The sequence below is a fragment of the Primulina huaijiensis genome, chromosome 10 (genome assembly GCF_012295235.1).
Source record: "Primulina huaijiensis isolate GDHJ02 chromosome 10, ASM1229523v2, whole genome shotgun sequence".
NCBI lineage: Eukaryota > Viridiplantae > Streptophyta > Magnoliopsida > Lamiales > Gesneriaceae > Primulina > Primulina huaijiensis.
Window position 1 is genome coordinate 4902992 of NC_133315.1, and position 72089 is coordinate 4975080.

Below are 72089 nucleotides of genomic sequence, written 5' to 3' on the forward strand. Positions count from 1 at the left end.
ATCTTCATCATCTGCTTTGCTTACCAATTCTCACCATCAGAAGTACCGACTGAAACCGTTTTCACCAGTGCTAAGGTTAACATCCAACAACCAGATGATACACTTACGCAAAGGGATGTTCCCATCAATGAGAAACCCTACCATCAAGATGAACCGGACCTCATGCCAGCAATTCATGACGAAGATGCATCTGCTCCACCAATCGGCCCCATTATGTCTCCTGTCTCAGCACAAATCGATCTTTCTGAAGTCCAACCGATTTCTGTCAAAGAAGGTATGACATTTTTGTCTGATCAGGACACGACTTGCAAAGAAGAATCTTCTTCTCCCCAGTCTACTTCTGCTGATGATCTTGTTCAAGGCCCTCTTCAAGCAAAGTTGGTGTCATCCCCTCAAGCTCTACAGAAAGACGAGGTAACTATTGCTTCTATGCCCCAAAACTCTCCTACATCTGAAGCTCCTTCAAACACTACAGAAGCACAAGAAGCCACATACAAAGCAATCCCTGTCACAACGGATGAAATTGACAAAGTTATTGCAAATATAGCCGCTAAACTCGATGATTCTCAGCCCTCAAAGTCGATTGGAAAAGCTTTTTCCTCTCAACTGGTCTCATTCAAGGCCAGATTAATCTTTCACCTGATCTATTTGAACCAGAAGAAGAAGAATTAATGGAAGAAAACTGCCAAAGGGAGATTTTAGATAGACTTACGACCATGGATCAATCGATTCTTGCTCTTAACCGCATGCATTTTGATCTGAAAGAAGCTTTTCAATCAGGGAAGTCTGATCTCTCAAAGAAATTTTCTGCCATGTATACAAGTGTTACTCTCCGGCAAGACATGCACAACTCTTCACATCTCAACATGTGCACTGAGCTTTCAGGACAAATATCTCGTCTTAAAGCACATGCTGATCTACGCTTGGATGCCCAAGGAGCACAAATTACTGAAATCATGCACTTCCTTGTCCATGGTGATGTCAAAAAGGGGGAAAGAGAGTGGCAAAAAGAAGTTTTGAAAGTAGAAGAATCAGTTAGGAAGAGGGTTGCAGAGCGTGCTAAAGCAAAACAAGCTAAACAAATCCAAGGACAAAAGAAAGGTTAATGTTTTGTATTTGTTTAAGATGTCTTTGCTATTTCTTACTGGAGTTTGTAATTTCATCTACTCAATGAAATACAACTTTTTATCTTTACTTGATGCAATTACTTAGCTGGTGCAACTATCTGTAAACTTTTGTATAGTTCTGTAACTGGGTTTTGTCATCACCAAAAAGGGAAAATTGTTAAGAAATTATTATTACCCAAAAGTTTTGGTGATCGACAAAATCAAAATAGCACTTGACTATTTCAGGAAACAGCTGCAAAGTTTTATGTATAACAAGTAACAGTTCAACCGCTTATAGAGTTCAGACTCCCTATCAATTCAACCATTTAAAGTAGAAAAAGTTCAATATTCTCAACCGGCTGTTCGAAAAACCTTATGTCGAAGTCATTAAAGAGCCATTTATTGCTCACTTAATGAAAGACATTCTCTGACCGGTTCAGAACATTCAAATAGGTTTGCACCGCTACAAGTCAACCATGTTATGCACAATTCTCAAGATTGATCTGCATTTAAGTCACTATCCCAGAAGAGAAAGATTACTTATGTCATACAAGTTATGATGGTAAAAACAGTTGCTATAAAAGGACACCCAGCTGTAACTCTTCAAGGAACGAGATTCAAAGCCGTGCTAGCAAAGAGAACATTAAAGTGACACATCATTCCAAGGTTACATGTTAACGTTGCTCATCTTTTTCCGACCGTTAGAATGACAACTTATATAAGTGAAGCTGGAAGTATGCAAGACTACGCGCACGATAACAACGAGAGACATAATCATCAAGCCTTCAAAAGCGTGAATCTTTCAAGTCTTCATACTTTAAGAATCTGAGCGCAATCAAAGATCAAATATATCTATCGCTCACTCAAGCACACATTCAACAGAAAAATATCCGATCTCTCGAGGATCATATTCGTGCTACCAAAACAAGATTGTTTATTTGCATCAATAACCATTTGGTTATCTGATTTATAGAAGTGTCTGGTGAACCGAGGGTTTTTAAATTCCAGAAGTGTAAAGTGATCACTAAGAGTTCCAAAACAGGTATTGTGATAAGTCCTGATTGGAGTGGGATGCTGCAAAAAGTTTCGTAAAGCCAAAGTTTTTTAGTAGAATCCTTCCTACAGAGAAAGAAGGGGTGACGTAGGAATTTTATCTCCGAACATTAATAAAAATCTCGTGTCCTTACTTTTCACAAGCCTTTACACTTCGTATTATATCCTACTGTTTAGTTTGTTAAACGATTGAAAATATCACTAGAAATATTGAACTGTCTTCTGCACCTTTTACGTTGTTCATACTTCTAAGAGAAAAAACTTTCGACCGCCTAAAAACAATTGAAACCAAATTTAAAAAGCAAATATTTTCAAATAGTTTATTTACCCCCCTCTAAACTCTTTCCCGACCCAACACCTTTAGGTCAAAATATCATCAATTCAGTGCTAACATGTTCAATGACCTCTTTATTTTGATTAACACGTTTTGCAACGACTAAAATATTTTATGTTGAGATACTTAATTCGTCCACCTCTTTAGTTATAAAAGCTACAACTAAATTGTCATAATATAATATTAATGGCTTAGATATAAAATTCACAATTCTATGGTTAAAAGGAAACTCTTTAATATACACCATATATTAATGCTTCAAAACAATAAACAAAATTATACTTCACTAATAAATTACTTCCCAATTGTGAATTCGCCTATTCATGCACGTAATCTTCAGTATTATGAAGGTACCCAAAAAATATTTTGCAGTTTTCTAGTGGTCAGCACCCAAATAACTCTGATAACTTCCCTACAAATTATGATCTCACTAAATTTCTGATATACATAATGACCCACAATATTTTCAACAAAACTCAAGAAAAAGATAACATTGCGAAACCTTAAATACCGCTAATATGAGACTTGTTTCAATTTATGTAACTTTCTTAATCTTGTAACATTAAACACCCACTATCATTAGAGAAGAAATCTTATGGTTATTTCATATAATATTCTTACTCTATAGCATCATTGATGAAAATTGTTTTCACATCCATCTAATACAAAATCTAAATAAAATGAGATATTAATGTTATGAAAACATGAAGATAATTTTCTTAAATACATGCGAAAATATTTTCATGTAGTTAATTTTCTTCCCTTGAGTCAATTTTTTAGTAACGAATTTATCCTTGTGTTTTTCAATGTTTCTTAAAGAGACTTTTTTGTGTGATGAAGACTCGTCTAAAATAAATGGCAACTGAATCAACATTTTGGACTTCATTACTTCCATTGAATTCATTATCATTCTTTACATTATACCACAAATTAGATTTCTTATGCTCATGGTTTGTGAAAACATCTCATAATCATTTCGGCTCCAAAATAAATTGCAACTTAACTCTAGATACAAAATATAATCACTTGAAATTGTTGATCTCTTAATACGAAAGCATCTTCTTAAAGTTGCATCAACACTTCAAAGTGAAGTCACACTGTGTTGTTCAACGGAATGCTCGATAGCTAGGTGAGCATTAAGATCCACAAGATCATGATCAACAATTTTGTGGAATTTATAAGATTGGTCCAACGACACACATTTTAACTTGAGAGATGCTGTGAATAACAATTATTATAAAACTTGTGTGGATGAATGACCATAATAATGATCAATATTCTGAATTTGATCGCTCCCAATAATCAATTTTTCTCAAGAAATTTCATATCTCTTGATTCCAGAAACTTATAATTTGTGAGGGATAATAAAATATATATCACTTTAGACCTTTGATATATTTATTAAATACCCATTAATGGTCTTCAGTTCCAAATTGATTTGTTGTGTATGATCAGCACTTTTCTTAGACAATCATACTCAATCATGTATATGTTCCAAACTCGGTTTCCAATTTTCCACAATTCAAATAGAATCCTTTGGAAAACTTGGATTAGAATCCAATTTAACATATGCATAATTGTCCCAGGAGTTTCAGTTTACGAGAACTTAAGATGTTTGGAGCCACTAATCACTCTCCGAACAATGTCCATCCTAAGTGTATCTACCATAATATCCATATCTCATCTCACAAAATTACTTTCTACTTTGATCTTAAATGTTTTATCAAACATCCAACATTTTATATTAATTATGAAGCAAGTAGAAATAATTTTTTCTTACCATATAAATCCATAATATCCATATAAATAATCTCCAATATATCTAAATCCCTCTTAATCTCTTTCTTTAACACATTGGTCTGCTTACTTATAAAATATTCCAAATAAGTGTCAAAACTATTAAAAATACAGATGTCACATTATATTGGAAATACTAATTCATAACATATTTCTTAATACCAATATTTTCTTAAATATGCAATGAAAAATTGTGGATATATTTTGTAAATTAATGTGAAAAGACCATCAGACAAAGTATAATTTCCAAAAATATCATATTTATACGATAAACTTAAGTGGGGTGTGTTTAATTTAGAGTTTTGATGATTTTTAATGACTTTTTCAAATGATAGATTTTTATGGATTTGATAGATTTTTATTGACTTTTACAGAATCTAACAGATTTATAAACAGATTTATGTGGATTCATGTAGACTTTTTTGCAAGATTTTTATAGACTTTTGTGAATTTTTTTATAGAATTTTATAAATTTTGTATTTAATTATAACATATTATTTTTTTATTAATTTCTTTGAATCAATAATTAATTGACATATATAACATATTCAGTTGGAAATAGTTTTTCAATATTTATATTAATTTACTTATTTAAAAGTTAAATTATTTAATCCTTACATGTGTGTATATATGGGTTTGTATGCATTTTGTAAATTTTTTAAAATACATCAATTGATTAGTCTGTAACCTTGTTTTTGAATAGATAATATACATGTGAAAAGAATATTATTAACATTGTGCGGATATAATTTTGTATAAAAATATTATAGCTTACATATTAATTGAAAATGTTAAAAAGAATTTGAAAAATCATAGTTGTTGCGAGTCTATTCAATTATTAAGAATTATGACATTTTTTTGGATCATCTTTTATTATTATTGAATATAACATTAATTTGTATAAATCATAAATTAAAAATCACAAAATCAAATCTAGAATTCTAAATTTTCTATGGTATTAAAATAAAAAATTATTAAATGAACAATCAGCCAAAAATGAAAAATTTGGAAAAGAAAGATGAAAATATATATAAAGTTACACTTAGAAAATTTGAGAGAATGATAGAGATAGATGAAAGGAGATAAGATAAGAAGAGAGGTGATGTAAAGCGACGGAGAGAGAAATAAATAGCTTGTGTATGAATTAGAAGTTTTAAAAATCCATCCAAATCTTTGGGTTGAACCAAATACAATTTTTGACAATTTATAGTTGTAACTTAGGCTTTAATGTTTGTATGTTAATGAATTCCATATAGTTATTAAAAGTCTATAGAAAATTTGAATACCTATAGATTTTTATAGAGTTTTTAAAAGTCAATGTTGAATATCACTTGACTTTTTAAGACTCTATGAAAGTTTATTTTGAATACCACTGGACTTTTATAGAGCATGTAAAAGTCTTAATTGATTACATCTAGACTTTCAAAATCTACAAAAGTCATTAAAAGTCAATAAATCTCCTACTTTGAATACATCCCCTAAGTTATAAATTTGAAATGTTAAGGAATGTCTATTTGATACTAGTTTTGAAGTTGAAATCAAATTTCTAGAGAATTTTGGAATTAAAAATATTTTTCAACAACAATGTAAAATCACAATGCAAGTCCCGACAACCTCCACATATGAGATCATTTAGTTTACAGAATAGATTATACATGAATCCCTTCTTAGTAGTTTCCCTGAGTCTTGTGGTATTTGCACGATAACATGGATTGTAGATCATAATCAATCCATCAAATGCTATGATTAATAATAACCATATTGGATTAATAAATAATAACTACAAGAAAATACTGAATACACAACACTTAAAAGACAACAGTTTTATAACAACGGTTTTCACTAAAACCATTGTTATTGAGAATTTTTTTAAGCAAAGACAACGATTTGTCTTTGACCCCCCAAAAAATGCTAAATGACAACGATTTTTAACTATTACCGTGTTTTTTTAGACAAACGACAATGGTTTTATAAAACCGTTGTGGATTAGCGTGTTTTTTTGGACAAACAACAACGGGTTAGCTTAAACCGTGGATATATTTAGCGACAGTTTTATTAAAACCCGTTGCTATTGGCGACGATTTAAGCAAAATCGTCTCTATTTTAAAAATTGCGACGATTTTCTTAGAACCGTCGCTAATAGCGACAGTTTTTGATTATTAGCGACAGTTTAATAAACAACCGTCGCTATTGGTAAAACCGTCGCAAACTGTCAATAAATACTCGCGTTTTCGGTGTATTTTCCTCCACACCACTTCACATCTACGGTAAATGTTTCTTTCTTAGACGATTTTAGTTTCGATTTAAGGTAAGATTTTTCGCTTCAATTTTTGGTAAATTTTCGAGTGTTAGTTAATATCATGAATATTATTAGCTTAGTCAGATTGTAAGTTTTTTTTGGTAGATTTATTAAATTATAAAAGTAATTTTTTCATTTTACTTAAAAAATTAACGACATATTTTGTTTAAACCATCGCTAATTAGTGACTGTTTAGTCAAAAATCGTCGCTAATTTTAGCGACGGTAGCGATGGCTTATTCAAAACCCGTCGCTAATAAGATCCATCCATTTAGCAGCACCTTAGGATGGCATAGAAAAACCGTTGCAAATGATTTGTTGAACGCACTTTCAACAACACTCACAGTTACAACAGTTTTAAATGACCTACGATAACGGATAAAATCCGTTGTCTTTTAGCGTTTTTGTTATAGTGAATGAAAGTTACACATTATCTCTCCTCTATAACAATCCACACTATTCTTAAACATATATGAAATGAGTTGTAATGTTGACCAAGACTGTTCAAAATATTGTGAACTACAAAGATCTCAAATTTCTCAACATTAACAATTTTAAATTGAGCCGTTATATTTCCATATGTGCATGACACGATCTTGCACTCAAATATTAATGAACTTTTAAAATGAAAATTACACTATTAAAGTGTTTGTGATTGTATGAACATTGTCATATTGTTCGATTGAACCCCTGATCCCAGCAGAAATATTGATCTTTATGATGTTATTCGAGAAACAATTACATATATCTCACTTTTCATAAAGATAGCCAAAAGAATAACTGGTTTCAGTAATAACACGTGGTTCATCTTTACTAATTGTATGTGTCATTAAGACCAAATAAAGTATAATCTTCCCCCTTCCTTATCCTATAATTACAACCTTGAATATCGAGAATTACAAAATTAATATCAGAGTAATTAACATGACAAAATGTTACAAAATAATTAAATAAACTACATGCTAATGTTACCAAATGAAGCAATAAACCATCATTTTTACCCATTAAAATCATTTTATAAATATGAATCACTGACATAAAAATTGTCTTTAGGCTAAATTTTTAATTCAATTATATTCATATAACTTAATTATGTAATTATTGAATTATATTCGTTTCGAGGAAAGTCGAGGGCGGTTTGCAATTTTCTAAAACAATTCCAAATCATGTTAAGTATTATTTTTAGAAGTTTTAAAGAGTATGCATGATATATGATATTTTTAGAAGTTTTAACGTATTTGCATGTATTTGCTATTTTTAACAATCTCGACGTATATGAATGATATAAAGCATCTTTTCGAAAGTTTTAAAGAATATGGAAAGTTATGAATGTTTTATGAAATGATAAAGTAAAAGAAAATATTTTTGAGGAATGTGAATTGATCGTGACGTAAAAGTAGTAAGAGATTCATTGAAAACAAGAACGGTGAACTTGCAATGACAAAAGAGAGTGAACCGTTGAAAACGGGGACGAGAATCTCAATGATAATGGATCCGTTGAAAAAGTGAACGGTGAAGTTATTTTTATGATAATCGGTGGGATCGTCGAAGAAGTGGACGTTGAACCCGATGACCTAGTACTATGGTTTACAGATTGATTAATCAAATTAATGTTGTCACTTTCAAGGATCGAACTTCACGTAAAAATGATAATTTTAAATGGAAAATGTTCATATCTATGCATGGTTTAAAAGTTGCATATTTTTGAAAGTTTCATGTTGCATGAAAAAGATTATTTTAGTAAAAGTAATTTTTATGCATGTGATTGTATATTTACGTACTTGCTATATGAGGTTTGAGCATGTTGAGTCATTAGACCCACTAGGTTTGAATGGTTGCATGTGATGACGATGTTGAGTCATGAGGTGCGGACTATCGAGTCATTCGGGAGGTGCAGTGCATACCCGAGGACCTAGAAATTCTGCATATGTTAAAGACTTTTGATGATTTTATGGATTATCGATTTTATTTATACTTTATAGACTATTAAGATGCTAGAATTTATTGAGTTGAATTTTATACTTTTATTGCTTTATTTACTTATTCCGCATGAATGGTTTTGGATATTATGGAATTCATTTATTGATTGATTATGCTAGTTTATTTATGATGAATTAATTATGTATGGTTTAGAAAAAAAATAGTGTAAATTAAATGAATTTAGAAGTAATGTCGTTTTAGTATACAAATATAATAAATATCATAATTCGATAAAATCAAAAAATATTATTAAAATAGATATATATTTTTTTTAAAAAAAGTAAATATAGCCCAATTGACAAGTTGGTATGCTGTACACCTATTCTAACAGACCAAACTAGCAAGCTCGATCATTTAACCTTTCTACTTGCTAGAGAAGATTTCGAGGAATGGGATTAGGACAGTAAACGAATCGAGCATACTCGCGAACTTTTTAATGCGTCTCGATAAATATTTTATTCGTATTCAAATTTATAGAACTCGAGTTGAACTCAAACCTGTTCGAACTTTTTTCGAGTCGAATTCGAGGCCAAATTATTTTATTCGATAGTTCGCGTGAGCTCACAAACATCAATATTTTATTAATATAATATTAATTATATATACATATTGAGCTTTCAGATGTTTCGAGATTTCGAACTTTCATTCTCGAACCTTATTATCCGAACAATACGTCGAATAAGTCACGAACAGGTTCGAAAATTTTGAGCCGAACTCGAACTTCCTTCCTAGCCAAACTCGTAAAAAAATAAGAAATTTCGAGCTTTGAATCAAGTTCGAACTCAATATACTTAATTCGAGCCAAGTTCGAACCTTAAATTTTTGTTAATATTCGGTTCGTTTACAACCTTAAATAGGATATCTTAGGATATTTGTGTCGATGATCTTGGTATGAATTCAATAACTTTTTATATTTCCATCTTATTTTTTCTCAAAGTATTGCCATCCCATGTTTAGTCGAGCTCCAATGTAAGTTACAACCACTTGGAAAGAGAGTAAATGCAGTTGTCCCCTTAACTGATATTTCTTTTAAAAAAATATTAGGTGATTCTTTTTATTAAAAAAAATGTGTTTTGCATTGCCAGAATAACCTGAAACATCCTCTGAATAAATATTTGATTTTGCCACGGCTTTCAACTCCCCTTTTTCTTTCTATTAATAGATTAGAAGTGTCTGTAATGACCAACGTCATTTAAAACGTTCTGGACAAAAGTTTCATCATAAAATTGGGTATTATGCTTCATTCTCTTTTGGTCTTTGACATCTGATGGTGACATTGCTGCAGAACCTCCGGATTTTGATTTACTTCCATCACTAAAAAGAGTAAAACAGCGCATAATCACAGCTGGTCGAGGAAAATATGTTGCTGTTTTTATGTCTGGGAGGTATATCTCAGTAAGTTATTGCCATCTGAAAATTCATGATTCCTGTCTTTAGATGCAAAGTTTTCACTGCACTAGCATCCCATTTGTTTTGCAACACAGTTTGTGTATGGTGACGAGTACAAGAATATCTTCTTATCAGGTAAATCGTTAGTCGATTTGTCAACTACAAAGAACCACTCGAATAATGTCAACTTGGCAAATTCAAAGTTCACTTTTCTAATGGAAAGTTGACATAAACTAGCTGAAATCTGCTACATGGATCTTTTGTTTCATAGTGTGGATAACAACTATCTTCCAAATATATGAAATCTTGTGGCATTTATGTTCTTATGAATATTTTATGTTTTCTGTTCTTTGACAACCATGCCATGAATGCAGAAGCCAGGTTTATCACCAGCTCGTTGGAATTAAAATTTTATACTCTCATTAATATCATACTAAAAATTTGATTTTCTGTTTCATGCAAATATGTATGATTATAACGAGACTAGGATGTCGCAAATTTGGAAAGAAACATAAAAGTAAAATAAGTGAACTTCAAAAACTTTTTCCACTAGGACTGACTATTAAGCAACATCAGCGAGATGAAATGCACACAAACACCAAATTGAAAACACGTTTTTAGTCTTTCTTTCTTCTTTATTCATCAAACTCCTCCACATTCAACTTAATGAGAAGGGGAAGAAACAAACTGTCGGGGTAAACTAAAAATATCTCTCTCTTCAAAAGGAGATGCCCACTCCCGAGAGCCGCCATTGTTTGGTTCAGAGGAAGATACCCTCTCCTGCAACCCCGAATGTGATGTACCATTCTCGTTGGGCAGGCTGAGACCCACACTACAAGGAAACGAATCATATTTACGAGCACTGTTTTGTATGGCATAGTTTGGAGCAGTCCATAACCCGTTCGGCCTTGAAGACGATAATAACCCACGATCCAAACTCCAGTCTATGTTAGAGTAATCAAATTGGGGTATTGAGCTTCCAGTTGTCCAGTCCACTGAGGATGGAGAACCAGACGAACCATTGATGCCAAGCCCAGAGAAGAGTCCGAGGGACGAGGCGGGAACAATTGTTGGTGAAGCCCCTCCTCTGCTCCACCAGCCATTGCTCCTTGATATCCCTTGAGAATCCATTGAGCTACTGCCCAGCATAAATTGCTGCTGTGATGGGTAATGGAGTGGGTTGTACGACAGATTTGAACTACCATCGTTGGAGCTCAGGCTTCTGGTGATAGCAACAGGTGGCACTAACCCAATAGCCTTCCCTGTTTCGACACTCTTGGGATACCAACCCGTAGCTGTACTCGGAGGAGATGAGCTAACACTGGAGATTGGAGCCTGCTTCAGATTAATGGACTGGGGTCGTTGCATCATAATGACCGGCTCTATAACTGATCCAAGCTGCAAATTCTTTAATTCATTTCCAACAGCCAAATAACGGGTTTCCGACTTAGCTGGAGGAAGTGAAGCCTGTAATGATGATGCTAATGAATAGGAGACAGAAGGATTAGATCCTGCAGTAGCCCACCTTTTATCTGATGGGACAGCAATGTGCTGCGGTTTAGCCCACTCCAAGTTCGGTGGTATTTTCAATGGCTGAGTACTTTTTCCAGGATCGACTGACGTGACTGCTCCTACTGCAACTTTGGTGTAGTTGAAATCCTTTTCATCCCTTTGTTGTATGCCAGATGAAGTTGGTCTCACTTGCACTCTTACTGCATTTTGTACAAGAGTCATAGGTACCTTACCATTGGCTACAGTAGGCGAATCACCCATCGCTTCAGGCTTGGGAGAGGTAGCTGGAGGCTCCTGCTTCTGCGTTTTTAATGTTTCTTCAGCCATATCAAGGTCACCCTCAGAGGAAACGACAGCTCTTTCAACCTCCTGCTTGGACGCCTTGTACCTTATTTCCATGTCCGAAATACGAGCAAGCTCTTCTGATATGTCAATTTTCAAGTTACCCCCACCGTCCAAATTATGTTCCCTGTGCTTTTCTTCATCACCTCCTTCAAAAAGCCAAGCTACAGATTCCTCTACTCTACCTTCATTCAGTATAAGAGCCATTGTCGCCCGTTCTTGAGAGAAACCCATGGCAACAAGCTGCTGAGAAAGTGCTTCTAGCTTTCTCGACATAAGATATCCACTGCAACGTTCATGCAGTTCTTGAGCTCGTCTCTCTTTCTGACGCTGATGTTTTTTTTCATTCTTCTGGCGTATTTTTTCTCTTTTGTCGTTTTCAGCTCCAGGTACTGACTCCTGGCGAGTTGCAGGTTGAGGTGCTTTTTCTTTATGGTCTTCTGACTCACCAGACCAGCTGCCATTATTGGAAACAGAATCATACTCGGTGCCAGCCCCAAATGAATTCCCAATATGATCATCCATATCATCTATGTTTCGGAAACGACCATTCACATGAAACGGACTGGCAGAAGTCCCTAGCATTGTCTCAAATGTTTGGAATGTTCCCAAAAGAGGATTGTATCTAGTTGCAGATATCCCGCCACTGGGGTTAACATGACCCAACGGCTTAGAAGAACCCTTAGGAGGTTCCTTCCCAGCCTTTTTGTCTTTAGACTTGGATTTCGATGCTGGAGACATGACCTCAACTTCGAGTTCTAATTCTGCCACACTAGAGATAAGTGTTGCATCAGCCATGAGCCATCAACAGACAAGATTATAATCTCAGCACCCAATTACATATTTTGTAAAAAATCATGCATATTTCAAAAAGTGGCAGAAAATAAAAATCAATTTTCATTTTGCAAAATACACGTTATCAGTCAAAACTCAAAGTAAAGAAATACCTTCAACATATTTCATAAATTTTAATATCTTATGCGTAACTTCAGCAAAACATGAAACAAAAATGTCAGAGACAAGAGAATATACTTTTATGGAAAGAAGACAGAAAATGAAAAAGGTGAAGCCAACGTGCATGCCTTATCAGATGCTTGTGCCTTGCCATTAAAGAGGTGTCATACACCTTGCTGTGCCTTGGAGGGCTTTGAAACTTATTTTTGCTAACAACGAAATTATTATTACTTAAGAAAAAAGAATTCAACTTTAACCTACAGCATTAAACAACTTAGTAAGCCTATTTTGCAATCACAATAGCCTAATTTGGCCTAACAAAACTCTCATCATCATCATCATCATCATCATCATCATATTTATGGAACATTCCCACTATTTGTGGGGTTGGATACATAGATATTATTTCACCAAATTAAGCAATTTTCTCACAAGATATTCTCATTAACCACCTTTATCCAAATTTTCAATGGTTTACCCCTCCTTCTATTCCTTCCATTAACATGTCAATCTAACATATGTTGGTTGGATTGAGGTCGTGTTTGGTCTCTTTCCTCATCACATGCCCAAACCATATAAGACGTCTCTCCCTAATCTTATCCTCTATGGAGGCTATACCTAGATAGCTCATATCTTTTCATTCTTAATTATATCCTTGCGCGTTTTGCCACACTTCCATCTTAATATACGCATCTTTGTTACCGACATCTTATGCACATGTAGTCTTGTAGTGTACCAACAGTCCGAGCCATAAAGCATAGCTGGTCGAACAATAGTCGTATAACATTTTCCTTTAAATCTCGCAGACATCCTTCCTTCGCATGAGACTCCTCATGTATCCTCCATTTCATCCACTCTGCTTTAATCCTATGGTTTGTATCCTCTTTGATATCACCAGTAGATCCTAAATAGAGAAAAGCTTCATACTCTGGTACTTCTCGACCTTCAATCTCAATTAAACTATCTATTCGTCTAGATTCAGGACCAAAGTTAACCTATGGCCTAACAAAACTCTTTTATGTAAAAATGTTTTATGGTTCATTATGCATCCAAATGCTTTCACTTGGTCTGGTGTTGTAACGAATTTTAAGAAACTAAGAGAAAAAGAAGATAAAGAACATATTCACAATTTAAGTTAATCATTTAACTTTGAACATACCTAATTAATCCAAAAATACACATTTCATCAATTTATGTGATACCTGGGCAGTTTTTACAAACAATTTTTCTATACTATAAATTAAATAGAAATTTGAATATCCACATATTTCTTGATTTCAACGCAAATTTCAAAAAACTCATCTTAACAATCTTTTGTAGGCTTTCTCCAAATAGTCCTGAACGATTCCCCAGCACTGACTTTCATAGCTTCATGCATAACATGCATGTCCAAAATGTCTTACTTCAAATATTTTTGTCCATTAAAATACTCATTAGAAATCCCGCATCATGATCTATCTCCGTAACTATCATTGCTTGAATGAAAATAAATCAAAACGAATCTTGAATGTTCTTATAATATCCACCACATGGATGCAAATACATCAAAAGTCGATAATAGAAAATGGTTTTGCTAATAAGACCAGTTTTGTTGTATCAAGATTTTCGAGCTCATTACACCATTCTACAGAGAGAATTATTGTTTTTCTGATACTAGATCATAGTAATTCCAAAAGAGATTACTAACGGTATCTTTATCAACATCATCTAACAAAACATCCTTTGGTTTAATAACTCAACATTGATTTTATGTTGCGTTTACAACTCACTAACTATCATACTTAAAAACCACATTCTTAATTTTCTCTTCACCCCACCTTATTCATCTTGGTTAAAATATTTATCTCATGAGAAGGATATAAATCTGCTCCCACAATCTCCATGCTCCCAAGTCATGCTGTGAAAGAGCATCAAACCTCTGACTTAATCCATATGTAAAAAATTATGACAACTATTAATTCCGAGGAGAGGTCCACATCGAAAATGAAAATAAAGACCCGCCCCTATACAAAAAAACTAAATTCAAATCAATATTCCTTAAAAAGCCAGAAAACACATCAAATTTCACCGAACACCATAAAAAAAACTATCATCCACTGATAAACACGTCAAATTCAATGCATGTTCAAATCCAATCAAATTAATTTGATTCCAACCGAACAAACGCATGCCAAACCCAGGTACACAAAGGTCAATCCACGTCACAGATTAGTCAATCCAATAAATAATTGATGTATAAATTACCAGACAGCAATCAATAGCCGAGCGCAAGGAAAAAGCACTATATTCTTTCAATCGAACGCCCATTAACTAGGATCAATTCTTAAAATTTAAATGAAAAAAACATGAAATGGATACATTCCATTCTCAACCCTAACCTTTCCCGATCGATCACAAAATTAGATAGCTAAGTGTGGGGGCGTCACCTGAAACGAATCGATCGATAGAGAAATCCAGCGAGGAGTGCACGATCGTTGTGGAAGAACGGAGGATTTGTTTTGGCGAAAATCAACGAGGAGAGTTGTACAGCGAAATGTGCGTATTAAAGGATATTGAAAGAAAAAGGCGAGTGACAGGCAATGCGAGGCTGATAAAGGAAACTCAACAGACCGGATTAGGGTTTTTTTTTCCCATTTTACATTCATCCGGTTTGTACATTTTCATTTTAAAATAAAAAAATTATGAATATAGAAAATGAGAAATAGTTTATGGTATCAATATCAAGCGACAATATGTATTTATATCAATATGTATTTATATATGTATACTACTATACTAACTGTAAGGTCCAAAAATAAAATGACGTAATTCAACTGCATGCAAAAACTGCGATCGAGGAACGGAGACCGAAGGCTGAAAAAGATAAAATATTTTTATTAAATAATTGTTTTCGATGATTTTAAATAAGGTTGATGATATATGATATTTTTAAGAATACGGAGTTTTAAGATGATTTTATACACCGAGTCGTAATTTTTAACGGCATTCGATTTTCGACTAAATTATGAACTTTTTGAGAACACGGCCAATATTTTCTCTACCTTTCCTAAACAAAATATTTTAAATATATACTATTGGGCTTAATGGGCCTAATATTTCATGTTAATGGGCCCAAGCTCCCATCACTTGGTTTGATTATTATTTAAAGTCTAAACTCTACCCAAAACCCCTTACAACTCACGGCTCACACACCTTACATGCACTAGAACTCTCCTAGCAGCAACAACACGGCACACACATCACCTTGAGAAGATAATCGTGGAGTTGAGGAGAAAAAAAATCAGCAAGGGTCCTCCGTTGGTCGTCGTTCTTTGCATCTCAACTTATTGGTCGTGCGTAAACTATGCAAAGGAACGCCTTAATCTTTCTTTCAAACATCTTTCACACCATAATATTGTTTTGAATTACGTTTGCCTTACAATTATTTTCGTTTTTATGTTATGGCATGTCTACAATTCATGATTTGTGATTCAAAACTCATGTATATGTCGCATAAAGGGGCTGCCATCCTAGGACAATAAAAAAGGATGAATTTCTAAGGGATTAAGAGCTTAGACGAGGCTGCACAAAGGCTGGACATTGGCGAGCCAAGCAAGAACGAAAAATTACATGTTGGTTCATTAGGGTATCGGCTAGAAAGAACCATAGCGTGTGACTCGACCAGGGCTTGACCAAGGCTCGGGCTGGACGTGGTTAGCTGTGAGGACATCGTCTAGGAAGGAGTCCTTGCGTGATAGGGTTCCTCCCATGCAAGCCGAGAGCAGCAGCTGTGCACGAGGGTTTCATGGCTCGGCCAGGGGGCCAGGCTAGGTCTAAGAGAGGTCCAGTGAGGGTCTCGAGGGTGGTGGCTCGGGCGAGGAGTCCTAGGGCGGTAGGAGTCTTAGGTGCAAAGTTGAAGGCACCGCGCGGCTCTTGTTGCATCATGCAGGGGGCTGCGGCATGTTAGGTTGAGTCCAGTGGGTCCAGGAGGGTTCCTAGGTGGGCTGGTCAGGGGTTGGCTCAAGGTGGCACGGGTGTGGCTCGACTAAATGGTGAGATGGCTCGAGGATTCTTGTTAGGGTTCGAATTTTTGGTTTAAAAGCTTAGGGCTTGAACCGTGGGTCCACGGCGGTGGCTCATGGCTCACAAGAGTAATTTAGGTAATAAAAGTCTATGTTTAAAATTTGGAAATTTAATATTAAAGTATGAATTAATTCAAGATTAAAACGCTCTATGAATTAATAATTATGAAATTAAATCGAAAGCCATGAATTTAAGCTAAATAAAAATATAAGAAATTTAATTTAAGCTTAAATAATTATTTGGGATGGTCTAGTGTCAACGAAAGTAAGAAAAAGTCAAAATGGAGAAATTTTATGTCTAGGGGTAAAACGGTCATTTTACACCTGAAAAATAGTAAAGGTCTTGGCAGCGCCCTGAATGCTTTAAATAATGATAATATGCTTATTTTAAATGTTTATGAAAATTTATGATGAAACGTTAATGCTAAAATATATGTTGCATGCTTGGTTTAAAACAAAAAATGATTTATGCATGCTTTAATTTTTATAAAGTGATGAAAATATGAAAATTTGAAGGAAGTGAAGTAATTGTGACTAATACGATGATACAGTGATTATGATGATATGTAAGGTCAAGGCTCAGTTGACGGGTGAGAGCGTCGCTGATGTTCTCGCCGCCCAGTACTATGGTAATCCATCGACCTTCAGCTAATACGAAAGTCACAATTAACGATCTGAATTCAACGAAAAGGAAAACATATACGTATACGATTAAAAGGAAAATGCATATGATGAAAGGAAAATGTGTAAGTTTATGCATGCTCATGAAAACTTATTTCAAGTAAAAAGATTTTCACTGTTGCTTGTGAATGTATATGTATTACTTGCTATTATGGTTATGGTTTGCTGAGTCAATAGACTCACTAAGTATGATCGATGCAGATGATCATGATGTTGATGTTGTTGAGGGACTTGATGGTTGATCTTACTGGACTGAAGGTACACACAACCCGAGGACCAGTGCTAGTTTTCCGCATTTAATTTAAGTTTATGATTTAAGTTTATGTTAAAGATTTTTATGATGCTTTTGAGTGGTTTTGAGAGGATGTTAGAGTTAGATTTATTTTTAAAATATTGCTAAGTTAGGTTGGGTAAACGATTGACGATTTTATGTTTCGAATTATTTTCCTTTGGATTTTCAAATATAGTTGGTTGTTTTATTTTTAAAATGGTGCAAGGTTTATATTAAAAATATATATTTATGTATAGATGTATTACGCCGAGTTAATAGAAAAAAAAATTTAGTACTTTTTAAGAAAAACGAGTAGTGGACGTTTCAGTTGGTATCAGAGCAATGTTCTTGTAAAGGATTGAGCCACCGTCAGTGTCGGGAAGCTCAATCGTCAAGCCTCAAATCTATAAGTTTAATATCTTTACACGATTTTTATGATGATATCTACATGATTACATGGATTACATGTTTACTTTACATGTGTAATAGCTTTTGAGATTAAATGTTATTTATGCTTAAAGTCGCTCAAAAAAGGGAATAGTATATGCTGCATGATTAGAAAACTTAGATTTAAATGCATGTTGGTTACGTTGGAATTCGGAAAACGTTCAGATATAATGCCTCCTAGAAGCGCACCTAGTACTGATAGGCAAGCCAAGAATACTGAAGGTCATCAAGTGAATGCACCCCCACCTCGTAATGGGAATACTACTATTCGTGCACTGGAGGGCATAGCGCGCTTCTTTGAGCAGCAGTTTCAGCAGGCTCCAAGGCCACAGCACGACATCTATAATCAGTTTCGGAGGCTAGGTTCGAAGGAATTTTCTGGCACCACCGACCCGTTTGTTGCTGAGGGTTGGATTCGAGCACTTGAGGTGAACTTCCGCTATCTGAATATGGGAGACGTGACCATGTTAGATGTTCCACTTATATGCTTCGAGATGATGCTTTTTTTGGTGGGAAGGAGCTGAACATGGTATCAATCTTGCCACACTTACTTGAGCAATTCAAGAATATTTTCTATGAGAAGTACTTTACTGCTGACGTCCGAGGACGATTGAAGAGGGAATTCATGACTCTCCGTCAAGGAAACACTACTGTGGCTGAGTTTGTTAGAAGATTTGATAGGGGTTGTCACTTTGTACCCCTTATTGCTAGAGATGCTGCCAGATTTGATAGGGGTTGTCACTTTGTACCCCTTATTGCTAGAGATGCTGCCGAGAAACTTAGGTACTTTATGGATGGCCTTCGACCTACCATACGCCGTGATGTGATGATGATGCGACCGACGGATTTTGCAGCTGCCACCCCTAGTGCATTCCAAGCTGAGCAAGCCTTGAAAGATATTGACTTTGTAATACAGCGCAAGAGGCAGCAGCACCAGCAGCGCTCACAGCCAGGCAAGAGGCCATTTACGAGGCCACCGAAAGCACAAGAGCAGCAAAAGCTCCAAGGACAATGGAAGAAGCCGGGACAGCAAAAGCCACAACCACCTGGAACACCAAAGCCTGAAGAGAAGCCTTTATGCAAAGAATGCAATCGCTTGCATTATTTTAAGTGCATGTGGGGATCTTATAGGTGCTTCATATGCAAGGAAGAGGGACATAAAGCTGTCGATTGCCCGAAGAAGAGAGGATCCACTGTGGGCAAAGCTTAGGTGATGCATGCTGAGCAAGCTGAGGAGGAGCCAGACATGACCCTCATCAACGGTAACCTAGTTATTTTATTGCATGAAAGGTTAAATTGATTATGGGAATTGATTTGGGATCAAGAAAAACCTAGTGGAAAATAGGTTGCATGCTCTACCTAAGTTGTAATTAAGACATGACAATGGAAACCATAAAAAGTGGAATTGAATTATGAGCCTTAAGTATGTAAGTGAGATATTTAATTCCAAATAAAAGTTTTAAGGCTTAAAATTGAGAATAACCAAAACCTTGGGCCTGACTGATATATTCGAGAACTTTGAGGGACTAAATAGCAATTAATCAAAACTTAAAGGGCTAAATTGAAATTAAATGAAATTTCGGGACTGAATTCTGATTTCCGAAATTTTTGGGGCTATAATGCAAATTTTCAAAAATTTAAGGACCAAAAACGCAAATTCCAAAAATATAAGGACCAAAAGCGCAATTTCTGAAATTTAAGGGGCCAAAATCGCAAATTTTCAAAAATCTTGGGGACTACAATGGGTATTTCGAAACTTTGAAGGGTTGAAATGTAATTTTTTCAAGAAATTATTTGGTCCAAACAGTTAATTTTTGAAAAATTTGGGAAAATAATGATAGAAATTCATTATGCTTCAACATGAATATATTTAAAGGTGTTTTCGTCGCAGGAAGGATATCCATTCTAGGTGTAGCTACCTATGCATTGCTGGATTCGGGAGCAACACACTCTTTCATATCCGATACTTTCGTCAAGCGACTAAATATTATACCTGAGGACATGGGATTGGGTTTCAAAGTTTCTATTCTTTTTGGTGATCAAATGGTCAATACTAACATCATAAAGAATCTGGAGCTTCGTTTGCAAATAGATCTGGTTCGGGCATATCTCATCATACTCCATATGCCTGAATTCGACATTATACTTAGCATGGATTGGTTATTAGTGAATGGAGCTTCGATAGATTTTCCACAGAGGACGGTGTCTATCTGACTGCCTAGCGGGAAATCTTTTGTCTTTGAGGCGGGGAGAAACAAGCAAATGCCGCATATTATCTCTTGTATGTGCGTGAGGAAGCTTATGAGACGAGGATGCCAAGCTTTTCTAACATGTGGTACTACCACACATGCACATGTCAGTCAGAAGCTAAAGGATGTTGATATCGTCAGAGACTTTCCTAGCATCTTTTCTGAGGACGTCTTTGGTATTCCACAGGATCGAGATGTGGAATTCGCTATTGAGTTGATGCCAGGCACTGTACCCATTTCTAAAGCACCCTATCGTCTAGCACCTGCTGAAAAGAAAGAACTAAAAGATCAAATTCAAGAATTGCTGGACAAGGGTTTCATATTTGCTCTCCGTGGGGCGCACCAGTATTGTTTTTGAAGTAGAAGGATGGTAGTATGTGACTTTGTATTGATTATCGAGAGCTGAATAGAGTTACCATCAAGAACAAATTAAATATCATTTACCGAGAATTGAAGATTTATTTGATCAAATGTAAGGAGCATCGATATTCTCGAAGATTGTTCTTCGTTCGGGATACCATCAATTGAAAGTGAAGGAGTCGGATGTTCATAAGACGGCTTTTAGGAATCGATATGGGCACTACGAGTTTATGGTCATGCCATTTGGGTTGACCAATGCGCCAACGATCTTTATGGATCTCATGAATCGCGTAATTCAGCTGTATCTAGATCAATTTGTTATAGTCTTCATTGACGATATCTTGATTTATTCGAAGTGTAGGAAGGAACATAGTCAGCACTTGAGGACGACTCTACAATTGTTGCAAGATATAAAATTGTTTGCTAAGTTCAGCAAGTGCGAGTTTTGGCTCGAGAGAGTGGCGTTCTTAGGCCACATCATTTCTAGCGATGGAGTTGGGGTTGATCCGAGTAAAGTGGAGGTAGTGAAAGAGTGGCCAGTACCGAAGAGCGTAACTGAGATCTGAAGTTTCTTGGGACTAGTTGACTATTACCGAAAGTTTATTTAAGGATTCTAATATATTGCGGTACCCATGACCGCCTTGACAAAGAAGAATGCAAAGTTTTTATGGGGATCCGAGTGCCAATAAGGTTTTGACAAGTTGATGCAAGCTTTGATTTCAACGACAGTGCTATCAATGCCATCGGAGCAAGGAGAATATGTTCTTTATACTTAGGCCTCGAAACTTGGTTTAAGTGCATTTCTGATACAAAATGACCGAGTTATAGCCTATGCGTCGAGACAGTTGAAGATACATGAGAAAAATTACCCTACACATGATCTTGAGCTCGCCGCAGTGGTATTTGCATTAAAGATTTGGAGACCTTATTTGTATGGAGATAAGTGTAAGATTTTCACCGACCATAAAAGTTTGAAATACTTCTTCATATAAAAAGAGATGAATATGAGGCAACAAAGGTGGTTAGAGTTGGTGAAATACTACGACTGTGAGATTAGCTACCATCCAAGAAAAGATAATGTAGTAGCAGATGCATTGAGTTGAAAGACAACAATTATTAGTCAATTATCACTTCAAAGACCACTGCAGTCCGAGATTCAGCGATTTGAGCTTACAGTATATGCTAGGGGCGAGGCCCCTAATCTCTTCACCATGACAGTACAGTCGACTTTGAGAGATAGAATCCGTGAGGGACAGTCAACTGATGAGCAATTGCAAAAGTGGAGAGTGAGAGATGAAGCCAAGGACCGGAAGCTGTATTCTGAGGTGGATGGTATTGTTCATTATCGAGATCAACTATGGGTTCCTAGGGGCGACTCTTTGAGGGAGGTCATTATGAAGGAAGCTCATGACACGCCATATTCCATTCATCCTGGAAGCACGAAGATGTACAAAGGTCTTGAAATTATAATTGTGGCCGGTTATGAAACGAGACATCCTGCGTTTTGTGACCGAGTGTTTGACATATCAACAAGTTAAAGCCGAGCATCAGAGGCCAGCAGGGAAGCTTAACCACTTTTTATTCCCGAGTGAAAATGGGAAATTATTACTATGGATTTCGTTGTGGGATTACAGAGGACTATCAAGGGTTTTAATGCTATATGGGTGATAGTGGATCGTCTTATGAAACAACGCATTTTCTACCTATCAAGACGACATTCACCATAACACAATATGCCGATTTGTATATTCGAGAGATAGTTCGTCTGCATGAGATTCTCGTATTTATTGTTTCTGACAGAGATCCGAGATTTACATCATCTTTCTGGAAGAGTCTGCATGCAGTGATGAGGACTAAATTATTATTCAATACAACATTCTATCCTCAAACTGATGGTCAGTCCGAAAGAGTTATTCAAATTTTGGAGGATCTACTTCGAGCTTGTGTCATTGATTTTCAAGGAAGTTGGGAACCGAAGTTGCCACCAGTGTAGTTTACCTACAATAATAGCTATCAATCATCAATAGGAATGACTCTTTATGAGGCACTATATATGAGGAAGTGTAGATCACCCACACATTGGGACGAGGTTGGTGAAAGAGGAGAATTTGGTCCGGACTTGATCAAGCAAATAACAGAGCTAGTAGTAAAAGCCCGAGAGATGATGAATGAAACGTCTGCTCATTTTAAAAGTCTACTGGAATAATTTTTTTTAAAGCTAAGGCGAAAAATACTCACACATCAAAAACATTTAAATAATTTAATCAATCTTTTAAAAAACCACCTCTGGAAAAAAACACAGCAGTTAAAAACAATTTAACATCCTCAAATCCTAGAATGTTGTTTAAAAGAATCCAAGCGTACTCTTTCAAATCATGCAAAATCGACAACGTAATAAAAGATAAAAATGCATAAAACAAACAATGATCATCCATGACGCATATACATATATTTTAAACTCACGTCTCATAAACATATTACGCAGAAGGAATGAAAGCTCTTCAGGTTATCCAGTGAACCACCCAGCTCCGCCTACTCAGTCTTCAGCGCCTCCAGTCTCCATAACATCATGCTCACCTACATCATTCACATCTAGTGAGTCTAAAGACTCAACACACCAGTAACGTTATAACGAATATATATACATAACATGCAACATTGAAAAGTACTGTACTCAACGTACATTTCATGATCTTAAAAGCATAAACGTAAACATATCGTATAGAAGCATAACGTGTCAAGACATGTCTCATCATAATCATCATATACATTATTAGTTCATTAGTTGTGACTTTCGTATCAGCTCTAATCGTGTCAGTTCTATCGTATCAGCTCTATTCGATGGATCCATCTACGTATAACCGTGGTTCTCGACGGCAGAGACATCAGCGACAGTATTGCCTATCCACTGAGCCTTGGCCTCATCATCATCGTATACATATATCTTCAGTCACAACCAACTCTCATCCTTCAAAAACATCATCATTTTCATCACTTATCAAAATCATGCATATACGTAATTTACCTTAAAATCAAGCATGCAACATATTTTTTTATAATTTCATAAAAAAGTCATGTTCATGATACATAAACATTTAAATATAACATGAGAAATTGTGCTCAGGGCGTTGCCAAGACTAAAAAAACTCGACCTGGTGCAAAATGACCATTTTGCCCCTGGAAACCAAAGATGACCATTTTACCCCTGAACCTCGAAAATTCGATCCGAAGCTTACCAAACTCTTTAAAACACCTCCAAACATATTTAAAAGTATTTCTTAGATGTAAACTCGAGCCTGTATCTGAACTTAATCGATTCGTTTAAAACTTGGTCCGAGATCCCGGTTTTAAATCGAATCAACTGGAAACTTAACAAAATTTTTCTCAACTTAAACTGTTACTTAAACCTACATGACCAGCCTCTAAACCACTTAATCCAGACCTTTTATGACCCTCGAACAGTGCTCGAAAGTCGTTGGAATTTTTCAGCTCTTGCTAATCCTCAAACCCTAGTCGCACCCAGCTCATGATTTATCAAGCTTAGACCTAACCCTCGAGGACCAGCCTTGGTCCAACCCTTCGTAGCACACCTTATGACCCTCCTGGACAGACCTAAGCACAGCCCTCATCCCCATGCACGCGCACTCCTCAATCCATCAAGAAAGCTCTCGATCTAGCCACCTTCGACTCATATCGGTTCCTAGCCTATAAATCTCCCTTCTACCCGAGATCAGCTTTGTATGGACCTCCCTTAGGCCTCGGTTGGACCCTCCTAGACCGCACCATGGCTTGGTTCAGCCCTCTTTCGGTCAAGCCTACCAAACTCTTTAACAAAACCAACCCATAACCCTAGCCGCCTAAGGGAAACATTCGGCCATCCCACAAACCGTGCACAACCCGAGACTCCATCATCATGACACCTTAGGTTTCAGCATACACGCCCCTTAAAAACCTAGACACGGCAGCCCTTGCATCAAACACAAAGGAAACATGAATATGAGTCAAGAAAATGCATATTTCATGTCAAACCTTTGCAAATATGGAACTACATGATAAATCAAAGAAGTTCTCATTCAATTACATATATATCAACATATAAATGGTGTAGATGATGAGTAAAATTACATGGCGTGCCTTAACATTTTTGTATTCAAAAACTCGAAGATACGTGCAAAGGATTAGCACCGTAGAAGCGGGAAAGAAGCTTTCTCGAAAACTATGGAGTATTCGAGACTTGCTGCTGAAAAATTAGTGGAGATTGCTGTTGGGATGGTGAGGGGACGACTGCTGGGTTAGTTTAGGTTTAGGGTTTGCTTAATGGTGTTTTTAAATCAAGATTATATGCACTAATGGGCCCTTAATTAAAATTAAAAGGGTTAAAAAGGATTTTGAACCCATTAAGCATTAAAATAAACCCATCAAGTCCAATAACACTCTCAAAAAATATTTTGTTTAGGTACGTTTTTGAAAATATTGCCCGAGCCCCCAAAAAGTTCTCCGACTCGCTAAATTTTGCGTACCGTTTAAAAATACGGCCCGACGAGTAAAAATACCCAACCAAGGCTCATTTTCGAAATTATCCTTTAAATACACCTTAAATTAAATAACTAAAATTAATTATTCAATAAAAATATTTTTCCTGATTATCTCCGAGTCTCCGTTAATCGTTCGAGCGTGAAATGCAACTTAACACCCTAATGCATGAAACTTTAATAACCCATGAGTTAAAACACATAGTTACGTAATAAAAATGCATTTAATGCATTAAAACAATTTAATAAAATACGTAAGAAATTTGGTAACTTACATGCATGTAATTCACGTGGACCTTCAAATTTTCGGGACGTCACAATCTGTCCCCTTTAAATTGAATTTCATCCCCGAAATGCGCTTATCCTCGATAATAAAAAATTTATACTCTTAATTCTAGTATCCCAATAATTCAAGATTTCGCTGCGCACCCTGATAAAATAAGTGTTAAGTTTTCCTTATATCTCCTCAATCCTAATTAAATTGTCTACCAAAATTCTCATTTGCGAAATCCCAACTTAAAACGACCTATTCGTGACTTAGTTTTATTCTACTATGACCTCGAATTTGACCTTTCTCGCAATTCCTCATACTAGAAATGGATGTCCAAACTTATCGCACTTTACTTTGCTTATACAATACCCATAATGTTCATCAACCTATTACATTACCATTTATGCAGTTCGACTTAAGAAACCTTATTACCAAAATTTAGTTATCGACTTCTATCCCCGGTAATACATGTAAAATTTAATCCTTATCTCAACTCCATAATAATATTAGCCTAAGATCCTTAAATCGAATCTTTATCTTACGGCATCAAACTTACGTAACTTAATTATTTACAAGTACATCTCAAATATTAAATTGTTGCAAATCTTAAACCTCGAGTAACGTTAATCCATAAAACCTAAATATACAATATCGATCTTCTACCTATATAATAAAGCCCTTCTAGTCTCAATTACATGCTTAAACTATTTCCTTCCCAATTACAATATAGTTGAGTCCTAAGACCTTTGGACCTTCCCCATTGCAACAAATGTCGCATTCTTACGTATCCTTAATGCTTAATTAATTCTAGCGTATAAAACTTAATAAGTTCTCCCCTGTTAATGATGGACCAACTCTAAAAAATCAACTTCACTTATGACCCATAGAGTCTAGAATCCCTATATCATGATTTTAGATTTCTACTCGATAAAAATCTTAATATTTATTCTTTGGTAACCTATGTTGAGCACAACTAATTCTCTTTTGTTTTTATTTCACCCAAAATTTCTACATGAACGCCTATTTCATAAACTTGAAATTCAAACTTACCCAACCCAAATAGTCTTAGATAGCATAATTCCAACACACATATCCACTTAATCCCAAGTTTCTTAATGACTTTCAAAAATTCCTAAAAATATGGTGTCCAATTCACTTCTTACTTTCTTCTATCAAATAATCTAACCATTAGTCATACACCACTTTCTAAAAAGAATTCATCAGTAACAAAGGTATCACCTTAACTATTAAGATCATTACTAAAACTTATGCTACATCAAACTTAAGTTCCCAAATAAGTTAACTTAATGTCTAATCTTATAACTTAACTAATTGATCATCTTTACCTTAAATTGTTATCACTCTAAATTCTTAATTTGTCACAGCATTATTTCACTAACGCTTAAATTTTTAAGCTCAATATGGATTCATCCTACAATGCCATTGATTACCATTCCTTGTAACATCAAAGTTCTAAATATCCCTTCAAGCTTAAATCATCGAAAATTCCTATCATTTAAGCTATTCAATTCTCATATATTGCTAAACTAGTCCCCAAATTCCTTAACAATTAAAAAATAAGTTCTTAATTTCCTCGAAAATTATCCACTTGGTCCTTAATTACAAAAATTCTACAATTACCCACAAGTTCTTGGCGTTCCCAATTCCATTCTATAGGTTCATCGTAACATAAAGTTCAATAATTTTAAGCTTATTAATCCCAAATTCATTTCTCGTAACCAAATTTTAAATTTCCATCAATACATAAAATCTCAAGTTATATATTTTTATACTTCTAAAGATTATCGTAGTCTTCGATTCATTATTGCTTATAAAATTCTCAAAAATTAACTCAATTAGTAACCACGGACTATCAGTATTTTTTTAGAAAATCTACATGTCCCAAAAGCATTCATAATTTTCACGATTAACTTATGATCCAAAAAGTAGAACATCAGTACTACTAACCAAAAATCAATATAGTCAAATCATTTTCAACCTTTCCGAACACCCAATAGCCAAATTCTTAGACATGTCCAATTCCAAACGTAACCAACATGTAATCCAATCTAGTTTTTAAAACATTTAATCTCCAAAACATATAAACAGCTAAACATGTACTGTAAAACATATATCATATAAACATGCAAGTGATAGCATTAAAAAAATTTAAAACCTTTAAATTTACAAACTTAAGGCTTGAAGACTGAGCTGCAGAAGCTGACAGTGGCACAACCATATACAGGACCCTTGCTCTGATACCAACTGAAACGTCTGCTCATTTTAAAATTCTACTGGAACAATTTTTTTTAAAGCGAAATCGGAAAATACTCACACATCAAAAACATTTAAATAAGTTAATCAAGCTTTTAAAAGGTCATCCAACCTCTGGATAAAAATACTGTAGTTAAAAACAATTTAACATCCTCAAACCCTAGAATGTTGTTTAAAATAATCCAAGCGTACACTTTCAAATCCTGCTAAATCGACAACGTAGTAAAAAATAAAAATGCATAAAACAACAATGATCATCCATGACCCATATACATATATTTTAAACCCACGTCTCATAAACCTATTATGCGGAAGGCATGCAAGGTCCTCGGGTTATCCAGTGCACCACCCAGCTCCGGCTACTCAGTCTTCAGTGCTTCCGGTCTCCATAATATCATGCTCACCTGCATCATTCACACCTAATGAGTCTAAAGACTCAACACACCTGCAACGTTATAACGAATACATATACATAACATGCAACAGTGAAAAGTACTGTACTCAACATACATTTCATGATCATAAAAGTATAAACATTAACATATCGTATAGAAGCATAACGTGTCAAAACATGTCTCATCAGAATCATCATATACGTATACATTCACTTTAATTGAGTTCAGTTCATCATCGTATGCATATATCGTCAGTCACAACCAACTCTCATCCTTCAAAAACATCATCATTTTCATCACTTATCAAAATCATGCATATACGTAATTTTACTTAAAATCAAGAATGCAACATATTTTTTATAATTGCATGAAAGTCATGTTCGTGATACATAAACATTTAAATATAACATGAGAAATTGTGCTCAAGGCGTTGCCAGGACTAAAAACTCGACCTGAGTTCAAAATGACCATTTTGCCCCAGGAAACCCAAAATGATTATTTTAACCCCGGAGCTTGAAAATTCGACCTGAAGCTTACCAAACTCCTTAAAACATCTCCAAACATATTTAAAAGTATTTTTTAGACGTAAACTCGAGCCCGTATCAGAACTTAATCGATTCGTTTTAAAACTTAGTCAGTGGTCCCGGTTTTAACCCGAATCAACCCGAAACTTAACCAAATTTTTCCCAACTTAAACTTCGACTTAAACCTACATGACCAGCCTCTAAACCACTTAATTCAGACCCTTTATGATCCTCGAACACTACTCGAAATTCGTTGGAATTTTTCAGCTCTTGCTAATCCTCAAACCCTACTCGCACCCAACTCATGATTTATCAAGCTTAGACCTAACCCTTGAGGACCAGCCTTGGTCCAGCCCTTCGTAGCCCACCTTAGGACCCTCCTGGACTGACCTAAGCACGGCCCTCAACCCCATGCACGTGCACTCCTCAATCCATCAAGAAAGCTCTCAATCTAGCCACCTTCGACTCATATCGGTTCCTAGCCTATAAATCTCCCTTCTACCTGAGACCAGCCTTGTATGGACCACCCCTAGGCCTCGGTTGGACCCTCCTGGACTGCACCATGGCTTGGTTCAGCCCTCCTTCGGTCGAGCCTACCAAACTCTTTCACAAAACCAACCCATAACCCTAGCCGCCTAAGGGAAACATTCGGCCATCCCACAAACCGTGCACAACCCGAGACTCCATCATCATGACACCTTAGGTTGCAGCATACACGCCCTTTAAAAACCTAGATATGGAAGCTATTGCATCAAACACAAAGGAAACGTGAATATGATTTAAGAAAATGCATATTTCATGTCAAACCTTTAAAATATGGCACCACATGATAAATCAAAGAAGTTCTCATGCAATTACATATATATCAGTATATGCATGGTGTAAATGATGAGAACAAGAGGTACATGACGTGTCTTAACGTTTTTGTGCTCAAAAACTTGAAAATACACGCATAGGACTAGCACCGTAGAAGCAGAGAAGAAGCTTTCTTGAAAACTATGGAGGATTCGAGACTTGCTACTGAAAAATGAGTGGAGGCTGCTGTTGGTAGGGTGAGGGGATGGCTGCTAGGTTAGTTTTGGTTTAGGGTTTGCTTAATGCTGTTTTTAAATCAAGATTATGTGTACTAACGAGCCCTTAATTAAAATTAAAAGGGTTAAAAAGGATTTAGAGCCCATTAAGCATTAAAATAAACCCATCAAGTCCAATAACTCTCTCAAAAAATATTTCGTTTAGATACGTTTTTGAAAATATTGCCCAAGCCCCCTAAAAGTCCTCCGACTCGCTAAATTTTGCATACCGGTTAAATTAATTATTCAATAAAAATATTTTTCCTGATTATCTCCAGGTTTCTGTTACTCGTTCGATCGTGAATTGCAACTTAACACCCTAATACATGAAACTTTAATAACCCATGAGTTAAAATCATATTTATGCAATAAAAATGCATTTAATGCATTAAAACAATTTAATAAAATACATAAGGAATTTGGTAACTTGCATGTACGTGATTCACGTAGCTCTTCAAATTTTCGGGACATTACAATGAAGACCGCACAAAGCCAACAAAAGAGCTATGCCGGCAAGCGACGAAGAGAACTAAAGTTTGTAGTAGGTGACCACGTATTTGTGAAAATAGCACCTATGAAGGGTGTTATGAGATTTGGCAAGAAAGGCAAACTTAGCCCAAGATTCATAGGTCCATTTGAAATTTGGAGAGGATTGGAATACCAGCCTATAGAGTGGCGTTGCTACTGATGCTATCCGGAGTACACAATGTGTTCCATATCTCAATGCTGTGAAAGTACATGTCGAACCCTTCACATGTACTAAATCATCAACCTGTAGAATTGACTCCAAAAATGACTTATGAGGAAAGACCCATACAAATCCTGGGTAGACAAGAAAGAAAACTCCGAAACAAAGTTATACCAATTATCAAGGTCAAGTGGCTAAATCACTCGGAGGAAAAAGCTACTTGGGAGACCGAGAGGGACATGAGGAGTCACTACCCGGAGTTATGCGGTAAGTTCTAATTTCGAGGACGAAATTTATTTAAGAGAGGGATGGATTGTAAGGTCCAAAATTAAGATGACATAATTCAACTGCATGCACATTTAAGGGAAATGGAAAATAGCTAATTAAATAGTTTTAATTGCATTACTTGAATATGATGCACATGGTTGCATGTATAAAATGTACTTTCTACACGAATGCATTAAAATGGTATTTTTAAAGGTTATTCGAGATGCGATCGAGGAACGGAGACCGATGGCTGACAAAGAGAAAATATTTTTATAAAATAATTGTTTTTAATTATTTTAAATAAGGTTGATGCTATATGATATTTTTAAGAATAAGAAGTTTTAAGATGATTTTATACGCCGAGTCGTAATTTTTAACGGTATTCGATTTTCGACTAAGTTATGAATTTTTTGAGAACTCGATCAATATTTTCACAACATTTCCTAAACAAAATATTTTAAATATGTTCCTTGGGGAACCTCTGAGTCTGAGGACTCCATTCTGGAATTGTATCTCCGAGTAGAAACCATATCTTCGTCTTAGATCTGATTTCCTACAGACGACGCAAATGATGTCAACCGGGCGAATTGGGTCCGAGTGCAGTGGGCAATCATGTCGGGTCGGGTCAGGTTCGTTTCTATTGTTGAATATGTTGGAGCTTGAGCAGGATATGCACGGGCTCTGTGAATCTGCACACTTGAACACAAAGAACGTTAGGGGACATCGGAAGATTCTCCGACCTGATCACTCCCACGCTCAAGTCAATTAAGTGTTTGATGAATATATTGAAATTCTATGCCAAGGATCTATCTCTCAATAAATATCAATAAAACCTGGTATTTATAAGAGGGACGTCAATGATGACATTGTTTTCAGTGTCTAGCTGCTACTCATGATATATAGTTGTCAATGAGCTGCTTATGACACTGTTAAATCTGATAACTCATACTGGTATTTATAAGAGGGACGTCAATGATAACTTTGTTTTCAGTGTCTAGCTGCTACTCATGATAGATGATTGTCAATGAGCTGCTTACTGACACTGTTAAGTATGATAACTCATACTTACTCCAATCGAGTTACATCACCCCTACACGCATCGAAAGACATCCTAACGATGATCTAGTCGTGGTGTCCCATACCTGCAGGTGCGAACATGACACTTGTATCGGAGTGCCCGAGTAAACAACCTTAAAGGCAGAGCATTGTTTTTATTTGTACTACTCGGGCTCTTATTATCCGGGCTTAGCGATTAACACAGTTCCTGTTGAACATGGGATATGGCCGTTCCGCTCTCCTGACTATCCTAAATCCATAATGGAGATGCCCTGAATACAAGATATTTCCCGAGGTATCAAAAAATGTTAATGGCAAAAGAAAACCTCTTCGAAAGAATTTGATTCGCCGCAGCGGCGGAAGAAGCGGTGGCTTTGAGAGAGAGAAATCCGAAGATGGAGAGCTGGGCTTTTATGGACTTACGAAATGGGCCTGACTTCTCTATTGGCCCAACAACTTTCGTTATTCGCCACGTGTTTCACTTGCTATAAACACTCGATGTCAAACGCTTTCCTCCAAACCTTCAATCTCTGAGTTCTCGTATCATACTGCAGCTTATCTCGGAGACGCGTAGCCCTAGATCTCACCTTGCTTTGTCCTTGTCCTGAACACCGAATTCCAGTCCTTCAAGGTATGTGTGAATCTCAATTTTTTTACGCGAACTTTTGGTTTTTATTTGGTGAATGATGTTGGTGTAGATGGTGTCGGATGCGAGCAAGAAGAAGGCGGCTCAGAAGAAAGCTGCGGCCGCCGCCAAGAGAGGAGGTAAGGCAGCGGCTGCCCCATCTAAGGCGGAAGCTTCGGTTGATAATGGAAGCAACGGCGAAAGTTTGGCTAATGGTGTTGATGCTCTTCAGATTTCTGATCGGACGTGTACTGGAGTTATTTGCTCGCATCCGTTGTCAAGAGATATTCGTGTGAGCTTTTGTATCCATTAGTATAGGGCTTAATAATATAGGCTCGGCTGGTTTGTGGTGATTTATGTTTTTAAGCGTGTACTGTGATTTACGGTGTTGAATTAATTAATTAATAGAAAGTATAGTATTTGGTTGAGTGAAAGCAGATCTAACTTAGATTTTTAATGAAAAGAAAAGTTAATCAAACTCATTATTAGTTTTGTTTGTGAGTTGTTGTTATAGTGTATATCATGAACATAATACCTGGAAGCTTTCTAGAAATTTACATAGTTAATATGGTAACAGTAGAAATTTGAGAACGTGTTCTTGCTAATTCATTTGTCTTGTCTCCTCATTTAAATCTAACGAGTTTGAATCTGAATTGGTTGGAGATTTTTCTGGTTTTAGTGTCTGGGAACTTGCGGAACTTATCTGTTGATTATGGTTTTTTGAAAAGGATTAATTATCTTTTGTATATTTTATTCTCTCTCTCATGAAATTGTTGGATCAGTTTCATGAATATTGAAAACTGACCCGTGAGGTTTTGGTAACCAGGAAAATACTCCTGTAGTCCACCATTTCATGGTTTGTGGCATTATTAGGATATTTTGTGTTGGACAGTGGCTGCAATAAGGAGTTTGGTTACTGGACATTCTTGACTAGCCCAATGAACTTAAGAGAGAGTTTCTGTAATATTTGAATATCAAACTTTTGACAAAGAGATGATTTATGGAGTTTGAAAGAAATATTCCTGGTTCTTTCTGTTTCTTATGACAAATATATTACTATGCAAATACTCGGTCATTGTCCCTTGGAGGGCCATGGTTAGGTTGCTTTTAAACATACCCGTGTGCTGATGTAAAGATACATCCAAATTAAATGAAAAAATAGTGATGCTAGTTGAAGAATGGAGCGCGAAAATTTTATGATGATATGTAGTTGAGCATCTGCTAATATAAAGGTTCCTTTTATTTTGAGATTTTCTGTGTTGTTTCACATTTAGCTTATCCATGATACGTTGACACTAAGAAAATAAATGGATCTGTGCAGTATCCTACACGCCTTGGATAAGGCATGGATGTTGGACACTCATAAGTTACAAGGAAAAAATAACTTAGGGCATGATGACTGTGTGCAATGTCGCACATGTTTTGGACGCCGCAATATTATTTTTATTTAAAATTTCAGAGAAAAAAATTAAAATTTAATATTTTTAATATTCAAAATGATTTTATCAATTTTGAAAATTGAATGTTTTATGTCATTTTTTAAATTTCACAATAAATTTATGCTTGTTGACCACATTTCAATTTTAGATATGAGAAAATTGGTATGTGTTTGTAGTAATGGGGTAGAGGTCTCGATCCGAGACGTTCTCACTTTTGTGAGAATAGCATACAACTGATGCCTCATTTGTTAGGCTTGCTCCGACAATTTAAAGCCTAATTTTTTAGGCCCTGAGGCCTAAACTAACGTCCAAGAGGCAACAAGAAAATCTAGTCTACGTCCTGTGGTATATAGATCGTTTCTCTTTTGTCGAATATCGTTTCATCTTCATCATTTGAACCAAGGGGGAGAGTGTGCGGTCTGTTGATAGTTGATACTGTGGAATCTGCCTAGCGACGCCTATTAGTTGCTAGGCGCAGTATGACGATTAGCGGATTTTAGAATTTTGTGTATTTTCAAATATTGTCTCCTTGTGTCCTATATTTTATAGAAATCCATGGTTTTGTATTATTATTCCCCGCTGGGTATGTAAATACTGGAGCATGTCTATGTTTAACCTAGATTGGAATGCTCAGTAAAAGGCTATTCATGTGTACAAAAATTTCAAATCGTCTGTTGTGACATTTTTGTGATCATCCTCAATTGAATTTTGTTTTGCAGATAGAGTCTCTGTCACTCACTTTTCACGGGCATGATCTCATAGTTGATTCTGAGTTGGAACTGAATTATGGAAGGTATGTGGTGGCTTCTTAACTTTTATGAATTTTATGCAATTAATTTTCTGATGTCATGAAGTATACCATCTCTTGTACTTTTTTTTCCAGACGTTATGGTCTCCTTGGGCTAAATGGATGTGGAAAGTCTACTCTTCTTTCTGCAATAGGTTGTCGAGAGCTTCCCATTCCAGAACACATGGATATTTTTCACCTTAGCAGAGAGATTGAAGCTTCTGATATGTCTTCACTCGAGGCTGTTATAAACTGCGATGAAGAGAGGTTAAGATTGGAGAAAGAGGCTGAAGCATTGGCTGGTCAGGTATAAAGACGGTAATGTGCCCAATAGAATGGACCATCAATAAACCACTGGTGTTTGATTTGATTGTAGGAGGATGGTGGTGGAGAACAACTTGATCGCATATATGAACGTTTGGAAGCGCTCGATGCATCAACTGCTGAGAAGCGTGCTGCTGAGATTTTGTTTGGCCTTGGTTTCAACAAGAAGATGCAAGAAAAGAAAACACGCGACTTCTCTGGTGGTTGGAGGATGAGGATTGCTCTAGCACGAGCTCTTTTCATGATGCCCACCATACTATTGCTTGATGAACCAACAAATCATCTTGGTGAGATTAGATGTCATTGTTGTTTGCAACATATTTAATATGACTTTTTATCTTCTATGAACTCTAGCGTGTTGGTCCACTTTGCTTATTTGAAACAAAGACCGAAGTAGGGTTATTGAGACATCATATATTATGTATGCGCAGACCTTCCTGATATTTTTGTGTAGTTCATTTCATTTAAAGCAGATGTAGAAAGAAAAAGAGTTCATTCTGCATGTTTATGGTTACTTGTGTTATATGGAAAACCTGGTGCTTTGCAACTGCATATTATTTGTGAAGTTCCTTAAATGCTACTAATTTTATTTCGTTCGAAGTTGATTTCACCTACATCGTTGGAAGTTGGCTGATCTATGCCACTCGATCGTCTTGGACGTTATATACTGAAGACAAAAAAATTTGAAGTAAGCGTATTTGCCATCATCATCATTGCATTGAACAACTTTTTTAAATTGCAGACCTAGAGGCTTGTGTTTGGTTGGAAGAGACGTTGAAGAAGTTTGATCGAATTCTGGTCGTGGTCTCGCATTCCCAGGATTTTCTGAATGGAGTCTGCACCAACATCATCCATATGCAGAGTAAGAAATTGAAGCTCTACACTGGTAATTATGATCAATATGTTCAGACCCGTTCTGAACTTGAAGAAAACCAGATGAAACAATATAAATGGGAGCAGGAACAGATATCTTCTATGAAGGAATACATTGCACGCTTTGGACATGGCTCGGCTAAACTTGCACGTCAGGCTCAGAGCAAGGAGAAAACTCTGGCAAAGATGGAGCGAGGTGGACTCACCGAGAAGGTAGCCAGGGACAAACTTCTGGTGTTCAGATTTACTGACGTGGGAAAGCTGCCTCCTCCTGTTCTACAATTCGTGGAAGTTACATTTGGCTACAGCCCTGATAATCTTATTTACAAGAACATAGATTTCGGAGTAGACCTTGATTCAAGAGTAGCACTGGTGGGACCCAATGGGGCTGGAAAGAGTACCCTGCTGAAGTTGATGACAGGTGATTTAGTTCCTCAGGATGGCATGGTTCGGCGCCACAATCATTTGAAAATTGCCCAGTACCATCAACATTTAACTGAGAAGCTCGACATGGAAATGTCTGCTCTCCTGTTTATGATGAGAGAGTACCCTGGAAACGAGGAGGAGAGGATGAGGGCTGCAGTGGGGAGATTTGGTCTTACAGGTAAAGCTCAAATTATGCCTATGAAAAACTTGTCTGATGGACAAAAAAGTCGTGTGATCTTTGCGTGGCTAGCTTGGAGACAACCACATATGTTGTTGTTGGATGAGCCGACTAACCATTTAGATATCGAGACTATTGATTCGCTAGCTGAGGCATTAAATGAATGGGACGGTGGTATGGTTCTTGTAAGCCATGATTTTAGGCTTATAAACCAGGTGGCTCATGAGATTTGGGTGTGTGAGAACCAGACTGTGACTCGGTGGGAGGGTGACATCATACAATTTAAGGAGCACTTGAAGAAAAAGGCGGGATTGTCTGACTGAACATAATTTGCAGTCATTGTGCCCCTCTTAGTTCCTGAAGAAATGAGCATTTTCAATCCAGCCGGGTAATGGGGATACTCGAGGAGTTGATGTTGACTGACTGGTATCGCCTCAAGTTCCATGTGCTACCATAAGTTGAGTTAACTATTATCATTATTTGTATTTGATCTTGCTATAGTTTTGCCTGCAATTCTTGATCTTGGTCAGATGCGGATTCGGCCGGCCTCTCCATTGATATTAATTTTTTTAACGGACGGTATGCCTTATACATATATTTGTGTATTTCTATGAACGTTTACGCTGTACTCTCGATTATTATCATGATATTTCAACTTTGTCATGTTTGTATTCTTTAACATATCCTTGTGCCAGAGTGTTGTATTCGTAAATATGATGTGCCTTTCTCGTGTGAAATTTTGATGCGATGTTTGTCAAGTTTTGTTTGTTTATTGTATCTTTGTGCCACAATGTTAAATTGGTAACAGTTTGACTGTGAAGCTCGCAGTGGAAAACCCATACAAACGTGCCGATGAGTATGATTGATTACGTGCCAAAATATGGGCTTTCAGATGCCAGCAGCAGGTGGAGTGCTGATTTGAAACTTGAAACTCTGATTTGTAAGCCTTGCCTAATATCCAAGAATCTTGATTGAGGTTAAAAGCCTTCTATTTCTTTCATGGTGATGTTTTTCATCTTTAATCACTGACGTTGGCTCTGAATTTATACTGTTTTTAGTCCTTATGTTATTTTTGACTTCCATTACACTTGATCATAGCTTCTCAAGTTAATTTTGTCATATTTAACATTTTTCTAGCATGCACTATAATGAATAATTTCATTCTCTCACTAGCATCACCATTGATCAACCACCGAAATTTTTTTAAAAAATTATTAATATATAAGATATATTTTATTATTTAGTATATATATTATTTGACCATAAAAAAAATAAAGTATATATAATTAGTTTAATGGTTATAGACTTTCAATGTTTACAAATATGGTCTGCGTTCCATTTTCTGTAATTTTTTTTCGAAAAACTAAATAACAGGTCTTTACAAAAGGTCAAAGGCCCAAAAACTTTCATAGTTGGTGATGAACCAGTCTTTCAAACATATAATCTTGGATCCGCCCTTGGATATGTTACAATTGTTCTAAACCTTTATTTTTTACTGGTGGATGCATAATTCAGTCCATTCTTATGTAAGATTACAAAAATGGCTCTACGCTAAAAAAATTGCTCTACTCTGAAAAGTTCATAATCTCTAATTTACATAAAATATATATAAAAAAAAAGGACGTGTACACAACTAAATTCCTCGGTTAACCAAGCATAAAACAACATTCTCGGCTTTCTTTTAAAAAATAGTATTTTTTTTTTGAAAAAAAAATACTGCACTTTGAAAACATTTACAAATCTAAGTACAATTCGGAAATCTCGTATAAATTATATTACATGTGGAAAAACAGTAAAGCTTACCATAAATTTTAGATGATATTTTCAAGATAATAATTATTAGATGATGGGGTGCTGAATCATATAATCCGTATGGAATTTACTTTAATCAGTATTAAATTGTGCAAGTTTTTGAGAAATTTAAAATTAATTATTTTATTTTATTTTATTTAAAAAAAATTAACCAAAATATTTTTGGGACATTTACAAAAAAAAAATTATCTCTCATATTTTTTTTTTTAAAAAAAATCAAGTTGCAAAATGTTAACACTAAAGGGATTTTGTTTATGATATTTCATAGTTGCATCAAAATATCATATATTATATAGGGTCTTAATGGAGAGATTGATATCGCAAGATTACTTAAAAGTCCCAGGGAATTGGAGCAGATTATGGCAGCTGAAGATTCCTCCAAAGGTGAAGATGTTCTTATGGCAAGCATGCAGAGAGTGTCTCCCGATGCGAAGTAAACTTAACTCGCGAGGTATTTCTATTCCTCTGTCATGTGTTATATGTGATCATGACATAGAACATACTTGGCATACTTTTTATCTTGCAAATATGCCTGTGAATGTTGGGCACATGCTGGTATTCAAAAATTGATGGATACATTGTCAAATACTTAGAAAGTTTTTCGGATGTGGTGTTCAAGGTAATTTCTATGTCAAATGAAACCGTAGTTGGTAAGATTGCTATGATATTGTGGAGTGAATGGAAACAGAGGAATAATAAATTGTGGAATGCTTCTATTCTGCCTGGCTACTATATGTGGTTATTCATTTCTATGTGAGTGGGTTGAAGCTAAAGCATGCTCCCAGGTGTCTTCAGAGCGAGCGACGAAGTTCACTGGAAATTACCACCACCAATGTTTCTAAAGTACAATGTTGATGCAGCATTCTTCAAGGATCAGAGAGTAGTAGGTTTTGGCATGGTTATTTGCGATGATAAAGGGCAGTTTGTTGCTGCTAGAACTGCCTTCACAGACGGTTTGCCGAGTGTCCAAGAAGTAGAAGCTATGGGGCTTTTAGAGGCTATTAACTGGGTTACAGAGATGAGCCTACAACGAGTCGTCTTCGAAACTGATTGTAAAGTTGTGGCTGATGCAGTTAAAAGGAATGCAGATGACTATTCAGAGTTTGGAGATATAATTGGAAGATGTAGAGAACTGATAAGCCACGAGAGTTAGTTATCTATTTCCTTGGTTCGAAGATAGGCAAATGAGTTAGATCATATGCTAGCTAGAAAAATTTGTTTAAACTTAAATCCATCTATTTGGCATGAGCCACTCTCTTTTCTAGATAATCGGATATTACAGAGATTAAGATAGTACGGACAATTTTCTGAAAAAATAGACCATAGATTTCTACATGTTTCAGCCACGACCTAACGTAGAGTGCCTGACTCTCCATCATCATCCAAATATAGATTTCAACACATATTTGACATTTAAATAATAATTCGATGCCTATTATTTGTAAACAAAAAATTATGTGAGACGGTCTCACGAGTCGTATTTTGTGAGACAGATATCTTATTTGGGTAGGATTGACCCGTCTTACAAGAGACCTACTCATATTTGTAATATCAATATATATTTTTAGGGAAAATAATAAAATAATGGTCTTGTAACTAATTTGTCTTTCATTTTTAGTTCTAAAAACCTTATTTAAAATTTTTTTTTATCAAAACACTGACATGACGTAAGATTTGTCGGAAAAGTCTGGCGCCATGTCCGAAATTCCATGTGCCACATAATAATTTTCAACGTTACATCAATATTATGACAAATAAAATAAAATAAATGAAAGTGATAACAAATTAATATCAATTTACTATAATACAACTATAACTTGAAATAAATATTTGATTGAAAATGAAAATATATAAATTATTCGATCAAATTTATAATTTTGTATCTTAAAGATATGGGGTTTTTTAATTATTAATTTTTTTAAAAAATATTTCAAAATAAAATAAATTTCAAAATTACGTTAAAACGTTATCGAAAAGAACGGATGTTGTCTAGCTAGCATCGACTTCGCTCATCATCTGCGCCTTGTAGGAGCGGCTCTACTCCATTTTATTTCATCCCACGGATGCTCTTCCACCTCACCAAATCCGTGCCTCGTAAGCACGGATGATCAATTAATTATTTTGTTTCTTTTCCGTTCAATAATTATAGGAATTGGATATTGAATTCATTTTGTTCTTTTCCTTGAATAATTGAATCGTTTGTCAAATTTTTCATGTGATTTTTGAAATATGTCGGATCAATCACGCGTAGGATATTTACACAATATATTATTAATTTTATAGACGCGTAAAAAAATCTATAAAATATTGTGAACGCTGATGATTTTTCAATGAGTTTTAAATTTTATTTCCAGAAAGATATTTTTTCGAGCATTCTGCTTAAATTTTCTCTCAATTTTCTTCGGTAAAAGGTCTAATATCGATGTACTTTTATATTTTGGTGGTCATTTAGTTATCGATAATGGATCGATCGATTATAATATCTATGTATTAGACCGATATGAGTATTACGATCTATTAATTTGTTGGCATTGGTTGAAGTCGTGCATCAAATGTTAGGAATCGATCCAATGAATTTTAATATGAAGTTGTCAACCAAATATTCATTCATAGAGAAATCATCTTGACATGAAATTAAAGTCAATTTCGGTGATGATGATGCTTTAGAGTTTATAATGCAATGTGACAATATACATATGTTGCATTTATACGTGGAAGCAAATTCAAATTGATCATCATGTTGGTTTTGATGAACCGAAATCCTACGTTCCACATACATCCGATTCAAGGTTCAATAACCAACCCGATACTTCTACATATGGTGGTTTTCAGGATCTAGAATCTTATGTTCCACAGGTCACTGAAGGACATCAATATAAATTTCTATAATGTAAATGGGTCGTGGGATCAATATATCACTGGCTCGTCGGAACAAAATCATGCTCCATATTGGCCGAATACGACATTAGATACGAGGGCTCGTTGTCCGGATCTGGTCACTAATGATAATATTTCTAGGAGTGATATTGAACCCGATATGTCATATAGCGAGTTTGAAGAAGAAGTGAATGATGATGAAGATGTGAATACACATTCAAATCCCGATGAAGGGACATTATCTCGTCAACCACCTCGTGAGACATTACAGAGGCAAACCGTATCATTTCTTTCTAACACTTATGAAATGCCATCATTTTTCAATAAAGTTTTTGGAGAAGAGCCTCCTGATTAAGTCGATGTACCTTCTGGAATGCGAACAAGCTATTATAATCCGAGGATATATGAATTATGCGTAAATATGTTATTTAAAGATAAGAATGATCTCATTGCATATGTGAAGGATTATTCCGTTAGAGTTGTCAGGCGTGGGTATCGTGTCATGGATAACATACGCATTTTGTGGAAATTACGTTGCAGAAATCATTCTTCTACGGTCATTTCTCGATGTGGTCTACGCGCTTCTTTAAAGTCCAAAATCGGTTATTGGAAAATAACAAAATATGACGGGCCTCACACATATATATCTACCAATGTTGGTATAAACCATCAGAACTTGAACAGTGATATGGTGGCACAAACTCTATTGTGAGTTGTTCGTTGTGATCCTTCGTACGAGATTAATTATATCATTGAAAATGTGAAAGATAAATATGGATATCAAATCTCGTATACGAAGGCATGGTGAAGTTTGAAACATGCTGTGGAAATTGCTTATGGTACATGGGAGAGCTCCGTTCAATTACTTCGAAAAAATATGCAAGCTTTGTCCAAATATAATACAGGAACAGCTGTGGAGTGAAAGCATCTCAGATCCAACACTGAAATGATAAAGACACTGAATTATGTTTTCTGGGGATTCAAGCCGTGTATTGATGGGTTTCAGCATTGTCGAAAAATTATTAGTGTCGATGGTACACACTTGCATACCAAATACAAGCACAAAATTTTGATCGCTTGTAGCGCCCTTACCCGAGCCACTACTAAACAGACTAATAAGCATGCAACATTAAAACTTAATAACAACAATTAAACAGCGGAAACCAAATACTTAATCATCTTACAACCCAAAATTAAAACAGAGCAAACAACAGCAGTCTTAAACATTAATACAACCATATCGAAACATAATTCTAAACAATAAAATGATGAACCACATAAAACCTCCACTGGATCACCACCGAAAACTCAACTGCTCTAGTCACTGCCCTGGTCGTCCGAATCGTCCAACCTAAGACCTGTCCCGTGGAATGGGGTGCCCAAGATGAAAACAAGGACGTGAGCGACAATCGCCTAATACGAGAATGTACGAGTATACAAACTGATATGATGCATGCGAAATGAAATATGCTCGGATATCAAGGATCAAGTCAAGAATCTCATGCTCAGTCTAGAGGCGCCTGAGTGTGTAGTCTCTGATCTGCCCTAGGCATGTTTTGGCTCCCACACTCATCATCAAGACGTGGACCTACAATGTCCAGGTCATCAGAGCCCGCGGGTCCCGTCGGACACTGTAGCTCTCGATGCCCCATCGTCCACAATATAGAATAGGGCTGAGCGGCCCCAACAAACGAGGTATATCTCAAAAGATATCAGGCTCAACATGATATGTCATGCATAATATACCAAAGCAGTAAAACATGTATAATGCAACACATAAATATGCAGCATATAAGTGTGTATACTACGCTTGGATATCTCAGTCAGTACATCACGTACCTTACTAAAACAATCTGACAGAAAGCTCTTAACCTAGACAATACCAACAATATGAAATCACTATCAAACCAGATTCTGAATTACCAAACATGCTATAAAGTTCTTCCTAAAGGCTTTAGGATTATACCTGCGTCCGTCGTCAGCCCGCTGATGATGTCTCGATCTCAGTTCACCGACCCCCCCTCGAGTCGACACTAGCTCCGAAACTTCCCGACACCAAAGTGCCCTAGAAACTGGCTAGAAAACCTAAGGTAAAAGACTAGAACTCTCTCTCTGAAGGATGCGGTGTAGGAAACAAAAGAATTCGGCTTCCATTTATAGGCTGCATCCGGACTATTTCAGAAATCCGAATCAATCTTATCTGCCACGTGTCAGAATCTCATTCGTCTGGTTGGATTTCTCGAGATAACGTAATCGGAAGTAGATCGGGTTATCCATTTAAAATTCGGTGGATCCAACAGATTAATCCCAAATTATCAATTCGTTAATAATACTTAATTAACAACTCTTTAATTATCTCTTAATTAATACTTCATTCAAAATAAGAATTCGGGTCATTACATCCTCCCCTCCTTAAAAAGATTTCGTCCTCGAAATCAGAACTGAAGTACAAAACAACTGAATAAAATACAACTCATGATTACAAAGATACAACTCAAAACAAATGCGGATACTCTGAGCGCATACGACTCTCTAACTCCCATGTCGCCTCTGCAGTACCTCGGCGTTGCCATTGCACTAAAACAAGTGGAATGGTCTTGTTTCTGAGCTTTTTCTCTTTCCTACCTAGGATTAAAAGTGGCTGCTCGACATAAGTCAAGTCTTCTTCAAGTTGAACATCTGTCAGACCAAGAACGTGCGATTCATCTGCTACATCCCGTCGTAGCAAAGATACATGAAAGACATTATGAATGCTGGACAGATACGGCGGCAAAGCCAATCGATATGCCAAATTTCCAACACATTCCAAGATCTCAAAAGGTCCGATGAATCTTGGGGCTAATTTTCCCTTGAGTCCAAATCTCATCACCCTGCGAAATGGTGAAACTTTAAGGAAAAATTTTTCCCTGACTGAAACTGTAGAGGTCTACGCTTGGTATTCGCGTAACTCGATTGACGATCTTGTGCAGCTTTAATTCTCTTCTTAATCAATTCCACTACGTCAATCGCTTGTTGCACTAATTCAGGTCCTTGCACTTGTCGTTCTCCTACTTCGTCCCAAAACAATGGAGTACGACAACGTCTACCATATAATGCTTCGAATGGAGCCATACCAATGCTGCTGTGGTAGCTATTGTTATATGCAAACTCCACAAGCGGCAGATGATCATGCCATGCTGGTCCAAAATCCAAAGCACAAGCACGCAACATGTCCTCGAGTGTCTGAATAGTCCTCTCAGACTGACCATCGGTCTCTGGATGATAGGCAGTACTCAAACTCAATGTCGTTCCCAACGCTTTTTGAAAACTTCCCCAGAACCTTGAGGTAAAACGTGGATCTCTGTCACTGACTATACTTGTTGGTACACCATGATATTTAAGAATCTCTTGGATGTATAGTCTTGCCATGCGATCGAAACTATATTCCCGACTATACGGAATGAAATGTGCTGACTTAGTCAGTCGGTCCACAATAACCCAAATGGCATCACAATTCTTAGAAGACAACGGCAAGTGGGTGACAAAATCCATCGTCACATGCTCCCACTTCCACTCAGGGATAGGAAGATTCTGAAGTAATCCTCCTGGTCGTCGATGTTCAGCTTTCACTTGCTGACAAACCAAACACTTGGCTACAAACTGGTAAACACTTTTCTTCATACCTTTCCACCAAAACCTGGTCTTCAAATCCTTATACATTTTCATACTTCCAGGGTGGATACTCAACTTACTCCTATGGGCTTGAGATAAAATCTCGTCTCTTAATTCAGAATCTTCTGGAACTACGATTCTTCCCGACCGACACAAGGTTCCATCTGTTTGGAACGCAAAGCCAGATGTGTTGTCTCCGTTAGCTAACCTTGCTAACTTTTTCACTTTCGGGTCAGAAAATTGAGCTTCTCTGATTTTGGCATACAACTTCGGTTCAGATAAAATGCTCGTTACTCGAATGTGTTCCATTCCTTTCTTATGCCGGAAGTGAAATCCCAGAGAACAACATTCTTGGATTACACTTGATATGAAACTTGTCTGAAGTGCAGATAATCTCACCTTGCGACTAAGAGCATCAGCTGTAAGATTCGCTGATCCTGGATGATACTTGATTTCGCAATCATAATCCTTTAACAAATCCATCCATCTTCTTTGGCGCATATTCAACTCTGCTTGAGTGGAGATATACTTCAAACTCTTGTGATCTGTAAAAATCTCAAATCTCTCTCCGTAGAGATAATGTCGCCAGATCTTCAAAGCAAACACAATCGCTGCTAATTCCAGATCATGAACTGGATAATTCTCTTCATGCTTCCTCAACTGTCTGGATGCATATGCAATCACATGACCAGTCTGGGTTAAAACACACCCAAGTCCTAGAAGTGATGCGTCAGTGTACACAATGTACCCTCCTGATCCAGATGGAAGAGCTAAAACTGGTGCAGTTGTCAAACGTTGACGCAATTCATTGAAACTATTTTCATATTCATGTGTCCATTCGAACTGCACATGCTTACACGTCAGCTGTGTCAATGGTTTGGCAATATGAGAAAATCCTGAGATAAATCTCCGGTAATATCCTGCCAAACCTAGAAAACTTCTTATCTCTTGAGCTGATTCCGGCCGTGCCCAACTCAACACTGCTTCGATCTTGCTAGGATCCACTGATATCCCATCTTTGGATATAACATGTCTTAAGAAGACAACTCTGTCGAGCCAAAACTCGCACTTGTTCAACTTAGCATACAGTTGGTGATTCTTTAAGGTTAGCAACACAATCCTTAAATGTTGTGCATGCTCTTCAAGACTACGAGAGTATACCAGTATGTCATCAATAAAGACAATGACAAACTTGTCAAGATACTCCTAGAATACTCTGTTCATCAAATCCATAAATACTGCTGGAGCATTCGTCAAACCAAACGGCATCACTAGAAACTCATAATGCCCATACCTTGTTCGAAATGCAGTCTTGGGGATATCACGTTGATGATACCCAGACCGTAAATCGATCTTCGAGTACACTGAAGTTCCTTGCAGTTGATCAAACAAGTCATCAATCCGTGGTAACAGATATTTATTCTTGACTGTTACTCGGTTCAACTGTCTATAATCTATGCAAAGCCGCATAGACCCATCCTTCTTTTTAACGAACAACACTGGTGCTCCTCAAGGAGACACACTGGGTCTAATGTACCCCTTGTCAAGAAGATCTTGTAACTGTTGCTTCAACTCTTTCATCTCCGTTGGTGCCAATCTATAAGGCGCTCTGGAGATAGGTGCGGTTCCTGGTATCAAATCTATCTCTGCTTCCACTTCCCTCTCCGGAGGAAATCGGGGAAAACATCAGGAAATTCATCGACAACTGGAATGTTCTTCACGTCGATCACATCCTTCGATACGTCAACAGCATAAATGAGGTATCCTTCTCCTCCTTTCGCTAAAGCCCGTTGTGCCTTTATAGCAGACACTACTGGCATTGGAGGTCGAGCTCCCTCGCCAAAGAAAAACCAATTCTCGTTTCCTTCTGGACGAAACTGAACGAGACGTTGATAACAATCTACCGTCGCTCTATACTTAGTCAATAGGTCGATTCCCATAATACAATCGAAATCTTCCATAGCCAATATCATCAGATTGGCAGACAAGTATTTTTCCTCAAACTCTAACAAACAGTCTACTACAAGTCGCTTAGCTAAAACCTCTTGTCCCATCGGTGTAGACACCGACATCAAAACATCTAATGACATGTAGGGTAGTTTATGCTTCTTAACAAACATTGATGCTATGAATGGAAGCGATGCCCCAGTGTCAATTAATACATATGCAGGAATACCACATAAGATAAAATTACCTGCAATGACTCTCTCGTTTTGCTCCTCAGCTTGTTCTTGGTTTAGGGCAAACACTTGCCCTTGAACTCGTGGACGTTGCTGAGCTCCTTGTGATATTCCACAACGACGAGAACCTTGAGCAGGAAAACTTTTCTGTTGCACAGTGGCCTCAGACTGTTTTCCACTGTAAGACCCTGCCATAGAACCTCCGCCTACACTCTGATTCTCCAAATTAGGGCAATCCCTCTTCATGTGACCAAAACCACCACAGTTGAAACAAGCACCTGTTAATTTTCGACAATTTTCCGTCTGGTGATTTCCTCCACAGTGGCCACATTGCAGCTTTTTCCTACCAAAGCTGTACAGCCATCCAGAACCGGAAGAAGAAGATGCAGACTTCTTGAAAGACTGACCCCTCGGTCCCAACGAACTAGAACTTTTGCTAGCTTGCATAGCCTTCCTCCTAGCAATACTGATCTCTGCTTGACGACAACGATTCACTAATCCTTCGTACGAAGTAGGATCGTCACAGACTGAAACCCGATCAAAAATCTCCTGGTTCAAACCATTCAAAAAGTGAGAATATTTGGCTGCAGAATTCTCACTGATGTGAGGAGCGTACGGCAACAGATCCGTAAAACGCTTTTGGTAATCCTCAATGCTCAAATCTCCTTGCTTAATGGTCAACAGTTCCATCTCCTTCGCTTGACGAAGAGCTGGCGGAAAGTGATGATTGATGAAGGCCTGACGGAAATGTTCCCAACGAATCCGCCCATGCTGTTGTACTAGAATGGCAGAAACAGGTTTCCACCATTTCCGAGCTTTTCCTTGGATCATGAAATCAGCTACCTCCATCTTCTCGTCTTCGTCATAGTGCAGCACTCGAAAACACTGCTCCATGATATCGACCCAAGCTTCAGCAACATCAGCATTCTCATCTCCAGTCAACGGTGGAGGTCCAATCTTCATGAAATCCATAATGTTGACACGGTTCCTACGTCTCCTTTCATCATGATCTCGGTGACGCCTTCCGTCACGATCTCTACGAAGATGTTCTCGGCCAGCCTCATCGTCGCCATAACGACCATGTCCCACACTTCCGTGACTGCTTCCATCTCCTGACATCTGAAAGGAAACCAAAATCAACCTCTAAATCCTAAAAACAGAATTACTAATGTCCCAAAAATCTTCGCATGCTCTGATACCACCAAATGTAGCGCCCTTACCCGAGCCACTACTAAACAGACTAATAAGCATGCAACATTAAAACTTAATAACAGCAATTAAACAGCGGAAACCAAATACTTAATCATCTTACAACCCAAAATTAAAACAGAGCAAACAACAGCAGTCTTAAACATTAATACAACCATATCGAAACATAATTCTAAACAATAAAATGATGAACCAGATAAAACCTCCACTGGATCACCACCGAAAACTCAACTGCTCTAGTCACTGCCCTGGTCGTCTGAATCGTCCAACCTAAGACCTGCCCCGTGGAATGGGGTGCCCAAGATGAAAACAAGGACGTGAGCGACAATCACCCAATACGAGAATGTACGAGTATAAAAACTGATATGATGCATGCGAAATGCAATATGCTCGGATATCAAGGATCAAGTCAAGAATCCCATGCTCAGTCTAGAGGCGCCTGAGTGTGTAGTCTCTGATCTGCCCTAGGCATGTTTTGGCTCCCACACTCATCATCAAGACGTGGACCTACAATGTCCAGGTCATCAGAGCTCGCGGGTCCCATCGGACACTGTAGCTCTCGATGCCCCATTGTCCACAATATAGAATAGGGCTGAGCGGCCCCAACAAACGAGGTATATCTCAAAAGATATCAGGCTCAACATGATATGTCATGCATAATATGCCAAAGCAGTAAAACATGTANTTGGACCTACAATGTCCAGGTCATCAGAGCTCGCGGGTCCCATCGGACACTATAGCTCTCGATGCCCCATCGTCCACAATATAGAATAGGGCTGAGCGGCCCCAACATATGAGGTATATCTCAAAAGATATCAGGCTCAACATGATATGTCATGCATAATATGCCAAAGCAGTAAAACATGTATAATGCAACACATAAATATGCAGCATATAAGTGTGTATACTACGCTTGGATATCTCAGTCAGTACATCACGTACCTTACTAAAACAATCTGATAGAAAGCTCTTAACCTAGACAATACCAACAATATGAAATCACTATCAAACCAGATTCTGAATTACCAAACATGCTATAAAGTTCTTCCTAAAGGCTTTAGGATTATACCTGCGTCCGTCGTCAGCCCGCTGATGATGTCTCGATCTCAGTTCACCGACCCTCCCTCGAGTCGACACTAGCTCCGAAACTTCCCGACACCAAAGTGCCCTAGAAACTGGCTAGAAAACCTAAGGTAAAAGACTAGAACTCTCTCTCTGAAGGATGCGGTGTAGGAAACAAAAGAATTCGGCTTCCATTTATAGGCTGCATCCGGACTATTTCAGAAATCCGAAGCAATCTTATCTGCCACGTGTCAGAATCTCATTCGTCTGGTTGGTTTTCTCGAGATAACGTAATCGGAAGTAGATCGGGTTATCCATTTAAAATTCGGTGGATCCAACAGATTAATCCCAAATTATCAATTCGTTAATAATACTTAATTAACAACTCTTTAATTATCTCTTAATTAATACTTCATTCAAAATACGAATTCGGGTCATTACATCGCTGTCATTCTTGATGCGAACAATCAGGTTCTACTGCTAGAATTTGCTATTGTGGATGAAGAAACATCAGATTCTTGGAAATGGTTCTTGGAGAATCTTGGACGACATGTCGTTTGTGATAAAAAAAAATGGTATGTACCTAATTTCTGATAGACATAAGTGAATTGTGATAGCAACTGAAGATCTACCCTATTTTCAACCTCCTTATGGTATGCATCGTTTTTGTTTGAGACATGTGTGTTCAAATTTTAATTCTAAATTAAAAAATGTGCATTTGAAAGATTTATGATGGGTGACAGTCACACAAAATCAAATTTGTAAGTTTGAAGCAACAATGGAGGCAACCAAGAACAAAAACATTTTGGCGCACATATATTTGGCCGGAATTTTGAAAGAAAAATGGAGTATGGTTCATGATAGTGGTTGGCGTCGTGGGGTGATGACAACCAATATGTCGGAGTGTTTAAATAATGTGTTAAAGGGTTCTCGTAGACTTCCTATATCTGCGATAGTACAGTTGACTTTTCTGAGGTGGGTACGATATTTCATTGAACGTGTGACAAGAGTTGGTCGTATGGTTCAGGAAAATCAGCTGTGATCAGATTATGCATGTTGGAAGTATGAGAAATGGACGAGAAAATCTAGTGAACATCGTGTTGTCAAATATGATGTACGTAAGCAAACTGCTTTGGTTGCGACCGTAGGAAAACCAAGTCGTGGCCAACATGTGCAGGTGATAGAGTTATCAACAAGTGATTGTTCATGTAGTAATGGATGATTTTTTGCGTCCCATGTTCCCATTCTATTTGCACCGCTAAGTGCCACTCGTTAGATCCCACGACACTTGTGCAGCCATGGTATAAGATCTCTGAGTACTTAGCAACGTACGAGGGTAGATTTCAACCTCTTGTAGATGAGCGATACTGGGATCCTCCAACATTCGAGTTGCACCACAACCCGATTATACATGAAAGAAGAAGAGTAGGTAGGGACAGAACAACTCGATTGAGAAATGAGATGGATATCCCGATAGTTAGAGAGAGACGACAACGAAAAAGGTGTAAGTAAATACGCATTCATTTTTAATTCATATATATTTTGACTTATTTTATTTTTTATTTAAAAACTAACTATTTCATTCTTTTTTTAGAAATCAGATGAGAATGATACCAGGATGATATCATGTACTAGTAAAATATAAAATCTTAAAACTTGACAACTTTGTACTTGCGAGCGGAAAATACGCAACAGTAGTACATAACAAGCATTCAACATAAATTAAAATTACATGTACTCGTAAAATATAAAATCTAAGCCACATAATACAAATTCTAAAGCACATGATATCATCCCGGTATCATTCTCATCTGATCCCTAAAAAAAAGAATGAAACAGTTAGTTTTTAAATAAAAAATAAAATAAGTCAAAATATATATGAATTAAAAATGAATGCGTATTTACTTACAATCATCATTTGATTACCCATCTGCATGATTGTATATCTATATGCCCTTACCATGAAACATGGTACACAACATCGCATATACTAGTTTCAAGTGGTCTTTATCCTTATTTTAGGCGGTTGAGTTTCAAGATCGAATTAAGATTCATTTGTATTAAAGTATAATCAAGGACTTTATCTATGTCGATTGCATGAGTATTCAGATAAAGTGAAACAGAACCATGAAATGTAAATTATATTAAATAAATATTGTTAATTACAATTGAGTCAATAAATTCATTAGCCAACCGTTGGGTTACAAGACATTTACTCTAACAATCTCCCACTTGTCCTAGAGCCAACTACCTATAAACTTTAATCTCATTGTTTCGCGATGCTTCTCTAACAATGGTCCTGACAAGGGCTCTGTAAGTGGATCAACCACGTTATCTGTAGAGGCAACTCTTTTGACTGAAATATATCCTCTTCTCACAATCTTCCGGATGATGTGGAATTTCCTCAGTATATGTTTGGATCACTGATGAGACTTTGGTTCCTATGCTTGTGCAATGGCACCACTGTTGTCGCAAGTAGGTAGAGAATTTATGTTTGAAAAGTCAAACATTCTTTCTCCCAATAGTTTGCGCATCGTTCTTTGGGAAATTTGATATAGTCTAGCGTGTCATATTTGTGAGAGATTTGGATCATCTAATTTTATTTTGTTTGTTGTTGTCTTCATTTGTGCTTGGATATTGTTCGATTGAATATTTTTTAATTTTAAATTATAGAGATCGTTCATTAACTCGTCGGTTCCTATCGAACAATCATTCTTGTAATTATTGCAAACACCTTTAGTAAAAACACAAGAATAATCATCTCTATCAAGCATATAAATAGAAATAATGTTTTTAACCAATTCAGGAACATATAAAACGTCTCTCAAAAGTAACTTAAAACCGTTGTTTAAAATCAAAATAACGTCTACAACAGCAGTTGCAGCAACCCTTGCTCCATCCCTAATATTAGAAATTTCTCGCCATCTCTAAATCTCCTGCTTCTTGCCATCACCTACAAATCATTGCATAGATGAGAACCACATCCAGTATCCAATACCTAAGAAGAGGAATTAATTGAGAAATTTACTTCTATGTAAAACATACCGTGGCCAGAACGCTTATGGGCAAGATACTCCTTGCATTTACGCCTCCAATGTCCAGGCTTTTTGCAGTGGAAACAAACAAGTTCTTGTCAGAATTTGTGAGCCCCAGAGTGGGTTTCTTGTATGGCTTCTTGTTGGGATTGTTCTTCTTCAGTGGGGCAGAACGCTTCTTCCCTCTATTTTGGGCTTCCTTTTTCGTACAGAAAGACGAGCCCACTAGAAAAACAAGCTTTTCCTTCTTGATTGTAGCCTCATAAGTAGTAACAATGTTGACCAACTCTTCAATAGCAACCTAAAGGTTGTTCAAATTAAAATTGACCACAAATCCATCGAACGAGGGGGACTGTGACAACAAGAGTGAAACGTCCACTACTCATATTCTTAAAAAGTACTATAATTTTTTTTGCCTCCTAATAATCGGCCGGAATACATATATAAATATATTTGGACCATTTGAAAAATAAAACAATCAACTAATATTTAAAAATCAAAAGAAAAATAGTTTCCAACATATAAAACGTCAATCGTTTGCATATCCTAACTTAGCAAAATCGCTAAAACTAACAACCTCTCAAAAACCACTCAAAATCATAATAAATGTCGTAATAATATCTTTAATCATAAACATAAACATAAGTGCGGAAAGATAAGCGATGCTCCTCGGGTTATGTGCACATTCAGTCCAGTCAGATCAACCATCAAGACCTCCATTATCATTAATATCAAACTCACCTGCATCAATCACACCTAGTGAATCTAAAGACTCAACACACAATAATCTTGATAACAAGTAATACATATACAGAACACATGCAACAGTGAAAATACTTGTACGTAAAATAACATTTTCATGAGGATTCATAAACTTTAAACATAAACATTTTCATAAACGTTTTCATATTAACATATTTATATTCATATTCATATTCATATTCTTATTCCATTTTCATTTAGTTGAATTCAGATCGCTAATTGTGACTTTCGTATTCGTATTCGTATTGGGGCGATGGATCTATCTACACGTAACCACAGTACTGGGCGGCGGGGACATCAGCGACACTCTCACCTGTCAACTGAGCCTTGGCCTATGTATTAACATATCATCGTATCACGTATTCATATTAGTCACAATTAATTTACTTTCTTCAACATTTCGTATTTTCATCACTTATAAAAATTAAACATGCATATAACGTTTTTCTTTTAAACCAAGCACACAACATGTCTTTTAACATCCATATTATATCATAAAAATCCATAAAAATTTAAAATAAACATTGTAGCATATAAAACATCAATCAGAGCACTGGCATAACGTTTACTAATTTTCTGGTGTAAATTTACCATTTTACCATTAGAAGTAAAATTTCACAATTTTGACATTATCTTAATTCCGATGACTCTAGACCATCCCAAATAATTATTTAAGCTTACATTAATTTTCTCATATTTTTATTTAACTTAAATCGATGACTTTGAATTTAATATTTAATTATAACATATTACTACGTTTTAATCCCGGATTAAATCAAACTTTATTATAAAATTTCCAAATTAAAAACTTAGACTTTTAATAATAATTTGGCTCTCGTGAACCATGACTCGACCCCGTTGAGCCATGTTTCCAATTTTAGTTCATAAAAGCCTTAGTTCGAACCACATAGACTACACCTCGAGCCATATTCGTTTTTCACCGAGCCACCTTCGAACTAGCCCGAGCCAACTTCAAACCATCTCTCCTCTGGACCCTCGTGAACCCTTAGCACCCCTAGGACTCGACCCCAAGCCCAAAACCGAAGCCACAAATCAGAACAAGCTCTCGGCCGAGAAACCCTTAGCGCTAGAATTCTTCGATCTCACGCCTAGGACTCTAGCCACGGAACCAGCCCCTGAACCAGACCCTTGTGCACCCTCTTAAGACTCTAAGGACCTAACCTAGCCCAGTCCGAAGCCTCCTGACCGAGCCTTTTTCCCTACGCGTTGTTGCACATCGCGTGCCTTCCTCTCAGGTGGCTCTCGGGTAAGAGTCCTACCCAGCCACTCGACTCTAGGACTCCTTCCATGACTCAGACCACGACCCAGCCATGTCCCAAGCCAAGCCATGAAAAGCCTATCCCCTTAAACCCGAACCTTGGCCCCAAAAACGCAAGCCACGGTTCCAGCTAGTTCATGTATGTGTGCAGCGTATTTGCGTGTGTTATAGGACTCTTTAAGGCGTGTAAAAACATCCCATTACAATTCATGTCCATGGCAGCCCCTTCTTCCACATATAAAACATGTTTTAGAACATAAAATCATGAGTTTGGCACATGTATATACATAGTTACGAAAATAATAAGAAGTGTAACTTGTTTTTCATGCAATTCATATACAAATTCATATTATGGTGTGATGGATGAGTAAAGAGAATAATATGACGTGTCTTTGCGTAATTAACGCACAAATTATCGTTGACGGATCAAAGAACGACGACGAGGGGACGTTGGCTGAATTTCCTAAGAAAATTTGATGCTTTCTTCTTCAACTTTTGTGGGTGCCGTGTGATTTAGAGAGAAAAGATTCCTTGAGATGCTTTGGATTAGGGGAGGCATGAGTATAATGGGGTTATGGGGGTAGGTTTTGCACTTTAAATACTAATTAACACAGTAACAATAGCTTAGGTCCATTAACAATGTTAATTAGGTCCAATAAGCCTATTAGTGCTAAATAAAAATTATTTTGTTTAATAAAATTTGTGAAATTTTTGACCGGGTTGTCGAAACGTTCGCATTTTTTATGAAAATTGTATACCGATAAAAATTATGTCCCGACATATAAAATCACCTCAAAACTCTTTATTTTCAAAATTAAGAGAAAGCATCAGCTTTATTTTAAATAATAAAAAATAATTATTTAATAAAAATATTTTTAACTTTTCAGCCATCGATCTTCGTTTCTCGTTCGCAACTCGAATAACCCTTAAAAATACATTTTAATGCATCTATGTAGAAAACTACTATAAAATCATATAAACATATCACACACAATCAATTTAAACAATTAAAACAATTTAATTTTCTATTATTCATTTTCCCTAGATTTGCATGCAGTTGGATTACGTCGTCTTAATTTTGGACCTTACAAAGAGAATATCAATCGAGAGCTCACTAGAAATAACCACGTCGAGTCCCACCAACATCTCAATGAGCCCAATCATCCTAACACCATGCTCATGGACTGAAGTCCCATCTCGCAGACTTGTAGTCATGAGTTCTTTAAAAGTAGCATGTCTTTCTAAGAGATTTTGTACACCATACAATTCTTTCAGATGAAGGTGAATGTCAGTAGCATTCATCGCCTCCTTGAACATCCTTTGAAGTTCATTTGACATAGAAGCTAACATGTAGCTTTTAGCTTGAAGATCATGGTCCCACCATTTCTCAAGCTTAGCCAACTCAGTCTCACTGATGTCCGAAGGTGCTTCCCTCGGTGGCTTCTTATCAAGCACATACGCAATCCTTTCCGAGTTCAGAACAATCTTTAAATTTTGAAACCAGTCATTATAGTTAGGGCCAATCAAGTTGTTTTGATCGAGAATGATTAAAAGCGGGTTACGAGTCGTCATCGTAAATATACTGCAAACAAAATTAGATAATTGTTACTGATTATTTTAAAATAATTTTAAGATATAAAATATGAATTTTTATTTTATAAATTTCTCTCCCATTATTTTGACATTTCCACCACCTTCTGATGAAAATGAGAAATCGCATTTCCTTAGTGGGCACGTAGAGTCCAATTAGACAATTATGATCTCGAAGAATATCAGCCAATCATAATTTTTAAAGGGTAGAATCCAATTGCATCCTATGCAACCTCTTTGTGTTTCGCCTCACGTTTAATAAAGACACAATAATATGCCGTCATTTATTTTCACGTGTCAAATCGACCCATCAATATTGAATTGTAATGGACGGTCACCATGAGTTCCCTCAATAATATGAGCTGAAGTCATGGGAGTTCCACTCAATTCATATCATATGTCCGGTGGAATTCATATATAGCTTTTCGACGTCCGGGCCTTCCCAATAATATGAGTCAGACACTAACTGCGGGTAGTGTTCAACATGAAACCACGGTTAATGGAAGGTAAGAATAAATTAAACTATTTTATTTTACTTTTGCGATTTGATATAAATTTTGAAACTTATTTAAAATGAGAGGTTTTAATTATACAAGTGTCTCATCATTTTAACTTAAAATCGCATGTCATGAGTTTGTATATTTGTCGGATTCATGCAACTATATTATTTAATAATATACATACATGCATACTACTATATATCGCATATATATCATAATACGACATTCAACAATAATAAGGATGATCGATCACCAACACTCTTAGATTCATGTGAGCCAGACATGGATCCAGACCTATAACCTAGGTGAATGCAGGGATGCAAATGCAACTTATTACGAGAGCTTCCAATATTTTACATGTCTTCATATTGTGCATCGGGCCCACCATCTTCCAGTCTTGATCTCTCACTATTTCTAATAATTACATTTAAATAGTCATGACCCATAAGGGATACATCTCACGGGGTGGGAACTGGTGATAAACAAGGCCCACTTTAATAATATCAAATATTAACAAAATTAATTAAACTAGTAAAATATCATAACATATACCTATAACATTGGTCAATGCTCTCGATCATCATTCATGCATTTAGTATCACATATTAACATCAATTAATTAAACAAATTTAATGAATTGATTAAATCATGCATATAATAATTTTATTACTAACCACCACAATTAAGGAAGAATTTAATAAATTAATTCTAATTTATTCAGTAATAATTGATTTCTTGTAAAACTTATTTTTACCATAAATAATTAAAATCATATTCTAATTATTTATTTTACAAGAAAATTATTAAGTTACCAAAATTTTACTTTAAGAAAAAATTGAACAAATTTTCACAAAATATCAATTTTATCCAAAATTTTGTAATATCAGAAAATTGTACCCTAGGCCCGAACAATTCAAGCCCACGACCCAGCAGAGTGCCCGATTAGATCAGACTCTGGAGGGCACGCTGCTCGCACAGGTTTGCACTCGCGTTGTGCAGGCCACGCGCACGGTCAGCCTGGAACAATTCCGTGCAGATCAAAATAATTTTTTTTATGATAAAATCAAAATTTTAATGGTGCATCAATTTTCTGAAAAAAATTTATTTTGTTGGTTAGAAGTAAATTATTCAACAAGAAATAATCCATACGATAAAGAGAACCCGACTCTGATATAGCTCTTGTAGAATTTCCTGCGAACGCTCTTCTTTAATACCTTTCTTCAAGACTCCTAATCCAATTCATGACTGGATTGATTGTTCATCTTCTAAATTGCACTAGAAATTTAGAAGAGATTTTAACGTTTGAGAGCAAAAACAAGAGGCGTCTCAAACCCTAAAAATTATTCAAGGTGGCCGAAATATTGGAGCTTTTTTTTTGGAGGAGAGAATTTTGAAATGATCATGTAATGGAGGCTAGGGTTGCTACCTCTTTATTAATTGTGTATCCTTAACCTAATTACCTAAATTATGGGTCAAGGGTTCCATAACTAAACTTAATAGGCTTAGTTAATTAATTGGACTAGTCCGACTATGTTAATTAATTATATTAAAGTAAATTAAGAACTTTAATTATTTAGCATGTTGGACTTGTATTCCTACAAGCCTCTTATACATATTTCTCATTAAATTTAATTTAATATTTAATAAACTCAACCTTTGAGTTTAAAATTTTAAATTATCAAATTTTATAAATTTAACTCATTGAATTTATTATTTCCAAATTTTAATATCATAAATTCAACTCCTTGAATTTACTATCTCATAATTTTATATAAATTCAACTCCTTGAATTTATTGTCTCAACGGGAACAAATGATCCAGTGCTTGTATGACCCTCAATGGTTCAGGGATACAGCTAGCCGTTGGTTCACAACTCTTTATGATTCATGACATTTTTTATTCGGGCTTACTCTAATTTGCCCCATTCCATGCACCAACATTTGATCATGAGAATGTCATAAATAATTTTTATGATCAAACCCATCAAATCATGGTAAAAGCGTCTAGTAGCACCGTCCCTTTCTCTAGGTATCACTGATAGTGCTTACAAGAACCAATTGGTTATGATTAACATACAGTACGGTTCCTTCATCTCATATATCTCAATCGAATCTGCAGCCTTTTGTTTATCGATGGTTGCATATTAAATTCGATAGTTATGTGATACATTCATGAAATATTCATAGTATCATCGCATGTACAACTAGAGAACCCTTGTCCTTAATGTACATCTTACATTTTGACCAGAGATTTCATGCACTACTATTTCATTAGATCACATAGGATATACACACCCATAGGTGAGCCGTGAATCCCGACAACAATGCATTGGCTCCTACACATGTCACAATTACAGTCAACCTCGCCACCTTGTGACCCTCGCGGAGTCGGTAACGAGTCAAAGCACAATCCTAGTATCTAGAGCTTCAGTGTTGTCCCACGTCGAAAGGACTAATGATGTACAATCACGACTACGAATTTTTCCTCTCGATGAATGATAACCACTTGGAAAATCAGAGAGAGGGTTGTTCGGTACAATCATCATATGATTACCAATCTGCATGATTGGATATTTGTATGCCCTTACAATGAAACACGGTACACAACATCACATATGCTAGTTTCAAGCTCAAGTGACCTTTATCCTTATTTTAGCCAGTTGAATCGACTAGGAACGAATTTAGAATATACAGTGTTTATAAATGAGCTCCAAGATCGAATTATGATTCATTTGTATTAAAATATAATCAATGACTTTATCTATGTAACGTCCCGAAAATTTGAAGGCTCACGCGAACCACATGCATAAAAGTTATCAAACTTCTTTCGAGCTTTATTAAATTGTTTTAATTTATTAAATGCATGTTTATTGCATGAATATGTGTTTTAATTCATGGTTATTGTAAAGTTTCATGCATAAGGGCTTTTAGTAGTTTTTCACGCTTGAACGAGGAACGGAGACTGGGGGTAATTAAGGAAAAATGTTTTTATTAAATAATTAGCTTTAACTATTTAATATGTGGTGTAATTAAGGGTGATTTTTGAACATGAGCCTTGATTAGGTATTTACTCTCTAGGTCATATTTTTAATTGGTATGCAAATTTTAACGAGTCGGAGGACTTTTTGAGGACTCGGACAATATTTTAAAAAACGTACCTAAACGAAATATTTTTCGTGAGTATTTTTGAGATTAATGGGATTATTTTATTGCTTAATGGGCTTAAAATCTTTTTTACCCCTTTAATTTTTATTAAAAGCCTATTAGTGCATAATTATATCACCTAATCACCATCACCCAACCCTAAACCTACTTCACATCACACGGCCACCCCTCCCACTTGCTCAAGCAGCTTTTCTTCAAGTTACACCAGCAGCCACTTCAAGTTTTATCTCATGTTTTCAAAGAAAATTCCTCCCCGTCTCTGCGGTGAAGGTCATGCGCGAAGCTATCTAAGGTTTCGAGCATATAAACGCAAAGGCACGCCCAAAATCTCTTTTTCTCATCATTCGCATCATTATATGCTGTTTTATGAATTAGAAAGTCTTTGATCTATTATGTTGTGTTGTTTTTGCAACGTTTTGTCACGGAATATGCATACGCTTGACTAGTACTCACGTTTTTCGACGACTTTCATGCAAGGGGCTGCTAGGTCTTCGAGTTTGAGGGCTGTACAAGCTGAGATATGTGGCGTCAAGGTGCTGGAGTCGAGTCTTGGTGAGGGCAGATTCGATCCTATGGTGTTTATGTGATGATTGTGGCTAGATAGGGCGTTGGGAAGGGGACCAGTTGTTGGGGAGTCGAATCGAGCCACGGTGCAGTCCTAAGGGGGTTGAGACATGGTCTAGGAGGGCACATCCACGGCTGGTCATGTTCTAGGAGTCGGTCGAGGTGCAAGGGTCGTGTAGGATCGGTTGTTGCTTGTTTTCGGATAACTCACGTGTGAATGATTGCATGGGCAGTAGGCTTGGGTTTGGTTGGTCTAGGAGTGAGTCCTCGGCTTGATCATGGTCTTAGGATAGTTGGTTAAAGGCTGGACACGCTGGTTTTTGGTATAGGATCGATTACGCGGTCGTGGGTGCAACTAGGACTTTGGTGTATGCACGAAGAAAAATTCCAGCAACTTTAAGGTGCTGTTCGAGGGTCATAAGTGGTCTGGTCTAGGTGGTTTAAGGGCTGGTATGGTACGGTTAAGGCATGTTTTATGTTTGGAAAAGTTTGGTTGAGTTTCGGGTTGATTCGGGTTAAAACCAGGACCCCGGTCCAAGTTTTAAAACGAATCGTATAATTTTTGAAACGGGCTCGATTATACGTCTAATAAATGATTATAATTATGTTTTTAGGTGTTTTAAGGAGTTTGGTTGGCTTCAGATCGAAATTTTGAGGTCCAAGTGTAAAAAGGTCAATTAGGGTTTCCAAGGGCAAAATAGTCATTTTGCACCCGAGTCGAGTTTTTAGTCCTAGCAGCGTCCTAAACATGATTTGACATGCTTTAAATTTTTATGTTATAATGGATATGACATCTTTATATAATTATGAAAAATACGTTGCATGCTTGATTTTAAGGAAAATTACGTATATGCATGATTTTGATAAGTGATGAATATGATGACATATTTTGAAGGATGTGAGTTGGTTGTAACTAACATGTATATGTATACGATGATATGTAAGGCCAAGGCTCAGTGGGCGGGTAATGCTGTCGCTGATGTCCCCGCCGCTGGGTACTGCGGTTACACATAGATGGATCCATCAAATAGAGCTGATACGAAAGTCACAACTAACGAACTAAATTCAATCAAGAAAATTTATACGTATATGATAATTATGATGAGACATGTTTTGACACGTTATACTTTTATACGATATGTTTACGTTTACGCTTTTAAGATCATGAATTGTATGTTGATTACAATATTTTTCACTGTTGCATGTTATGTATATATAATCTTTATAACATTACATGTGTGTTGAGTCTTTATACTCACTAGGTGTGAATGATGCAGGTGAGTATGTTGATTAGGAGATTGGAGGTGCCGAAAATTGAGTAGACAGAGTTGGATGTGCGCACGCGAACCCGATGACCATATTTTCAGCATACCATGTTTATGAGTTAGGATGGATTTTGAATATTTTTCAAACTCTGTTATTATGTTACATTGACGGTTGTCCGGCTTTTTGGTAAACATTTTTAACTGCAGTGTCTTTACCAGTATTGTATTTCCCTTATTTTAAAATGTGTGTTTTACAGCAGTTATTGCATGTATGCTTGCAAATGAGTGTTTTCGAGAATTAGTTTTAAAAAAAAATTTAGTAGACGTTTCAATCTATGTTGATTGCATGGGTATACAGCTACAGTGAAACGGAACCCTGAAATGTAAATTATATTAAAATAAAGACTGTTAATTATAATTGAGTCAATAAATTCCTTAGCCAACCATTGGCTTACAGGACATCTACTCTAACATAAACATCACACTTTACAGTCATAACTCGTTCAAGATCTTGTGAAATCGCTTACCTCCATCAGCTTGTAACTGTCGAGTAATGGACCAAATGGTTGAAACACGTATTTTGAATACTGCTGATTATTTTTTACTACTGATTACCAACCTCATTTCTTAGAAAATAAATATATAAGAGAATGATATCAGCTTAGCAATAATGTAGCAAAATTATTTGACTAGACAATATAATTTTAATTTAACACAAGAAATATTTAAAAATTTGAAAGTATTAAATCAAATTAAATTATCCAAACACGAGACGTAAATAAAATATCAAAAATTTAAATAGGTAACAAATTGTATTGCAGGCCTTACATATCATATACTTTCGTATTTGTTTTCATATTAGTCACAATCAAGTCACCTCCTTCAAACCTTTCATTATATCCATCACTTATAAAAATTCGTGCATATAACATTTTTCTTTTACACCAAGCATGCAACACGTCTTTTATCTTTATCGTTTTTATCAGAAAATTCCATAATCTTTTAAAATAAACATTTTAACATTCATTATAGCATTCAGGGCACTGCCAGGACGTCTAACATTTTTCAGGTGTAAAAGGATCGTTTTGCCCCTGAAACCCTAACTTTCCCAATTTTCCCTTAGACCTTAAAACGACGACCAAAATCCATCCAAACTTAACATACACCTTAAAATACACCCATAAACATTTCTTAAGCATAAACTTAAGCTCCTCGACTAAATTCGTAAGTCGTTTTAAAACTTGAATCTACGTCCCGGTTTCAACCCGAATCGACTAGAAACTTAACCAAACTTTACAAAACTTGAACCATAGCTTATTAACACCTATCCATACCCTATGCAACTCAAATCAAGCCATTTAGAACCTTCAGAATACACCTAGAAGGCTACTGAATTTTCCTTGCCCTTGTTCGACCCTAGCCCTAACCAACTTCAGTTCCATCGAGCCTAGACCTTAACCATCATGTCCAGACCCTAACCAACCATCCTACTACCTAGACCAAACCATTATGACTCTACTGGACCAGCCTCTACAGCCCATACACGACCAGCCCTCAAACCCACGACTTCTACATGATGCGCATGCCCAAGGAACTCGCTACAGCCCTAGCCCTTGCACCAGCCACCCCTGGATCCCTCTAGGACCATGAATAAACCATGTTAGGTCTCCTGGACATGACCCAAACATAGCTGGCCGCCGCACCCTTCATGAACCCAAAAGTCGAAACCCTAGCTTCTACAAAAACCCAAGGAACGTGCAACCCTTGTCCTTACTTATTCCAACCTTCAACCATGCACCTAGGGGTCCCTAATCCCTCTGAAACTCATCCCTTCTTATTCCCTCTAAAATATTTAGTTTATGATACTTTTCGAAAATATTAACCGAGCCTCTAAAAAGTCTCTATTTTTGTCAAAAATCAATTATCGGTTTAAAATATGTCTCGATGCGTAAAAACACCTCAAAAGATACCATTTTCGAAAATTACATATAAAATATACCATATATTAAATAATTAAACATAATCATTTAATAAAAATATTTTCCTTTTACGGTCCCCGGTCTCCGTCCTAGATCGTGTCTCGAATAACCTTTAAAACATAGTTTTGTGTATTCTAGTAGAAAACCATATTTTAAACATGTAAACATGCCTACCACATTCAATTCATGGAATTAAAATAATTTAAATAGGAATTTTCTATTTTTCCTAGATTTGCATGCAGTTGGATAACGTTATAGCATTTTGCACCATACAATTCCTCCCTCCCTTAAATGATAGTTTGTCCTCGAAATTAAAACTTACCGAATAAATTCAAGTAGCGACTCCCCATGTCGCCTCGGTTTCCGAAGTAGCTTCCTCCTGCGAATGATTTAGCCATTTGACTCTGAACATTTGTATGACCTTATTTCAGAGCCTTCTTTCTTGCCTATCCAGAATTGGTATAGGTCTTTCCTTTTAGGACATATTTGGAGTCAACTGCAGAGGCTCATAATTTAGTACATGTGAATGATTCGACGTGTACTTTCGCAGCATCGAGATATGAAATATATTGTGCACTCCAGCTAGCGTTGATGGCAACGCCACTCTATAAGCTAATGTCAGAATCTTCTCTAAAATCTCAAACGGTCCTTTGAACCTCGGACTGAGTTTTCTTTTCTTGCCAAATCTCATAACACCCTCATAGGTGCTACTTTCACAAATACGTGGTCACCCACTACAAACTCTAGCTCCCTTCGTCGCTTATAGCGTAACTTTTCTGGAGGCTTTGAACAGTCTTCATCCTATCTCGGATTTTGACTACTAGCTCAGTGTCTGCTTGATCAAGTCTGGAACAAATTCTCCTATTTCACCAACCTCTTCCCAATGTATCGGTTATCTACACTTCCTTCCATAAAGTGCCTCGTAAGGAGCCATACCTATAGAATATTGGTAGCTTTTGTTATAGGTGAACTCCACTAGAGGTAACTCCGGTTCCCAACTTCCTTGGAAATCGATCACACAAGCTCGGAGTAAATCCTCCGAAATTTGAATCACCCTTTCGGACTTACCATCTGTGGGGACCCGGACACTAATCATATTCTTAATCATCATTGGGACAATTTAATCAATTATCATAAACAGGGTCTAAAATTATTATTTTTTTTAATTGCGGAACGTAGTGAAATAAAACATATATACANATAATGTAAATCAATCCGAAATACATATTAAACATAAACCTACAAATCTTGTAGTATCTATAATAATTCAACTAGGTTCAACTACAAATCAGTGATGAATCCTAATTTACTTCTGAGCCCGGATCTCCACGCTAACTCGTCTTGTCTCGTTCTCGTCATGACCATGATCATGTCCCACCTGTTGTCATGCACACATACAAACAAGACAACAGCCGGATAACTCCGGTGAGAATTATATTCTCAGTATAAACCATGTACACATGCAATCATATAATCAATATAAAAGCATATAAAAGATATTCATAACATGCATCCTAATCAAAACATGAATAAAGTATCCGTCGCATGTATCACAATCCGAAACATGGATTAATATCAATAAAAAGTCATATTCTAAACATTTACCAAAATCAGGAACATAAATCAATAGCAATCAATGAATCACTCTCCGTGATTCTCAGACTCAGACTCGACTCAGTCCTAATCTAGGGATCCCGATCAGAATAAGAAAATACACCCACCTACACTCCCGATCGGGGTGGTGGTACGTTCTTATTCACAGACTTTGGCCCTTTCCATATCGAACATCAGTAATAGAAGCAACTCCAATTCTATCCACTTCGATATGACCAAACGTCCGATGTCCTGACCTATCTGTCAAAGACTATGGCACTTCTGCCATATTCCTATCCTGTGACAATGTGCAATGCGCCAGTGACGATTCTATCACTATCAGGCACTTCTGTCACAAGACCAATAATTTAATATCTGCTATCTATATATCAATAGAACAAGCATATCAATTCATTCATTAATTGCAAATATCAATGCGATAAAATAAAGTATGTGATTTAGGGAAACTCGAGTCAATCCTCACTCGAGTTGTGCAATCCCAACTCAACATTCATTTATACCTTTGTCTTCTCGGTCTGACGAAGACGAAGTCTCGCATTCCAATCTGTCCATACCCAAATCTGGCAATGACAATATCAATATGCACAATATCAATGTACAACTCAATTTAAGACCTGTTCTGATCAATACTCAAATCACAATATAATCTGTCAATGTCAACGATACAACGATACAATCTTAATCAGTACCGAATCTGATCAATATCAATTTACGGATGTTTCGACGGCCTAACAATACCATCTCGATAACCTCGTCAATCTCAACATCACAGATATACTACCAGAACTCAAAATCTATATCTTTATAACTTATAATCTCAACGATAATGCAAAGCTGATATCGAATCAACTCCAAAAATCATAACAATTACATAAATAGTCTGTACTTTGATCTGACTTCAAATATACGATGTCTACTGTATCAAAAACACCATATATGATTCATATTCGATTCTGAAAATATCATACTTTCAAATCGTATCTAAACGTAACATAACTTACGTCCAGTTGTAGCCTGCGTCGATAGAAACACAGTACTGAAGTCGGATTCAAAATCGGACGGACGGATCTTTCGTAAACTTCAAATTTTGACAATAAAATGCGTAAGGATTTTTGGCAAGTCTCCCCGGAGCTTCTCTCGATTTCCTTGCTATGGAATTGAAGGAACGCAACTTTTATATATATCAATTGCATGGCTAAAGAGCGTGGCATAATCCTTCACGCAACACGTCTCGCGCATATGCGCGACATCACTCGGCGCATATGCGCGAGGTTCTCTGGACATGGCGCTTGGCTTCTCGCGCATATGTGCGTTCGTCTTTCGCGCATGTGCGCCACATTCTCTGGAAATTTACTCTAGCTACTGGACGCATCGCGCATATGCGCGCCCTTGCTCCGCGCATATGCGCGAGACCTACTGTCTCGGCATATTGCAACTCGCGCATATGCGCGCCTCACTTCCGCGCATGTGCGCGAGGTTTTCTGGAATTCACACTTTAGCTTCTGTATCCTCGCGCATATGCGCGCCATCGCTCCGCGCATATGCGCGGGGTCTTCTGCCCGTTCCGTGCATGCGTGCGCATCCGGTCGCGCATGTGCGCGAATAGCACCTCCCTCGCACATATTTCGCGTCTTTTCTCGTCTTTCCCGGTCTAATACTTTCCGTCTATAATTACCTTGATTACTTCAGATTAATCTCAGATTACGGTAATCAAATCTCGGGCATTACACCATCGGTTTGATGATGAAACACTGTAATGAACAACAACTTCGTTCCCATCGCTGCATGGAGACTCTTCTAGAAAGACGATGTGAACCTCGGATCTCTGTCCGAAACAATAGACACTGGAATCCCATGCAGTTGGACTATCTCTTGGATGTACAGCTCTATGTACTGTGTCATGGTGAATGTCATCTTAATAGGTTGAAAATGCGCTAATTTCATAAGACGATCAACTATCACCCAAATGGCATTAAATCCCCTGATATTCCTCGACAATCGTACTACAAAGTCCATCGGTATATTTTGTCATTTCCATTCAGAAATAGGAAATGGTTTAAGCTCCCCTGCTGGTCTCTGATGCTTTACCTTAACTTGTTGGCATGTCAAACACTCGGACACAAAACGTAAGATGTCTCGCATGCCCGGCCGCCAATACAACGACTCCGAATCCTTATACATCTTCGTACTTCCAGGATGAATGTAGTACAAATTATTATGAGCTTCTTTAATCACAACCTCTCTCAGTGAATCGCCCTAGGAACCCAAAGCCGATCTCGATATCGAACTATGACATCCTTCTCGGAATACAGCTTCCGACCTTTAGATTCTTCTCTCAGTCTCTATTTTTGTAATTTCTCATCAGAAGACTGACCCTCACATATTTTATTCCTCAGAGTCGACTGAACTGTCATAGTAGAAATATTAGGTTCCTTGCGCCTATCATACACTGCAAGCTCGAATCGCTAAATCTCTGCTTGCAATGGTCTTTAAACTGTCAATTGAGCGATAACAGCTGTCTTTCTACTCAAAACGTCCGCAACTACATTAGCTTTTCCCGGATGATAGCCAATATCGCTGTCATAATCCTTCACCAACTCTAACCATCTACGTTGGCTCATATTCAACTATTTTTGGGTGAAGATGTACTTCAAACTTTTATGATAAGTGAAAATCTTGCACTTCTCCCTATATAAGTAATGTCTCCAAATCTTGATAGCAAAAACCACTATTGCAAGTTCGAGATCATGAGTCTGGTAATTCTTCTTACGAACCTTCAACTATCTAGACGTATAAGCTATCACTAGGTCATTCGGCATCAGGACTGCACCTAAACCAAGCTTCGAAGCTTCTGTATAGAGAACATACTCTCATTGCCCTGATGGCATCGATAGAACTGTCGCTGAAGCCAAAGCTTGCTTCAGCTTCTCGAAACTCTCTTGGCAGCTTGATCCCCAAATAAGCTTTGCATTCTTCTTCGTCAAAGCGGTCAAGGGTACTGTAATAGATGAGAAGCTCTGAATGAACTTCCGGTAGTAGCTGGCTAGATCCAAGAAGCTATGGATCTCGGTTACGCTCTTTTGTACTTGCCATTCCTTCACTGTCTCGACCTTGCTGGGATCGACCTCAACTCCATCTCTAGAAAAAATGTATCCTAAGAACGCCACTCTCTCGGCTGAACTTGGAAAATAACTTTCTATCTTGCAGTATTTGTAGTGTTGTTCTTAAGTGCTGACTATGCTCTTCTTTGCTCCTCGAGTAAATCAGAATATCATCTATGAAGACTATCATAAACTGATCCAAATACAGCTGAAATATGCGATTCATGAGATCCATGAAGATCGCTGGTGCATTTGCCAACCCGAATGCATCACAGTAAACTCGTAGTGCCAATATTGAGTCCTAAAAGTCGTCTTATGAAGATCGGACTCCCTCACCTTCAGCTGATGATATCCCGAACGAAGATCTATCTTCGAGAAAATCGAAGCTCCTTGAAACTGATTAAACAAGTATTCTATTATAGGCAAGAGATGCTTGTTCCTGATAATGAATCTGTTCAGCTCTCTATAATCAATGCAGAGTCACATACTACCGTATTTTTTCTTTGTGAATAATACAAGCTTTCATTTCGGTGGGTGCTAGACGATAGGGTGCCTTAGAAAGTGGCATTGTGTCCGACATCAACACAATAGAAAATTCCACCTCTTGATCAGGTGGAATGTCAGAAACGTCCTCGGGAAAGACACTAAGAAAGTCTCTGACAACCTCAACCTCCTCTAGCTTTTGGCTGACAAGAACAGGTGCTGAGGTAATACATGCTAGATTTCAAAACTTTAAAAACATCCAAAAATATCCAATAGCTTGCTGGAAATTCAAATATATGACCTATGTTTAAAAAACGACTCGATTCGCTTACCGGATGACTCGTGTACTACCGTTTTCGCGTTTTTGGTTAAACAAAAGACCGAACTACCCTTCCGACTCGCACCAACCCAAGACCAGACATTTATTAACATCCTAAGACACCATTTAAGCTGCTGGAAATTCCCAAGCCCAAGCCAAAACCGAACACATGGATTAAAATTTAACCTAGGCTCAATTCGCCCCTTTTTTGACATGTTCGGGAAATTTACGACCCCGAACGGACCACGCTCAAAACGACCTCAAACCAGGCCCTAGAACCCTTCCTTAAACCCTAAAAAATACCATGGTCAGGCTCTTTTGGACATAGACCAGACGCTTCATGCTCTGAACCCCTCACAACAGCAGCCCGCCGAATGACTCTTCGCGTTCAGCCGAGGAACAAACGCTCCAGAGGCTGTGGCTGCCCTTGACTCAAATTTTGGCTCACCCTAGACTCTCACCAGGACCCTAAGGAATGTTCCTAGCCCCTGGACCAGCCTTTAAACCAAAACAAGCCATCATGCACGCCCTAAGGAGTCACGACCGCTGTGCTTCACCAACACGTACAGGCCCTATCCTATCCTAATCAAGACCTTCCTAGGACCCTAAACCAACCCTCCAGACAATGGCTAGGGTCCCATGCAGCCCCCATGCCCCAAAGAACCCCAAGCTCGAACCCTTCCCCCTCTTGGCCTTCCTTAGATTTACGTGTTCAGGTGTGCTGCCCTTGAGGAGTTCCCTATTGTTATATCCCCTTCAAAATTTACTCTTATACGTTCAGTTTGACTCTTAAATTCCTTGGTTTTCATCCCTCCCTCAAAAATTCACAAAACGTTAAGGATCTTTTATGAAAATACGAGATACACAACTATGGAATTTGAAAACCATCATCCTTAAAATTTTTCACACAACATCAGCATACATACAATATTATTATGGATTGAATGGTGCATGAAAGAGGGTTTGAAAACGTGCCTTATTCTTTTATTCTTACGAGATACGAGAGACGGCGCAACGAGAGACGAACGAGACTCAAATCTTCTCCTTCCTTCCTCCCTCTATGGTTCGGTCCCTAAAGTCCTAGTGTGTGTGTGTGTGTGTGTGTGCTGTTTAAGAGTGTGGGAGACGTAAGTTTCTTTGGGTGGTAGGGTGGGGTTTTATTTAATTAAACCATTAAGTTGTTAAGTGGGCTTAAGGTTATATAAAGGGTCCTATAATTAACTTAATTATTCACCAATAATCTAGGCCCATTAAGGTGTTATTTAAATACATAATTAGTCCACTAAAAGTCCCATCAATATAAAAAAATATTTGGTGCCACTCGTTTCTAGTGTCGTGCACCCGAAACTTCTTATTTTCTTAGCAAAAGTACGTCACCGATTAAATTCGTCCCTTGATATTAATAGATTTGCCTCTTTCCTGTTTTGGACTTACTAAATATAGAGTTTCTTTTTATAACTTTCTAAAATTAGAAACTTTATCAAAATCGTCCCTGGTTTTCTCGCCTTTGCCGTACCTCGCGTATTCGACTACAGAAAGTTCACATTCATAACATTCTATTAAATAATCATTAAACCATGCAAATACTTAAAAATGTTTCTAGACCACTCACTTAAATAAATTCAATAAAATTTCATGCATGCATGTGGTTAGTGTTTTCGGGTTTTCGGGCGTTACAATGTACCTTCTTTATATGAGTAGTACCTATCAAATCTTTTAAGCCCTCCTCAACTGCACAGTCCATACCTGAACAATTTTGGAATCCCTCTCCTTCCGGTGTAACATTAATGTTCTCTTTGCATAGAAGCCCGCCAAGAGCCGCTCATTGTCCGTGCAACCTCATGGCACCGGCGATCATCCCCCGCCCTCTTCGGCCTTGGGCCTCACACCGTTTGGTGAACTCCTTCACCAAAATTAGTAGTTCCACTATCCTTCTTTAATTAGCTATTAAGCTAACTTTCTTTTCTTCCATCTTATGAAATCAACTTATAAAATCTTTTATAAGCATTCTGTTTGATCTCCATCAAACAATAGTCACCAAATTCAACCCCTTTAACTTTGACTTTCTCAACAGGAACACAGAGTCTGATACTTGTGTGACCATCAATGGTTCAAAGATACAGCTAGCTGTGGGTTCACATATTCATTTGATTCAGAATAACATTTATTCTTATTCGAGCTTACTCTAATTAATCATATTCTTTTTATCAACTGTTTGATCAAGAATATCATAACTCATTTCTGATTGCACCTCATATCATGGCAAGAGCGTCTATTAACTTCTCTCATGATCCCGTAGGTATTGCTGATAGTGTCTACAAGAACTTTATGTCATGGCTAGCGTACATTACGGTCCCTTCAACTTATATATCCCGATCGAATCTGCAACCATTGGTATATCGAGACTTGGATATGAATTCGATAACGATGCGATACATCTTTGAGTACTAATAGTGACATGATATGTGCAATTAGGAAAACACATTTCCCTAAAGCACATTTCTTGTTCTGGCCAGAGACTCCTTCACTATTAACTCATCAGACCACATAGGATATCTTTACCCATAGACAAATGGTGAATCCTCAACTACAATTCATTTGCTCTTACGTATTTTGAAACTACACCCAATGTCGCCACCTGATGACCCTCTATGGAATCGGTAAATGAATCAAAGTGCATGCTAATATGTAGAACCCCTACATTGTTCCAGGTCAAAAGAATAATGATGTACAACTATAACCGCGGACTATTCCACTCGATAAGTGAGAACCACTTGGACAGTCCAAGGGATGGTTGTTCATTGTATCATCATATGATCACTAGACTTGTCAAATTGGGTTAGGCCCGTCGGGCCGGCCCGCCCCGCTATAAAAATTGAACGGGTCGGGTTGATAAAATAGTAGCCCGTTTGGAGGCGGGCCAAATGGGTTGAGCCCGTTTGGGTTGCGGGTCAAGACGGGTTGAGCCCAAACGGGGCGGGCTGGCCCGCCAAATTAGGATAAAATTTTATATTTAAGTTTTATATAAAAATTGGAATAAGTTTCATTTTCCTCCATGTCTTAGAACAAATATATTGATA

General features: G+C 36.9%; 3 protein-coding genes across 4 annotated transcripts; 1 reads left to right on the top strand and 2 right to left on the bottom strand.

Moving 5' to 3' along the window:
* Window positions 1-10469: 10469 nt before the first annotated feature.
* Window positions 10470-15407, bottom strand: LOC140986213 (uncharacterized). Of its 2 annotated transcripts, none has more exons than XM_073454286.1 (2): window positions 15192-15407; window positions 10470-12583 (listed from the first exon to the last, which is right to left on the bottom strand). In XM_073454286.1, exon 2 carries the CDS (start codon window positions 12550-12552, stop codon window positions 10621-10623), a length of 1932 nt encoding a protein of 643 aa, XP_073310387.1. In that variant the 5' UTR covers window positions 12553-12583; window positions 15192-15407; the 3' UTR covers window positions 10470-10620. The 2 variants fall into 2 exon arrangements, with proteins under 2 accessions (XP_073310387.1, XP_073310388.1); XM_073454287.1 differs by having other exon boundaries at window positions 10470-12575; window positions 15192-15359.
* A 16891-nt stretch (window positions 15408-32298) lies between these two features.
* LOC140986226 (ABC transporter F family member 1-like) lies at window positions 32299-37226 on the top strand. Its single transcript, XM_073454315.1, has 6 exons — window positions 32299-32542; window positions 32610-32828; window positions 34695-34768; window positions 34859-35069; window positions 35139-35373; window positions 35829-37226. Exons 2-6 carry the CDS (start codon window positions 32610-32612, stop codon window positions 36884-36886), a joined length of 1797 nt encoding a protein of 598 aa, XP_073310416.1. The 5' UTR covers window positions 32299-32542; the 3' UTR covers window positions 36887-37226.
* A 9317-nt stretch (window positions 37227-46543) lies between these two features.
* LOC140985837 (uncharacterized) lies at window positions 46544-48506 on the bottom strand. The gene is made up of 2 exons (XM_073453790.1): window positions 48496-48506; window positions 46544-48202 (listed from the first exon to the last, which is right to left on the bottom strand). The coding sequence occupies exon 2, from the start codon at window positions 48200-48202 to the stop codon at window positions 46544-46546; it is 1659 nt and encodes a 552-aa protein (XP_073309891.1). The 5' UTR covers window positions 48496-48506.
* Window positions 48507-72089: the final 23583 nt, after the last annotated feature.

What these genes read in the sequence shown, in the direction of transcription:
- LOC140986213 (XM_073454286.1), bottom strand. Translation starts at nt 12,552, where the DNA reads ATGTCTCCAGCATCGAAATCCAAGTCTAAAGACAAAAAGGCTGGGAAG.
- LOC140986226 (XM_073454315.1), top strand. Translation starts at nt 32,610, where the DNA reads ATGGTGTCGGATGCGAGCAAGAAGAAGGCGGCTCAGAAGAAAGCTGCG. An exon ending in CGTTGTCAAGAGATATTCGT is followed by an intron (nt 32,829 to 34,694) that starts GTGAGCTTTTGT and finishes TTTGTTTTGCAG; the next exon opens with ATAGAGTCTCTGTCACTCAC. An exon ending in CTGAAGCATTGGCTGGTCAG is followed by an intron (nt 35,070 to 35,138) that starts GTATAAAGACGG and finishes ATTTGATTGTAG; the next exon opens with GAGGATGGTGGTGGAGAACA.
- LOC140985837 (XM_073453790.1), bottom strand. Translation starts at nt 48,202, where the DNA reads ATGTCAGGAGATGGAAGCAGTCACGGAAGTGTGGGACATGGTCGTTAT.